The 72,089-nt window shown below is 38.3% G+C and overlaps 1 protein-coding gene across 1 annotated transcript; it reads right to left on the reverse strand.

The window, feature by feature from the left end:
* Positions 1–8,187: 8,187 nt before the first annotated feature.
* LOC140800849 (diphthine--ammonia ligase) lies at positions 8,188–41,166 on the reverse strand. Its single transcript, XM_073155743.1, has 12 exons — positions 40,639–41,166; positions 40,481–40,552; positions 40,075–40,154; positions 35,423–35,648; positions 35,269–35,301; positions 17,165–17,247; positions 14,284–14,356; positions 13,083–13,416; positions 12,633–12,964; positions 11,803–12,131; positions 11,258–11,606; positions 8,188–8,789 (listed from the first exon to the last, which is right to left on the reverse strand). The coding sequence occupies exons 1-12, from the start codon at positions 40,714–40,716 to the stop codon at positions 8,568–8,570; spliced, it is 2,211 nt and encodes a 736-aa protein (XP_073011844.1). The 5' UTR covers positions 40,717–41,166; the 3' UTR covers positions 8,188–8,567.
* Between the last annotated feature and the right edge of the window lie 30,923 nt (positions 41,167–72,089).

Here is a 72,089-nt window from a genome sequence, read left to right on the forward strand (position 1 = left end):
TAGTGCTGGGCTCGGCTCAGCACTGTAGCAAGGGGTTGCTCCCTTTTAATTTTTTTTAACATTAATTATATAATTTATTTTCTAAAATTTAGATAAAATTAGTTAATTTAGATGGTAGATTATTTTGATAATTTACACTCACTAGTATAAGTATTAGCTAAGTATTTTTAGTATAATAATTTATTATTACAATTATAAATACTTGCATATGAATTTATTTATAGTTTAGCCATTGTTTATTAGATTAATACATGTAATCATATTGATAATAATCTTATATTTTATATATTTAGTTCTATTTTAGTTCTATTAAAAATATGTATAAGTTTCTATTAATGTTTATGTATACTTGTACATGCATATATTTAATATATATAAATATATAATGTATTTCTAGCACCTTATTATTATTATATATTATTTTCTATACAATAAAATGCTGAGCTTGAATAATTATTTTTATATTAATGGATAAGAATTATTACATGTATAATTAGTAACAAGTTAAATAAAAGTAGTAATTGCCAACTAATTGAATTATACTTAGTTATTTTATGTACATGTATTTTAATTATATTATTATATATCTGATTCTTTTATGGTTCTATATCAAAAGAGATTAATTATTATATGCCTATTATATAATTAGAATAAGGTTGTCATAAGTATATATATATAATATAAACCCAATTATTTAATAAAATCTAATAAATTATTATATTTTATACTAATAAATTCTAAATGGGATAAATGACTAACTTCATACTACTTATTATTTTCAGACTCCAAACCCCTCTTATTTGAGACCCCGTGGACCTTGCTAGCGATAAGTGGACTCTCGATTAACGGATATGAGGGATACGTGGTTCATGTCTTTTGGTCGAACGATGAGTAGTCTTATTCCCTAGACGTGTTTCTCAAATTATGATATATTATATAATTATATATATGTGTATGTTTTGACCTCCAGCATGATTATATGACCTTATCTAGAGATGATTTCAATTGAGCATATTTTATCATGCATTTGATTAGACTGATCTGGAATATGAGTATGCTGATGATATATAGAGATGATTAGAGATGATTATATTGTTATGATTTTATGTCGAGATGATCTCTAGCATAAGTATGCATATGATAGACTAGCAGGGATATGCATGTGTTAGATATATGGTTGGAGACCGCATTATATTATTTTCCTCTTGACTTTCTTACCATCTAAATTTCTAATATGCATGACTTGTTATAAAACTAGATATATACCCGTGATCTATCATATAGAAGAAAATGCATAAATCTCATTGATAGGAAAGTTAATAAAAAAAATATGAGGGTACCCGAGTAGGTTCTAGAGTTAAGGGTGCCCGGAGTGATGATTATAGTCGTTGATATGTGATATCTCGTAGCCCTCATGAATGCATAAATCTCAATCGATTACTTCGTAAGAAATTGAATAAAACATCTTATAAATGGAAAGGTCAAAATTATAAATTCTTAAGGTATGGGTGAAACACCCGCCTTTAAATACACGTGACCTTCACGTGGGCAAAAATCATATATTTTTCACGTGACCTATTGGTCAATATTTGTACATCATATACAAGATAAAATCTAATATTTTTACTAATAATACAAGCTAAACAAAGTCTAAAATATTATAAGCCACAACAAGCCTCAAAATACATATTCATACACCTCAATAGAATAAAAATACCCGCATAGGGGCTACCGTCCATATAATTTATTTTACAATACTAAAATAAATAAAAATATAATCAGATCATTGCCAGCTCCTTCACAAACTCGGAGTCATTTGCTAATTTAAAAAAATCTTTCCAACAAAAGGTGATGAACATAAAGTACAGCAAATATACACCTCTATAGTCTAAAAATAGTATAAAGAAGATGTCACATAATACATATATATGCCAACATGATCATAAATAATGTATCTATACAACATATTCATATCTATAGTTCACATGTATTAATAAAATAACATATGATATGCATAATTTAAACTATTAAATCATTTATGTCAAGCTCACACTAAGCCATAATCGTAAATTATCATAACATGCTCAAAGATTTATCAACCACATAGATGAGAAGGTATACTTTGAACCTTTGGGCATGATATGAGATTGGATATCAGATATTAACTGTGCATAGTATTATGATAATAATAATATTCAGAGTTGATATTGATAACTAATATATTGAGAAATGCATATGATTTTAATATCATTTGATATACTTGATTATCGAGTAGTCATCATACATCATATGTAGTTGCATTTGATATCATAATATGATCATAGTCGGCATATATTATATGTGTTATGTTTGGTAGAGTTATGATAATGATATGATTAGAGATTTATTTATATATTGTCAAAAATTATATACTTGATAGTCATGACATTATATTTACCATACACTTATATATTATTGAGGATACATGTTTATACTCATTCATGACATAATATTTTTTTTTCTAATTTATATTATCCAGTACATGATTTATTCTTTGTTTAACATCATAGATTCAAGGTAAGATCTATTCACTCACAAAAGCATCTAATAGTGATTTGTGATATCATGTTTGTTTAAAGCAAAGATGAGGCAAGCTAGACATAAGATAGTATAGAAGTTTGCTTATTTAAAATTGAGATGTACAAACAGATATTTTTGTATTCCATTGTATTACACCATATTTTATATAATAAGAAAATGTTGTATAGGTTGGATAGTATAATATTAATTGTATTTGTTGTATCTTGATGATTTGTCATGGCCTATGTGAGTCTAGATTATGTAATAATTTAGAATAATTTTTGTGGATTTAGATATTAATATGTTAACTTATTTATTTAAATAATAGTATGATTTATCTTGATATGGATTATGTGCGCATAGGTGTAAGTTTAGGGATAATTTAATTTTCGGCATAACCATAATAAGGGGCGATTTGTAATTTACCTTACCTTTAACAAATAGTTCTTTTGCACAACTCTAAACTGCTCTGGAATTGGATTCAAAATCAGTTGACCTTCGACTTCACATTGAAATATCGATAGTGGAACAACAGTTATTCAAAAAGTTGATAGTTAAGAGAGCATTTTAGAATGTTCTTGAAAAGTTTAGGGTCGTGTTCCTGAGCGTCAAGGATAGGTTTCATTTGCATATCTGTTCTTCACTATTTCTACCCTCATTATAATTCTGATGATACGATTCCGATCTTGTTCAGGGATGCAGTGTAATTGGCCATGGACTGTCTGAAATTGAAACAACAAAATTTATCCCGAGGAAACAGTGGATTGTTTATTGATTTGTTAATTAGGCATAAGACATCAAGTATTCAAACCTCAAGTCTTTGTTGGGTTTGTGATATCAAATTCATCTAATCAAACTATGTACTCATTTGAATTGGTTTAAAGAACTCATTAAGTTATATTAGTTTGGGTTCACTAAACTCACGGGCTTGGGTTGAGTGGGACTGGGAGGTAGAGAGCTTGGATGTACTTAAATATGAGAGAGTTGGTAGGCAAGAGAGTTTCTCTTATTCTCTGTTCTCAACATAGAAAAGAGAGGGGTTTGAGAGTTTGCTCTTTAGGTCTTCTTATTAGTCCAAGGTTTCCAAGCTTCGTCGGAAATGGAGATGAAGGCACTCCGAAAATTGATTTATAGTAAATTTATTTTCTCTATCGTAGACAAAATCTGATGTTAGGTGAATCACGTATATTCTAAAGTTGTGGTTATGCTTGTACTTGCCTCTCTTATATTTTCATCTTTCTTCACATACTTGTACGCCTTGGGCGTGGATGTTGCTATAGCCAAGTACTTTAGTATTAGAAGTATTTTGGTTCTACTGGTGGTGTTGTTAAAGCTAATTATCCTTTGGTGTAGTATTTTGACTCTAGTGGTGCATAAATTTGATTCTAGTGGTACATAAAGGTCCTTCCTCTTTTTCCTACAGTTTTGAGCACCGTATTGGTGGTTATCAAACTTGGTAGTCGGACCGGTGAACCAACCATCAAACTAGTAACTAGTTCGATTTTATTATTAAACCGGATAAGCAATTAACTCAGTAAAAAAATGACTTATTCGGTGGTTGAATCGGTAAATTGTGCAACTCGGCTTTTGGCAAAGCAGTCGGGGTCGACTAATTTTGCAAAATTACATAATTATCTTTAATATTTAATTATTATATTTTATATCTTAATTGTATTTTAGTCTTAATATTTTTAAAAGATTTAGTTTATAACGTATCTGTTGTTTTTAAATTAGGTTTTTTTTTGCTTGTATATCTATCAAAAGTTCATATTTATATGTATATCTCTCAAATACAAATTGTTTGCACATATAATTTTTAATCCTTATTTTTTGCGTATATACTATTTGGAATAAACTATCATTAAAATTTAAATAATTTAAATATAAAAAGACAAAAATATCCTTATTCTTGTTTTAAAGTATTTCTCTTGGTTAATAGTATTTTTACTCTTGTTTTCAAGTATTTCTCTTAGTTAATAGTATTTTTATCTTTTTATATTAAATAACTCAATTTGAAAATAACCATGAAGGTATCTATACAAATAATATTTGTTTTGAGAGATATACATACAATTATACAACTCTTATAGATATTTATTTATTTTTTAGAATTATTTAGATCTATTTATATATTATTTAAATATTTTAGAAAAACCAACAATTTGACCGAACGAACCACTGGTTGAACCAATGACTTAGTGACCTGACTCCTGACCAAGTCAAGTGACCTGACTCCTGACCTAGTCAATATTCAGTTCGGTTCTGATAATTATAACTTTTTCATTGTTCTTGTTGCGATATTAACATTAGAATTAGCTAGGTGCATCTATGAATTCATGGGTTTGAGTTATCATTTTGGTGTTAGTTTGTGTTACGAACCAGATCTGGACAGAATAGTAATTATCCGACGTTGTGGATTCTAATGGCTCTAGTTTCACCTAAATCGAAGGTCGGGATGAAAATTTAAAAATAAAACTATGAAGAAAGGTCGAAGAAGGGCAGAATAGTAATTATCCGACGTTGTGACGATCATTGGAGGGTGGCGGATGGCCAAGGGTGGTGGTGGATGGCCGTATTATAAGGTAGCTACTAGAGGTAGGAGGTGGCTAGGGTTTGGAAGGTCGGGATACTTTTATAGCTATTATCTACTCCTAGAAAGATAAAGTGATTTAACAGCTACGATAAGAGATAAGGACGAAAATAATAACTTGGCTAAACTCAGATTTATTCACTGATTATTATCAACACAGATCTACCCCTATTTATAGGAGAATGCCTAGGAGATCGGACCCACATGCGAATTATCTAATTTATTTAAAATTTAAAATTTAAAACAACAAGATAAAGCTAAGTAACTAACGTGACTCGACTTAACCCATGTGGTCGGATCATAACAATCTACCACACTTCCGACACCTTGTCCTCAAGGTGACTAGTCTCTCATGTTCTTGTACTCATACAATTTGTTGTGCCAATCAATGGATTTGGGTTCGTCTTTCTCGAGTCCGCCTAGGAACATGACGTGGGCTAGTTGGCGTTTGCATTTACGACCGGAGGTAAATCGGTCATCATAATAAAGATACAAGCCTTTTCTTCGGCGCTCTTCCAACTCGTTGGGTACAAAGCGGCGCGTGATCATCTGTCGGTTAGACTGAGCTGTTGGTGCAGGTTGAGTCGGGGCAGATGCCATCTTTAGTCTGTGGGCTTGGGCCGTCTTTCTTCTCTCCTCCTTGTAGATCTGGTTCAGTTGATCTAACTTGAACTCCATCAGAACAGCTAAGGTGAAGGTCTCGTCAAAAGTAGTGGACCTCAAAGCTTTGACCTCAGCCTAAATGTCAGGCCTGAGCCCAATAATGAAGGTACACTTCAGGGCTGAGTCAGACCAGTTAGTGACTCGGTTACATATCTGCTCGAACTCCTCTCGATAAGCTTGAACTGTTCTTGAGACTGAGTCAACTTAGTCAAAAATGGCCTAAAAGTCCTCGTACTGGGTTGGACCGAACTGAGCATAAATTGCATTCGCAAAGTCCTGCCAAGACTTGAATGGTCGAGTCCGCTTTGTCGACTGGTACCATCTAATCACCACACCACGCCCTCCAAGTTAAATGAGGCTAGCTAGACCTTCTGGTGGTCGGGCGTGCCATGTTACGTGAAAACTACTCCGCTAGATAAGTCCAATCTAGTGGGTCTCCTCCAAAGAAATTTTCAGAAGTCAAGCTTGACGGTCCTAGCTTGGATCCCAAAATATGGTCTATCATCGTGGGCCAAGTGACCTCTTGGTCGAGGCTGGTCACGTGGGTCATAGGCCCACAGGTTCGACTCATGTCGCATTTGGGTTGCACGTGAGTTCGGCTCAGTCTAATGATGCGAGCCCACCGGGTCATTTCATCATTCATCCTCGGGCTCATACTCAAGCTCAGGGTCATGTTCATGGGTTTCAAACTTGTTCGCATGAGGTGGTCAAACCGGTTCACGAAAATTTGGCATGTCTCGAAAATCGTGTGCTTCATCTCCTTCATTCAAATAATCTAACCCTAACACTAGGGCTAAATTTGGAATTCGGCCTAGGGGCATCGCCACAAGTTGCACGGGGGCGCGGGCGGCGGCTGGGTTCAGTCATGGGTTGTCGGCAGTCAACCCCTGGCTGGTCCTCGCAGCGATGGAATGGCGGCGAGCGATGGAGGAAGCCAATTATCGAGCTCGGGCTCGAGGGGTTACAATGACAGCCATGGCACGTCGTCGGCGAGTCCATTGGCCCCCGACGACTACAGAAGGAGCCCGTGGTCCCACTGCATGGGAGTAGCGGCAGCGGGAAGCCGCGGCAGAGCCACCCTGACATAGGGATAGCTTCCCACGGTGGTGGCTGTCAGGTTTGGCCACCCGACGGTCGCCAGTGGCTGTGGCAGCCACCACTGGCTGGAGTTGGCCCGAGGAAGCTAGCCGTAGCTGCTAGTGGTCTTAGGAGCATAAAACTCGTGACCACTAGCTGCGAGTTTGCTGCAGCATAAACCGTTGTCGCTAGCGGTCTTCTAGCCGGTGCTAACGCGAACAACAGCCTAGGCTCCGTAGTCGCTCCTTCCTCGTTCATCTCGAATCACGTGATAACCATTATCCGAGGAACATCAGCTCTAATACCAATGTTACAAACCATATTTGAACTGATTCGGACGTAAGAATATGAAAATTTAAGTGGTGGTAACCTCGTGAGTTAGGGTTCTAATGACTCTAATTTCACATAAATTAGCGGTCGAAATGAAAAGTTAAAAAATAAAATAGTGGAGCAAGGTCAAAGTGCATAATAGTAATTATCCGACATTGCGGCAGTCGTCAGAGGATAGCAGACGACCAAGGGTGATGGTGGATGATCGTATTGTAGGGTGGCTATTGGAGGTAGGAGGCGACTAGGGTTTGAAAGGTCAAGATACTTCTGTGGCTATGATCTACTCCTAGAAAGATAAAGCGATCTAATGACTACGATAAGAGATAATAACGAAAATAGTAACTTAGTAAATTCAGATTTCTTTAATGATAATTATCAACACATATCCACCCTTATTTAGATCAAATCCACATACGAATTATCTAATTTATTTAAAATAATAAAATAAAGCTAAGTAACTAATTTAACTCGACTTAACTCATGTGATCGGATCGTAACAGTTTGATTCGCACACTGGAGCTGGTTCTTTGGCAAAGAGTCAACCACCTACTGTGCCCATTGTAAATGAAACTTGAGCATTTCTACTTGAGCTGCAAGATGGTGTCTCGTGAGGTAATTTTTTAACTGATGGTACGAGATTTCCGGCATATAAATTAATTATTGGAACGGTCTTCTTTGTTATTTCAATAAACTTTTATTTGATTACCATATATAAGTCAGTTCACATCTCTCAGCAGTATGAACCACACGACAAATTCTAGCAGTTCACAACTCTCAACTAATTCCGTTCTATTTAGTAACAAAGGAGTTGGTTCTGCAAGTTAATGTGCTAGACTAAGAAAACAGGTCCCAGCTGCTGATTAAAAGGGTAATTTGGGAGCAGATCAAACAACAATTCTGCAAATTATAATCAACAAAAAGGTCTTGAGAACCAGTGACTTTGATAATTTAATGGTTGAAAGCAAGACTAAGTGCACAAGCTGAGTATGAATCTATAAATGAGACACCGCTAAGAATAATACCACCTGGCAAAGTTTTACAGAGTTCCATATCATACAGCATGTAGCAGCATCGATCTGAAAGTTACACAATAGATGTTCAGTTAGACCTTAGGTGAATCGCAGGAGAATACTTCAGGCAATACTTCTAGTGAATCGCAGGAGAATCAGAACAGCCACAGCCAGAGTTCAGCGAGAGTAGTTACAATTGACATCTCCAAGGAACAAGAAGAAAGCTGTCAAGATTCTTGCATCCAGTAAATCAATACATCACCAGGATCCAACCAACATTGAATCAGACTTGCAGCAATCTTCTCAAAGAACAAAAATTCTGTTTCTCTCAATACAAATTAAGGATTTAAAAATTTTGAGGCGAATAATTCACAGGTGATTATGTCCTCCATGGATGCTGATCTACCAGACCCTAAAACTGGCACAAGGTTAAAAACTGGTTTCGCTCCCATCTGAAGGCATTTATTGACCTTTGCAAGTTCAGAAAAAGCCTCAGAAAATCTAAGAGACATTATTTCTGCACTTACAGAAAGTCCTGTCCTATAGTATATCCTCAAGTTCTGCAAATCAAAATAGAAGTGATTTATGGAGAAGCAAAAATGAGTAATCACAAAAGGCGAAATAGAAATCTTCAGAACTATTGAGGAAAATAGTAAGATTCTGAAGTTGCATTTTCTCAATATCTTGAAGCTATACAATTGTAAATAAGATTCTCATCATTACCTACCTCTAGTATACTGATCTTTACCTATCCATAGCATTCTAATCTCTTAGCTCGTACCTATATCAACCATGCAGATCTCTTTTCATCTCTACAAGTTACCAGCGCTAGATGCATTTACAACCTTGGTTATTGCTAGTGCCATCTTCCATATTAGGGAACAGTAAAATAGGACATAATAGACTACGGCTCATGAGGCTCTGTATCATGTCCTGCTTCCGGGAGCAATGAAGACGACTCAAGAGGATCAATAGATAGAGAAAAGAGGGTTAAGAAAGATCAGCATCAACCTACTCACCGTTGCTGATGAGGAAACTCAATTGAGGCCTCTAATCTAGTTTCCAAACACCTGCAACCTTCTAAATTAGGTAATCCAAACCACCACTAGCTTTCTTGGCAGTCCATGTTGAGCACTAAAGAGTAGTAGTTGCACATTCTTGTGCAGCATATTTCTGGCACAATTGCCAGCAGCAAGAAGCTTGTGCCGCTTGGCACTGGCAACTTGCCACTGTCATTTAGAACATTCTAGAGGAAAACAAAGATACAGAAATAGAGAAGATTGTCAAGTAACTCGCAAGGTTTTAAAGACTAAAAGCAGGAGGACGGGCGAACAAGGGGTCATCTAACGCCTAAGCGCTAGGCAGTTCCAAAGTGAACAAATAAAAGAAATAATAGTTAGAGAAAACGTTAAAATTAATACATACAATCTAAAACTATATTAATACATTCTTGTTAAGAACCATACTAAGCAATCAGAATCCACCCATTTGTCGAGACCTACAACAATTTTGAATTTCAAAGTGGTTACATAGAAAAAACGTGATTCAAGATACTTAGGCAGTCACCTAGGCAGGGGATCTAAACAAAGCCTAGTTGTATTCTGTCTACGGCATTAAGGCAGGAATTTTTTCAAAACAATGGTAATCAGAGCTGATAATGAATCTTCGACTTATCTAATCCGATGGCAATTAACAAATCAAAGCAAGTAACAAAAGGCAATTAATTGGATAAAGATGAGAAGATAGGTAATTGGGATCTCATTGTAAGAGAGCACCAAGGTGAGTGACAATTAGCTAGTTTGACTTTCCTTAAATTAGGGTCTAGAATACTTAGAATCAGACTCTAATGAGGGATTTTTAATTTAGCACTTTAATATCTTATTTTCCATTAGGGAGTATTTATCTATGAAAGTGGGAAAACGTCCTATTGCATAAGGCTTCTATCTATGCAGTCTTACCCTCATTCCTAAGAAGATTTTTTTCAAGACTTGAACCCAACAACTGTTAGATGCAAGGGGCAAGCCTGGCCGCCTATCACTTCCAAATTAATAGATTACATATTACTAATCTTTGCCAATTTAAAAGTGGGAAAAGGTGGTAATATATAACCTATATTATTTTGGAGTGAGTGGAAAGAAAAATTAGGTCAATATACTTCACAACCATCTTCATTCAATTTATATCCATTCGCTTCCCAACTTATGGAGACAGCTTTCCCTCCATTTTCTCTTTACTTCCTTTCACTTTTCATTTTCCAAACTATCATATCAGTGGAAGTACAAAAGAAGTACTAGTATCCAAAAGGCCAGAACTCCCATCTTTTGCAACCAAACATTTCATGATTGATCTGACTTGGCACCTCTATTTAAGAAAATAAATGGGACATAGATGGATAGGGAATTATGGGTTTAATACATGAAATATTTCTTGAAACTTGAAAGTTTAAAAATCCTAACACTGTTAGTATAAATTCATCACTTTCATTTCACTTCATCTTTAAAATGTGTTCATAATGATTCGGCTACATTCTTCCTTTCTAAAGTTATTTATAGATTACGCCTACACATGTAGGGCACATGCATAAAGCAGTATGAATTTTTTCTAATTAGCCAAATCATAATAATGCAAAAGTCAATTTCTTTGCTATGGACTCTTAATCATTTATCAGCTATGGACTCAATATTCTTGCAACCAAAATGTATTAAAGATTTTTGTCTATGAAATCCAGTTGATTCGGGGTATGTGCAAAAAATAAATAAATCTTGGACAACTATGCTATAAAAAAGTAGCAAGAACAGAAAATATAGTCCTAATTCTAAATCATTCTATAGTATTGTCCTGATAATCTACAAGATTCTTTAGAAACAAATCTGATTTAATTGTCTGTGCTCATCTTATTTTGCTCTTTCAACAAAGTAGACACTTTAAATATCAACTCACCATGATACAAACAAATATAAACAACAGTTATTTGCAGAAGTTGCACAAGTTAAGCCACAAACTATTTCTTTAGGAGTAGAAAACTCACCGTTAATTCTTCCCATAAGAAGTTGTTGTCCACAAGGATTTTGTCAAGAACAACAATGCAGTACATAGTGATAACTTTAATGTGGTTTTCAGTCCCATACAAGAAGCTCGCTACATTTGGATCAGTTTTGGAGCAAATCTTTTCTGCCACATCATCAGTAACAGAAACTAAGGCTGCACATATCTTTCCACTGACAACATGGATTTGGCAACATAAGCCATGCAGTTCTGGGTAATCAGAACTCCAACTATTTGCTCTTTCTTTGAATGCCAATTGTGATTCTCTGGATTGGACTTCCCCATTTATATTATCAGGAACGTAGAGGATAGGTTTTACTTCTATACGTGCTCTGAAAGAAGAAAATAACACAGTAGCATTTGATTATATCACATTATAGAACACAAAAGCAGCCACTTTCTACATGTTATCAGGAAAACTAAATCCTAACTTTAGTAGCTTGAACTTCTTCTCTATTTCTAGCCATGAAATGTAATTTGCAATTTTACCGCTTTACAAGTACAAAAGTACATGGTAGAAAATCATACCCTTTTGGAAGATCTGGTGCAAGGATATATAGGAAGATGGGATCAGAAATTCTTCTCGAGTGATGCAAATCGGAGAGTTCAAATTCACTGAACTGTTCCATTCTGCATTGGATTTCAGTCCTCTCTGTAGATGTCAAGTATGCAGAACAGTATATCACAAAAAGAATTGTGGAGGAAGCAATAGAGCTACTGAAGCAGTTTGCCACTTCTTCACAATTTAATAGTGCCTGTTCTAGTTCTGACGTTGGATTTCCAGGGCAAAGAGTCATTGTCGGAGGATCAAGGCCCAACTGGCCAGCCATGTAGAGAACTTCTTTATATAAAGTCGCCTAGAAAGGAAATATTCCAATTTAATGATTCATCAGCAATTAGTGGTTTATAAAATTATTCAATATGTAATAAAAGAAAGACTCATTGACAAACTGAAACAGTAAAATAGCTCATATTGTCACGATATTACAATTCAAAGAAAAAATAAAATAGCTTTTTCCGATATAAAAAAGTCTATAAATGGTGTTATGAAGATCAATCAAGATAAGACATCATGAATTATTATCTTATGAAAGCAGATATTGAACTGATATAAAGAAATGAGAATATATAAAACTTCTGCCAGTAGATGGAGATCAACCACCATTCTGAACTCATAAGAAGCATTCCTTACTTGTAAGAGCTCTTTAATTTGTTTCAGTGCATCAAATTTTGATGATTTTACATCTAACAGAAGTTAATGAGGGGATGCACCAACTTGAGAAGAAAATTACCTTAATATATATTAAAACAGTGGTAGAAGTTAATAAGGGGATGCACAAAATTGAGAAGATAATCACCTGGCTGTATGGTCCAATGCAACTAGGTGCCCAGGATGATATACTCTGTACATGAAGAACTCTTTTGCACTGCTCTTTGGCAACTAAAACTTCGACATATCCATGGCCAAGGCCAACATGCACTAGTGGCAGTTCAATGGTACAACGTGACGGAACACCCAAGTAGCACTTCTTTTCTGTAATAAATTTCACATACACTTCATTGGCTAGTCCAAATTCCTTCATATTTGTAATATAGAGGTGAATATACAGAACATTCACCCAATCAAAGCCATCTTCATTCAGTTGTAACTCAATATTCCTTAGTACTGCTGCCAAATCTTCCTGCAGCCCTAGCAATAGCAATGCAGAAAATAGTCAACATGAGTTTGTAACTACAAGAAAAAAGTTAATGAGCTAATGGTACCATTAATATGTGATGCACAAATTTGTGATGGAACAAGAACATACCATCCGATTTTCTAGAAGGATTTTGTATCCAACAACCAATTGAATACATGTCCCTTCTCGTCGTTGAGATAAACAAATCTAGCTTCTTGGTAGTATTGGTGTCAGATGACAAATCCAAGGACGAACATTTGACAAGATAATTCGGTACAAAATCTCCTTCTACTTCATGTAAATAATTCATCTTCTCTGAACCAGCATTGTTATAACAGCTGCAAGATGAAATGTCCTTTTTGTACTCAAGATGGAAATCTAGAGGATGAAGAATACCAACTGGCGCAATGGAATCAGGTGAATGAAGTATCACTTCAAACTTCTCAAGGACAATTCTTGCATTCTGTGAATTCAACCATATTAGAGCTACTTTAAACCTTAAGAACCAAAAACAAGCATACAAATTCACCAATTACTGTAAATGCTTAAGTTGTTAGAGAACGGTAGTTTTTATCATTTATATTCTAACATTCTCTCTCACTTTTAAGTTTGAAACATTTTGATAAGCCCAAGAACTGAACTTGCCTTAAAATAGGTGAGACTTTGAATTTTATATAATAGATATGTATGGCGGGAATCGAGCTTAGGCCCACTTCATTTGTACTATAAGAACTCATCAACTAGCCTAAAAACTTTGCTTTGAATTCAAGGACCCTTAGTAACCAAACATGTTTTTTTTTTTAATATCTAACTAAGTTTACTCTCCAAAAAATTAAGACTAAGAAATGAGATCAACTAATCAAATTTGGGGCTTAGCATCAAAAGCTTTATTTGCTTCAAATTCAAGGACCCCCTCTGAACTAGTTCAGAGACTATTAACTTGGTTCAGTAATCAAACATCTTTTAATTTTTTTATATCTAACCAAGTTCACCCTCCAAAAAATTAAGACCAAAAAATGAGACAAACTAATCGAGTTAGGAGCTTAGCCTCAAACTATAAAAGGCCTTAAGCCATTAGGAAATACAATAAAAGAAAATTTCTATAGAACTATCTAAAACCCAATAAATTCATACAAGAAAATGCATAATAAATGTAGGCTTAGACATATAAGTAATGCTTGCTACCTCATTTAGTAATAAGTCATCTATGTCGAAGAGGAAAATATAATTAGAAAAACATATAATTGAAATACTATCCTAAGAAATAACAACTATGAGAAACAATACTGCACCCAAATATACCTGAAAAAGAATAACAACCAGAACTTACACTAAATAAAGGGCAATCAAGAGTTAAAGTTTCATATTCTCCTCCTTCACCGCACACATTTATTCCATAAAGCCTACCAAAAGAACAGACTACATTATCAGATAAAATAACAAAAATTAGTGCAAGAAGTTATCAGTGATAACAAGAACTTAGAAGAGATAAATTTCTTATGTTATACTATTATAAGAAACAATAAGGAAAAATTAGATTTTGAACTTCCAACTTTAGGGAAGATGTCATGTGATCCTCCCCCAAAACTGTATTCTTACTACTTGACTGTTCAAACGTACAAACAAAATATTTTATGATATTTCTAAATAAAAATTATAAATTAACTAAGAAAATCATGGCACATTGGCAAGTTGATGGCACATTAATTGAAGACCAACTTGTGCATTTTAAAAGGAGGTTGTAGTGGTTACAAAAATCTAGCTAGGAAGTAGCTTCTTTGTTGCACACTGTCACAATTGGCTTTGATTATAAAATTGAACAATTGGGGCAACATCCAACAATCAGTCCGTTGGCTGAGTTTTTGGAGCACCCAAACAATCCAAATTTGAAGAATAGGGTAAATAGTTTGTTATTAGTCTGTTGTTTTAGTTTAGTGGTCTTTCGAGAATTAAAAAAGTAAAGTGTATTACTGTTCACAACACTGTTGGTTGAGTTTTGGTGCAACTTTGTTGCACACCATCACAGTTGGCTTCAATTATAAAATTGAGTAATTGGGCCACATCCAATGAGCTTTTGACCAAACTAGCTCTTTCCCAAACTTTATTTACCAAAGTAGACCATACCTTAAACTTAATATTAAAATGGATCTATTTTACTCTAACTAGTTAGCTGTAAACACCGACAAGTTTTTTTATAAAATGCTAAATTGTTCAGCAAAAAAAAAAAATTTAAAACTAAATCTGGATGAGCTACCATTTTTTTCTGATTATGAGCACAATTGGTTGTAAGGAATCGCAACATCATTTCAAGCCATAGATCCTTTTCATATCTTCGCAATGACATATTTTATTATTAAAATAGATATCAAGCATAAAATTATAACACTCTAAACTTTTTCTTTATATTTTTATATATATCTTTCTCATTTGAGGTCCAATTAAGCTTAGTCAAAATTATTACATTCGTTTTTCTATCATCTTCGTAACAACATATCATATGTCTAAAATTGACTACAATTAAAAAGTTATGACCTACGAAACTGAGTAGCTCAGCGTCTTAATAAATTATTGAATAATATAACATTTTTAATAATAAAATGCTTAACTATTTAGCGTTTTATATGCATCCTCTTTTAATAAAGAGCTGAACTTTTTAGCATTTTCTTTAAAATGCTGATAAAATCAGCATTTTATTTAAAAAAATAAATTAAGACTCATTTAAAAGTAAAATGCTAAACTTATTAGCGTCTTACTAACAACTACAGTAAAACAGACCCTTTTGGTATTAAATTTCAAGTATGATAGATTTCAATAAATAAAGTTTAGAAGCATCTGGTCAAAAATTCCACATCCAACTACCCAGTTCAATGGTTGAGTTTTTTGGAGCATTCAAACAATCCAAATTTGAAGAATAAGCCAAATAGTTTGTTATTAGTCTTTTGCATCAGTTTTGTGGTCTTTCGGGAATAATAAAAAAGAAGTAAAGTTATATGTCAAATTAATGTTCAGGACACCATAGAATGAGAACAGTAAAAAAAGAGGGCTGACAAGTCATGTTCACAGTATTGTTCACGTGAAAAGTAACTGCAACTTCTTTTATTGTTATTTTAGCGTAGTCCTTATTTAAGTTAGGGTTTGTATTCTCTATGAAGGGCTGAAGTAGCTGGCCCTGGGGAGGTATGGATGATGTTTTGAGAAAAGAAAGGCATGAAGCCAAGTTTGCTTCTTCCTCGTCTCCTCTTCTCTATTTCTCTCTTCTATTCTCTCTATTCTAGTCTTTTCTCTCCTCTTATTGCATCTACAATCTTCCAACATAGTTTTCTTTCCTATTATTCTTTACATATATATTTACAAACTAAAATACCTTTCCCTTCCCTATTTTCTGCAGGACAGCATAGAATATTTGATCTAAACCCGATAATTCTTTCACCTTAGGCCCATCATCACATAATAGGACAACCCCACATCGTTTTACATTAATTTGTAATCAGAACAAGTTCAGATCCAGCACATTCAATCATCAAGAAAATACAGTTCACAATTACAAAAAACCGAGTTCATAATGATCAAGTTATCTTAGTTTGCATCATAGGGCACTCCTACTTTGTGCTACATCACAAGTTCTTATGATAAAATCAGAATTCAGTAATGTGAAAACAAATTTGATCACTTAGAAAGTTAGAAAGTTAGAAAGTTCCTAAGAGACTCTTGCCTAAGTCTAGCCTAGGTGGCCAAGATGTTCATTGTTTACAACAATGATTTGAATGACCATAACATCAATATAATAAATGAAAAATAAAAAAAAAATCATCCTAGAAGTAGTCAAGTAATAATTTATTGTCACAAAAAAATTGTCAAAGAATTCATTAAGCAGTTAATGGTCATTATAATCTTTCCAAGGTAATAAATGTTTCAGATAGCAGAATAACAACATGTTGAAACTGTTCTAAATGACACTAAAAGGCACTATTTATGGAACAACATGACCACAAACTGAAAGCTCAACAGAACACTAGAACCACCCAGACACTATCCTCTTATGTTGTTAAAAGATATTCCTCCCCTTTCCCAGTGCCTAGCCAGCTAGCCTCTCTTTTAGAGAAATATAACTAAAGAGTTCCTGAAAATTGATAGTTACTGCTCAGCTATATCAGTGGGGAGGTAGATAATTATAACATTACAATTGTGTACAATGGCACGTGGTAACATACTCTTTTAATTCAAGCAGAGGGAATTGTAGATCTGTAAGTTCTCTGCCTATGTGCTCTGAAGGCCTCAACCCCATAGCTGCAACCTATACAATTAAAGAGATAAGTCATAAGTATCAGTTAACAGGAAATATCTCTGAAAAAGTATGGTTCCTACTTCCCAGGGAACAGCCAAAATACAATTGGGACATTACAATCTGAGCATGATATGCAGTAAATTGTACAATGTCTATCACATAAATACAATATCATGAAGAGATGTTAAGGAAAAGGGTATTCTTATGAGAATTAAATTTACTTTATATTTTCATCTTTCCTTTTCCAGAGGAAGAACACTTTCCAGCCAAGTCCCATTAATTGATCATAATGAAATCATGAAAGAGTAAGAACAGTGTGTTGCTGCAGGCTGCAGCAATATGTTCTTCCCTTTTCTCAGATATTTCAGTTTTCTTCCTTTCAAATGTGAGGCCACAGTGATGATTGGGAACAGCAAAGAGTAGTAACACACTAAACAGTTTTGTAAATAGACACAAGTTCTATACTATTTACTAAATAGAGTATCACATGTAAGTGTTTAGTCCCACAATGAAAAAAAAAAAGTGAATGGGTTTATATAGACTCTTGGGCTCTCACTTAATAGTTTAAGCTTTTGGGTTGAGTTGAGTTTTAAAATTTGTGTTAAACCCTATTTAACTTGAACTAAAACTCCCCTATATCATAATAAGTGGTATCAGAGCTAATTAGTAAAGCAAAAGCAAACCATGATGGTATCTAAGAAACAATCTTAAAGCAACTTCCTCTCTCTCAAACCCTTGTGATCCTCTACTTCTTTCTTTAATAGATATAACACCAAATTTGTTGCAATGGAAGGTTACAAAAGGCTCACTTTCTTGCAAGAGAAAACAAGGGGCAAAGTAGTGGGTGGGTCATGTTGTCTCTTTTGATCTATCAGAGTAAAGTAGGAACAGCCTAGAAGAAAGTAGACATTCATACCTAATTGGTGAATAATCGGAAGAGAAATTGGACAAAAGACTTAGTTTAGAATAGTAGATTGGACTCAAGGGGGAGCCTGTTGATGTTAGGTGCATATATGTGAAGGGGGAGATTGTTAAGTATCACATGTAAAGGTTTAGTACCACATTGAAAAGTGAAAAAAGAAGGCGAGGATTTATCTAGATTCTTAAAGTCTCATATTAAATTGGGTTTTAAGGTTTGGGTTAAAGCCTATTTCACTTGAACTAAAGCAAGTGGCATTAGATGCTTAATGTGATCCGGATCTGATCGGGTCACTTCGGAGGATATTGGGCTCGATAGGTTGAGTAAACTTATCTAATTAATTTGTTTATTTATTTATTTAGAAGGTGACCCAGTTGATTAAATCACCTGCTATTTTGGTAGAGTCCTAGCTAACTGTCACTTACTAATTTAGGGCTAATTGGTTAGGTCAAGTTACTTACTGTTACTTTCTGTAATAGGAGTCTTAATTCGAGACCGAGTCAGGTTAACCTCTATATATATGTGGAGCGTAGCCCATTTTATCGTTATGCATAATTGAAATTTATCTCCTCCAAACCCTAATCTCCTCTCTCTCATTCTCTCCTCTATCACATTCCTCTCTCCTCTTCCCCTCTACCCTCAGATTAGATCATTCACTAGGCCCTCCCCTTACTACCCACGCAACACCAACCACAACCCCAAACAACACCACCCACTATCACCACCTCAGCCTCTGGCCTATACTCCTTTGTCAATCCTAGATTAGATCTTGATTTGACCCCAAATGAAGTATGAATCAAAGTAGGGTCTGAATACCAAAAGCATAGATTGAGATATGATGGAGCCAACCGATCTACTTTCACATTTTTTGGCATCGTATGAATATTTCTTGATATCCTTCCAAACCTGAACATATTGAAATTTCTACCACGAAACACCGCAGCCCTAATCCCTTAAACCCCGCCATTCCACCATCTTAGCCCCCTCTTAACTAGGGTAATATCAGATTGGTACCAGAGCAACGTTCCTCGAACGAGATGTTGATCACATGATCCATGCTTTGCAGCATCATGAAGGAACTTCTACACCGACCTATGCAATAAGATTAGAGAAATCAGAATCGATCCTTACTTTAGTGGCGAAAGCATGACATGGGCAACCAGAGCTTGTCCAGATGATAGCCATGGTGCATGCATCCTTGCTGATAATACAAAATGCTGCTACTAAAATCGCAGAGGGCCATACAAGCCTCCATCGAGGCGTTGACCTAAGCCGTCCTTGGTTAGTGACCACAAGGTGTTGCAGCGAAAACTCTTTTTTGCAATATGCCTCCTTCACAGCTACCCAAGCACGAGGACAAGACTTATTCAATTATGGGGCCAATCCCATAAGCGACCATGGGACCACCACCTCCACCAGCAGCCCTATTGTTCTTCACCAACCTGTGTGCACCCACAAGCAAGTTGAGATCACCCCCTTGAGTCCGTGCCCAAACTCCCACCACACTTGAGCTGAGCTCTAACCCACACCAACCCAAAGTCTCCACCATCTTGGTCAGACACTTGACCCATCTTGGATGCACCATCACCAAATCTGAACATCCCCTTGGTCAAGCTGACCTTGCTCAAACCGCATGAGCGCCAAGAACCGAGCTGGCTTTCCTCTTTCATTCAAGCCTTCATCAGCTTGAGACCAAAGCCGAGGCTTGGTCCGATCAGGTCATCCCTCATCTAGATCAACCACATTTTCACCTCATATGTGCTCTTCTAAGCTTTGGACGCACCTCTAGTCCAACTAGTCCAGCCAAGGCTACGCATGCACCTACTGACCAGCCGAGTTGTTCCTTGCATTCAGACCTTGCCTAAGTCCATAATCAAACTAAGCCTTGGTTTGACCCTTGCCAAGGTCTTACTCCTCCTGGTTGGCCATCTCCTCACTTTAATCAAGCCCAAAAGGCTTTGGATATAATCCTAGGTCAACAAGTCCAAGATTAGCTCGAGCGCACTCACCGGTCAATCTCAACACCTCTCACATTCAGGCCATTGGCCAAGCCAAGCTTTGGTCCAATCCTTACCAGGGTCTGAACTACTCCAAGTCCATTTCCAGGTTTGGATAAACACCTTTGCGGCCAAGATGCGTCAAAGCTCCAGCCAGCACAACTCAGGCTCCAAACGGCTAGCCTACATGCGCACCCTAGGCCAGACTCGATTCCGTCTTGGCTTACAAGTTGGTCTAGTCCTAGCCCTGGCCAACTAATCAAACCCCAACTAGAGGGACATATAGGACTCCACTAATCTATGCCCTAGCCTCCTCCATGAGGCATGCAACCTTGGACAAGCGTGAGCTAGTTCAACCACTTGAGACTAGACTTGGTGGCGTGCTAGCTTGCATGATGTGGATAATCGAGTTAGCTTGCTTGGCTAAGTTTCCTACATCTCACCTTGAGGACAAGATAAGTGAAAGCAAGGTGGAATGATGTGATCTACACCTGATCGAGTCACATCAGAGGATATTGAACTTGATGGTTCGAACCAACTTATCTAGTTGATTGGTATACTTATTTAGAAGTTGACCCAATTGATTAAATCACTTGTTATTTTGAATCACCTTCTATTTTGAGTCACAAGTTAATTTGGGTCTAATTAGTTAAGTCATTTATTTGTCTTAGTCAAATTACTTACTGTACTAGGAGTCTTAATTCGCGTCGACTCAGATTAGCCTCTATATATATATGTAGAGAGCACCTTGTTTTATCATTATGCATAATTGAAGTTTATCTCCTTCGAACCCTAATCTCCTCTCTATCTCGTTTTTTTTTCCTTTCTCTTCAAACCTAGTCGATCCCCTAGACCCTTAGGGTCGGCCTCTCCTCCCTCCCAATCCCCTCTACTATTAGATTAGATCATGAGGGTTAGATCATTCAGCACGTCCTCCCCTTGTTGCCCATGCAACAACACTAACCTCAGCCCCAAACAATACAATCAACTATCACCACCTCAGCCTCCAGCTTATACTCCCTTATTAATCCCAGATTAGATCCCAATTAGACCTCATATAGACTGAATCTGAGTAGGGTCTAAATACCAAAAACGTATGAATATTTTGTGAATATCCTCCTAGAATTGTGCAATTGAAATTTCTACAACGAATACACCACTTGCACTACAATCCTAATCTACTAAATCCCACCATCCTTCAACCATCTAAGCCCTCTTAACCAGGGTCATATCAATGTTGACCTAGAAAAAGTTATATCATTAAGGGATTCAGAATAGGACTTCCGGCATTTTAATGGTGCTCTATTTGATATCGATCATGCGTCCGTTCTTGATTAAGCTCGGATGTAGAGAAGCAGTCTGCGCAGTCGGAGGAGAATATTTGCAAAATATTTTCTTGTAGTCAAAAATTACGAAACTAGTGGAGATTGTTTCGTATCTTCATAATCTACGTTTTTTATATTCACGCCCTTCGCAAATTCTTATTGCACCTAGGGCGAAAATAAGCAATATTGCGATGAAGGTGGAGATGATGGGTGATGGTGATGATGGTGATAAAGGTGGTGATAATAGTGATGGATTTGGTGGCACGTGGTGTTGAAGGGATAAGAATGAGGGGGGAGAATTTGGTTGAGATCCTAAGGAGAAGGGAAGACCCAACAGTCAATGGGGATTAGAGGTAACCGGCGTCGAGATGACACACGACTAGGGCTTGAACGAGAATGGAGAATAGTTAGGGTAGAAGAGAAAGGGAAGAAAATTCAATATTCATTCATAATCCTCTCTTAGGTTGCCATCCACATCTTAAGAGACTAATTTAGAAAGCAAAACTAACAAGTAGTAACCCAAGAAATATTGTATTCTCGTCGATCGCATTCGAACGGGGTCGAGCGTACTCGAACGTGCAATTCGCATTCTCTGTCGTTGCGAAGGTATGCAGGGGTTCACATACGTACGTTCAAACGGGGTCGAGCGCGTTCAAACACACAAATCACGTTCTCTATCGATGCAAACGTATGCAGACGTTCGCAAGGGGCGTTTGAACACAACCTCCCCGCGTTCAAACGCGACATCTAGAATTCTTATTTTCTAAAAAAAATAACTAAAACAAAATAAGAAATAGGGCTCATTGGTTGTATCCATGTACAAGATAGCTTAGTGTGGTCTGAATCACATCATTTTATTATGCTTCTGCTCACTTTGTCCTCAAAGTGCAAATCTAAGATAACGGTCCATCAATATTGCGTTGGATTTCCATGATGCTTGATCATTTCCATGATGCTTGATCATTTCCATGATGCTTGATCCTGTGTCTGACCGACCCAGCTCATCAACACCTCTGTGATTATTCGTCCTTCACGTCTAACCTTCCTTTGTGCTAGGGCCTTCTCTGGAGTGAGCTCAACTACCCTCGCTTCAGGCTCGGGTAGTTCTGCTCAATTGGACCGACTTGAGCTCTCAAGCTAGATACATAAAAAACCGAGTAAACTCGGGACGACTCGGGTAAGTCCAACTTATATGCAACCGCTCCCACCTTCCCTAGGATCTGAAATGGACCAAAGAAGAGATGTGCTAGCTTTTGGTTCTGAATGGTTTGTACCGAGATTTGCCGATACAATTGGAGTCGAACATACACCCAATTGCCAACTTCATAGCTTCTATCCTAGTGTTTGCAATCATACGCATGCTTCATTCGATTCTGTGCCACTGCTAGGTGAAGCTTGAGCCGCTTGAGTACTTCATCCCATTCCACTAGCACCTCATCTATATCGGTACAGTCAGGTGCGCTCGGTCGATCATAAGATCACAATGTGGATGGCACGCGTCCATAAATAGCCTTGAAGGGGGTCATCCCAACAGCGATGTGGTGAGCCAGGCTGTAAGAGTATTTTGCCCAGGGTAGGTAAGCTAACCATCTCTTCGGTCGCTTCCCGAGAAGCATCGCAAATATTGCTCAAAGCAGCGACTAACAACTTCGAATTGCCCGTCGATTTGCGGATGATACGCCGAGCTCATTTTCAGTTCAATACCTTGCTGCTTGATGTACTCTTACCAAAAGTGACTCATAAAAATTAGATCATGGTCTGAAACTATTAACCTCGGCATTCCATGCTACCGGGCTATTTCCTTCACAAAATTTTCTGCTACCTTCTTTGCGGTGTGCAGGTGCGCTAGAGTTGAAAAGTGCGCATTCTTCGTCAACCGATTGACCACCACCATTATTATTGTATGTCCTCTGACCTAAGAAAGTCTTTCAATAAAATCCATTGCCACATCTTTCCAAATTTGCTTCAAAATGGGTAGGGGTTGCAGCAGCCCTGTCGATTTCATCGAGTCCTCCTTGGTGCGCTGATAGATTTCATAGGCTCGAACATAGGACATCACTTCTTTTCCTGCTCCTGCTCATACACAATTTGTGTTAACTTTTCATATATTTTGAAGGTTCCCTCATGCCCCGCCATAGGAGTGTTGTGGAAGTGGTGAATCAATGTCAATCGCAGTTCGGGTTTGGCCGGTACCCGTACTCGCCCTTGATCTAGCAGTAGACCGTCCTTCACTTCTAACCCAGGATAGCTAGCTGGTTCTTCCTCTACTTTCTTCATGAGTTCCAACATCTCTAGATCTTCAACACATGCAGCTCTAATCTCTGAAAGAAAAGGAAAGACCAAGATAGAAATCATGGCTAGGTCGGCCGGTTCGGGTTGCTGCGATAGTGTATCGGCGACCCGATTCTTAGTTCCTTTTTTGTACATCAATTCATATTCGTACCCCAACAACTTTGTCGTCCACCATTGCTGTGCCAAAGTGTGAATCCATTGTCTAAGGAAGTAGGGAAAACTTCGCTGGTCAGTACGCACCACGAATCGCCACCCGATGAGATATGATCTCTATTTGGTGATGGCATGGATAATGGCTAGCATCTCTCGCTCATATATAGACATCATTTGGTTCTTCATCGACAATGCGTTGCTCATGTACGCCACTGGCCTCTCTTCTTGCATGAGGACAGCCTTCCCTGACACGTCGCATTCCACCACAAAAGATTTGGTGAAATTGGGTAATGCCAAAACCGGCATTGTGGTCATTGCCTTCTTCAATTCTTCAAATGCCTTTGTTGCTGCCTCGGTCCATTAGAACTCCCCCTTCTTCAGTAGTGATGTCAAGGGGGTGGCGATCTTGCCATAGTTGGCAACAAATCGGCGATAATAGCCCGTCAATCCAAGGAAGCCCAGCAATTCTTTCGGTGTCTTTGGAATCTGTCATTGCACCATGCTCTGTACTTTGAAGGAATCGACTTCCACTCCTGCCGCTGATATAATGTGGCTAAGATACTCCACTCTAGGCTAGCCCCATAAACACTTGCACTCCTTCACCTTTAGCTCATTATCTTTCAAAATCTACAATATTCCGTGAAGGTGAACAAGACGCTCCTTTTATGAACAGTTGTACACAAGAATGTCGTTGAAGACAAGCACAAACTGCTTCAATAGCACCCTATTCATCAACCCTTGGAAGGTGGAGGATGCATTAGTGAGTCCAAAATGCATGACTTTGAACAAATAATGCTCACTTGGATTAGGTGGTAGCCGGCTCACAAAACTAACTTGCTGAAGAAAGAGGCCTCCGAGAGCTCATCCAAGAGTTCTTCAATGATAGGAATAGGATACCTATCTTTCACTACGATAGCATTGAGTGCACAGTAGTCCACGCAAAATCGCCATGTTCCATCCTTCTTTTGCACTAGGAGCACCAGTGATGAGTACGAGCTCTGACTCGGTTGGATGATTACGTTGTCCAGCATCTCCTTGACAAGCTTTGTGATCTCCTCATTTTGCACAAATAGGTACTGGTAAAGTCATACATTAGCCAGCTCAGCTCTGGGAGTAATCTCAATGCGGTGGTCTTGGGATCGAGCCGGTGGCATGCCGCGTGTTTTTTCAAACACCTCACTGAATTCCTTCAGCAGGGCTGACAAATCAGCAAATACTTCTTTTTTTGTATAATCTACTTGACTCTGGATTAATTGCATTAGAAGTCCATGGCACCCAGCCCTTGGCAATCCCACTATCGGTTGAAGTTGAGCTCCAAGTCACAATCAAATTCTGTCTAATTGCACTCGTTTGCCACTTCGTTTGAAATCCATCCACATTTCTAAAAAGTCAAAGGTCACCGAGCCCAAACTTTGCATCTATTGGGTCGTCAATATAATGTCAGCCCCTTGTAAAGCCAAGGGGTGAAGATCCAAGGTGAAGAAATTGACTTGATTCTTCAAAAGAACCCCTCGGCATACGCCATTCTCCTGGAGCATCGTGCCGTCTCCCAAAGCTACATCGAATCCAGAGGTAGCTTCTATAGCCATTCCTATCTTCTTAACCACACGTTCATCCATGAAGTTGTGGGTGCTCCCGATGTCGATGAGGATCCTCACTGTTTGATTCTTCATGGTGCCGTCAACCCAAAGTGTCCTTGGTGCATTAGTGCCAGTGTAGGCATGCATAGAGATCTCAACGTTGACCTCCTTGCTGCTCTCCAAGGCCTTTTGGTCTTCCACCAAGTCATCAAGTTCATCTTCCACCACTTCCTCTTCCTCCACATCCTCCGCTTCGTCCAACACCATCACTGTGGCCGCCAATCAGGCACATTTGTGCTCGGGAGTGAACCGTTCATCATAATAAAAGCACAGCCCTTTAGCTCTTCTTTCTTCAACTTACGCTAGGTAAGTCTTCTCATGGTAACTCGGGGAGATCCCCTCACCTCTAGTTGTGGCCGTGGAGGTAATCTTGCACTTGTTGTCTTTGGTGGAGCCGCCGACACATGATGTGTAGTTGTGGTTTGCCAAGGCACTCCAAATTCCGTGGTGCTCCAGCCTAATACAACTAGAGCTAGTTCAAGTTGTATTAGAAAAAATAAATTTGCTTGAAAAAAATAAGGCTTTTTGCCTGGGGGCGTTCGAAGCCAGGGACCGCGTTTGAACGCACCATTCGAACGCACCATTCGAACGCCTGCACGCGTTCACAAAAACATAGAATGGGATTTGTGCGTTCGAACGCCTGCACATGTTCGCAAAGACAGTGAACGGGATTTGCGCGTGCGAACGGGCGTCGCGGCGAGAACGATTGGATTTTAGGAATTTGTTTTTGTTGTTTGGATTAACAGGATAGCCTATAAGTATTGTGGAGTGCACCCTAGTTGGGTCAGATTATGAATGGATCTTCTTTCTCTCTATCTCCCTTCATCTCTCTTCCTCTTTATGCCCTAACTTCACATCGACCCTGATGTGGGCATCATCTTCAATTTGACCATAATAGAATTACTCGAGTCCAATTTGGTCTAATTGTTGATTTTTAGTTCAAATAATCAATTGAATTAGTCAATTGACAGATATGGTAGCCTATATGCGGGGGATGTCCGCATTGAGTTATTATCTAAATTGGGTTAGTCAATTAGGTAAGACTTAATCAATTAGGATCCTATTAGGAAATAAATTCCTATTAGAATCTCAATTGATAGTTATGGTAAGCTTATATGTGAGAGATGTCCACATTGATTTATTACCTAAATTGGGTTAGTCAATTTAGGTAAGATAATCAATTAGAGTCCTATTAGGAAATAAGTTCCTATTAGAATCAGCTAGAATCAAAGTTGTTAACCTATTTAAGGGTTATTGCATGAGAAACAAGGACAAATTGGAACAAGATTATTTTGAGATTTCTCACTTTCTCCCTTGTGGTCTTCTTCTTCTTCTTCTTCTTCTTCTTCTTCTCTCTCTCTCTCTCTCTCTCTTTCTCTCCCTTTCTCCTACTCTGTCTTAAGATTCTTCTCTAATCTCTTCTACTTCCTCTCTAAACCTCTCCTTTAATCTCTACTTTTTTTGTTGGTTATTGCTGCTGTCCAGAAGATTCCAGTAGTGAAAGAGAATCTTTGGGTGCCCAGACGTGAAGAGGAGAACTTGGCTTCAAAGTAAAAGCACTACTATTCTATTTATTGGTAAACCTAAACTCTACAATCTTTCCTTACACTATATTATAGGCCATTCTACTATCAATATACATATTTGAGAGTTGAGGAAGCTACTGCCTTATCTGAGTGGTTTTCTCTCCTTCCATCTAGTAGTGATCCTTTTAATCAATTAACTTCTTATCAGTTATTGCTTACTATATTTTACTTTAGTTACCTGTTTGGGTCGATTGTTCTCCAAAACCTTGCATTCATACTAGATTTGCATCAGACCCCTAGCCAACATTGGTTAGATCCTTCTCTTCGTTTGTCGCTGCTCTACTTTTTCTAGAAGCGACCCCTTCTTTCCCCTCATCCGATCTCTTTTCTAATCGCAAGTATCCCCATCTCTATATTCATCCCACTTTTATCCCTTCCATCACCATCAAAAAACTTCCTTCAATCCAAATACCCAATCTAAATCTCTCCTTAGTCTGGTTTGTGACAGTGGTATCAGAGCCACCAGTTTTTGAACTATGACTAATACAAGATCAATGGCGAAGCGCAGGATGACGGATGCCAACTCAAACCCAGACCTAAGCGCACCGGCAACCGCGGGCAGTACCAGCGACGCTAGCACCAGTGCCATGCCAAGTGCGCCTGTTCCCACGCCGCTCGATCCTAATGTTGCAGTGGTTATCTAGCAAATGATAGACCAACAACAAAGGATAATGGACTATCAACAACGAATGCAAGAAACCCTTGTACAATCCCTACACGAAGAGATCCGTATAATAACTTGCGGAGAACTAACACCGGAGGAATTCGCCACAACTACGCCAGCGGCCAACCAAACTCCACCGACAATGAGAATTTTTCTAGGGCATACGGATGCATTACTGCCCAACTCTCCTAGGCCAAGGATGCCATACACGGCCCCACCTGGAGTGAACTATGGCGTGGATGGGGGAAGAACTAATCACCACCAAGGCAAAGGCGAACCAGGAGCAGCGTGGCCATATGATGATGAACATGTGGCTGCTCGCGAGGAAGAGGAAAGGAGGCGTCGTGGTCCGGAGATTCACATCCTTCATCCGCTAGCAGTGAGGATGGATCCCCTCATAGACAATGGACGCGATTATGGCATCCGCGAGCGATCCGCTCGGTTAGAATTTCCAAAGTTTAATGGAGGTAATCCTATTGATTGGATTTTTCGTGCCGAACTGTACTTTTCATGTCACGACACGCCGAAAGAAGCTAAGGTACCTATTGCGAGCTTTCATTTAGAAGATGCGACCTTACATTGGTACCAATCAATGTATGCCCACCAACTATTCGACAATTGGACGGCATTCACCTTCGCATTAGCTCGACAGTTTGGGACTGTTGGATATGAAGATTATGGTGCTACACTCTCCAAATTGACACAAAAAACTATTGTGGCAGTATATCAAGAAGATTTTGAGCACCTTAGCAGTCATTGCTTTCCAAGGTGACCACAAGAAGCAATGAAGAGCACATTTTTGCCAAGGCAACGTGAGGAGATAAAAGCCAACGTTTATTCCATGCAACTGTGGACTTTAATGGAAGCTTTTGAAATTGCCACAAAAATGAAACAGAAGTATACTACTTTAAAAGGGACTAAGAGAACGAATTAGACGTCGAAAGACAGCCAATATATGCCACAGACAACGCCCATAACTGGCAGTTCCAATTCCATGACGAAACCACTGGCGCTCTCTTTGGGACAGCAGGGTACCCTGAGACCGACGACCGAGTTCAGAGGAGGAGGCATGCAACCCAAGTGCTGGTCCTTGTCCCAAGCGCAGGTGGATGAAAAACGAGCCAAGGGCTTGTGTTTTTTGTGCGATGAGCACTACACTCTGGGGCATCAATGCGCCAAGGCTATAGGTAGTGTCATGTTGATCGACAACTATGACAAAGAGGCCGAGGGGGATGTCACAGAGGAGATAGTCGGAGAGAAGCTTGAGGAGATAGTGGAGGAAGATATACAAGCCGAGATCTCGATGCATGCATATTTCGATACTAGCGCCCCAAAGACCCTTCGGGTGGATGGGCTCTTCCGAAAGCAGTGTGTATATATCCTCATTGACATTGGTACGAAGTATAAGGCTCAAGGCTGAGCCCACTATCGGATTCGATGTGACCATTGGCGATGGCACCCGCCTCAGAGCTGACAACGTCTATCGAGGAGTGGTGGTACGGGTGTAGGGACATAGCTTCACCTTAGACTTGTACCCGCTAACACTTTGAGGAGCTGACATTGTGCTAAACACCCAGTGGTTACAGTTCTCGATCTTGTCACATTTGATTTTTCACAGATGAGACTCAAATTTTGAAGAGATGGACGTGTAATACGACTCGAGGGAGTTTGCACGCAAACAAGCCCCTTCTTACAGCCGTTAGTAGGAGCTCCACGGATAGGCGAAGTTACCTACTTCTTTCAGCTAGCGTCGACGGAGTCTTGGATCGTCTCTGACTTAGGTGCTCGTCTTGATTTGGATTGCTTATTAGCTGATTTTTCTAGATTTTTTGAGGCTCCACGAGGGCTGCCACCTGCCAAGCATGTTGATCACAAGATCAAGATTGTATCGGGGGCTGAACCGGCAAATGTGTGGCCCTACCGATATCCACACATCCAAAAGTAAGAGATCTTGAGGCTGATTGCAGAAATGTTGGAGCAAAGCATTATTTAGCCAAGTCGGAGTTCCTATTCCTCACCGGTTTTGTTAGTGACAAAGAAGGACGACAGCTGGCGTTTCTACGTGGATTACCACGCACTGAACGCCATAACCGTCTAGAACAGATATCTGATACCAGTCATAAAGGAGTTGCTCGATAAGCTAACAGGAGCATCATACTTCAGCAAGCTTGACCTTCGTGCAGGGTATCACCAGAACCAAGTGCGTGCTGAGGGCGTCCACAAAACGGCGTTCCAAACTCATGTCGGGCATTATGAGTTTCGAGTGATGTTGTTTGGATTGACGAATGCATCGGCGACCTTCCAAAGGCTAATGAACGACATATTCCGTCCACTCCTACGATGGTATATGTTAGTATTCTTCGATGACACTTTAGTACATAGCAAGACTTGGGAGGAGCACTTAGTTCATCTACGGTCTGTGCTGGCACTTTTGATGGACCACTCTCTCAAGGTGAAGCGAAGTAAATGCCTATAGGCGAGCGACGAGTGAAGTACTTGGGACATATCATTTCAGCGGAGGGAGTCGTTGCCGACCCAAGCAAGGTCGTGTGCATGCTCAGCTGGACACAACCGAGGACGGTACAAGAGCTACGCGATTTCCTTGGTTTAACAAATTACTATTGCAGATTTGTAGCCAACTATGGGAAGATTGCAGCACCACTAACAGCCTTGCTGAAAAAGGATGCCTTTGAATGGACTGATGCAGCGACAAAGGCATTTGAGGAGCTGAAGATAGCAATGGTGACCGCACCGGTATTAGCACTACCCGACTTCACCAAGCAATTCGTGATCAAGTGAGATGCGTTGGGAGCAGGCATAGGGGCTATATTGATGCAGACTGGGAGACCCATTGCTTACCTTAGCAAAGCCTTGACCGGAAAGTCACAACAGCTATCCACCTATGAGCGGGAGATGCTTGCTATCTTGCATGTCGTGACAAGATAGAGACCATATTTGATAGGGAGGCGATTTGTGATCCGGATAGATCAGAGGAGCTTACCTTACTTTATGAAACAACGGATTTGTGATCCGGACAGATCAGAGGAGCTTACCTTACTTTATGGGGCAGCAGATTCACACACCTGCGCAGCAGAGGTGGGTCATCAATCTATTAGGGTATAATTACGAGCTATAATACAAGAAAAGAGCGGAGAACAAGGCAGTGGATGCACTATCCCGACAGCCCGAACCGGCTGAACTAGTGGCCCTGAGCGTGCCTATCTTTCCCTTCTTAGATGATATACAAGCCGCAGGTGCTACTAATCCAGGTATCTTGAGAATCTTGCAGGAGATAAAGGATGACCCTACGAGTCATCATGGAATTGTGAGCAGAGGCAGTTGGACCATGGGTGCATTCGGATACATGCAGACATAGGCCCGCGACGAAGAGTAATGGAGCATTTTTCATTCCATCCCTAAGGCGGGACACGAGGGGCTCGTACGAACTCACAAGAGTACTAAAGAGTTGTACGTGGCCTGGAGTATGACAGGAGCTAAGGGCATTCATGCGTGCTTGCGAGGTATGCCAATGGGCAAAGACCGACTCACTGAGGTTAGGCGAACTACTCCAGTCCTTGCCTTGCCGGAGAGGATTTGGGAGGACATCTCCATGGATTTTATTGAAGGCTTACCTTCTGTGAGGAGGTACTCAGTCATATTCGTCATGGTAAACAGGCTGAGTAAGTATGCTCACTTCTCAGCCCTAGCGCACCCATATGCAGCGAGGACGGTGGTAGAGGTGTTCGTGCGCGACATTGCCAAGCTTCACGGCATGCCGCATTCGATTGTATCTGACTGAGACCAAGTCTTCATCAGTGGCTTTTAGACCGAGTACTTTGCACTCCAGGGTACCCGTTTGAACCTCAATTCAAACTATCCTCCATTGACAGATAATCAAACTGAGGTGGTGAACCGGGGCATAGAGCAGTACCTGCAGTGCTTTGTGGGCGAGAGACTAAGGAGATGGCTCGACTACTTACCGTGGGCGGAGTAGTCCTATAATACTGCATTTCACAACACCATCGAGATGACACCATTCGAGGCAGTGTATGGTAGATCACCACCTACGCTGAGAACATACGACCCCGAGGCATCAGCAGTGAGGACGGAGACAGAGATAGAGCTGGCAGATCGGGATGTAGTTCCACAGAGGTTATGGGCGCACATGGCAGCGGCCCAAAACCGCATGAAACAAGTATATGATCGTCAGCATCGAGAGTTAGAGTTTAAGGTCGGGGATCTTGTATTCGTGCGAGTTCAGCCATATCAGCAAGTTACCCTATGTCCGGTATGCAATCCCAAGTTAGCACATTGGTATTTTGGACCGTTCCGCGTATTAGAGCGAGTAGGACCAGTAGCGTACAGATTAGCATTACCGGAGGAATCGCGAGTTCATCCTGTGTTTCATGTATCGCTATTGCGGGCGAGAGTAGGGGCGGATCAGATCGTGGGCACACATACCCGATCCAGTGGAGGAGATATGGGTATACGAGCCAATACGCATGTTAACGAGACGGAGGTGACGTTGGGAAGGGTGACTAGAGACAGAGATATTAGTGGAGTGGTTCGGACGGCATTCTAACTAGGCAACGTAGGAGTCGGAGGACATCGTGGAACGCTTTTCAGACTTCTCACCTTGAGGTCAAGGTGACGAAAGTGTGGTGGATTGATACAACTAGAGCTCAATCAAGTTATATTGAAAAAAATAAGTTTGCTTGAAAAAAATAAAGCTTTTTGCCGGGGAGTGTTCGAACGCCAGGGACCACGTTCGAATGCACCATTCGAACGCCTGCACGCGTTCATAAAAATAAAGAACGGGATTTGTGCGTTCAAATGGCCTTGACCCATTCGAACGCGCCGCGGCGAGAACGCTTGGATTTTAGGGATTTATTTTTATTGTTTGGGTTAAAAGGGTAGCCTCTAAATACTGTGGAGTGCACTCTAGTTGGGTCAAGTTATGAATTAATCTTCTTTCTCCCTATCTCCCTTCATTTATCTTCCTCTTCATGCCCTAACTACACATCGAACCATAGCCAACATTGGTTAAATCCTTCTCTTTGTCTGTCACTGCCCTACTTCTTCTAGGAGCGACCCCTTCTTTCCCCTCATCCGATCTCTTCTCTAATCACAAGTATCCCTATCTCTATATTCATCCCACTTTTATCCCTTCCATCACCATCAAAGAACTTCTTTCAATCCAAATACCCAATCTAAATCTCTCCTTAGTCCGGTTTGTGAAACAGCCCCCTTTGGCTGCCAACCGAAGCTCCCAAAGCTTCTCTTCCATCAATTGAGCTGTGGCAAAAGCCTCAAGCAATGTGGTTAGTCGAGCAGCCTTCACTTCAGCTTGAATGTCCCATCTAAGGCCATTAATGAACATGCTTTTGAGTTGAGAATCCGACTAGCCCCGCACTCAATTACTAACATGCTCACCGTAGTCCTTTGGGTTAGCTTAGTGAGAGCAGCTTAGAAATCTTCATAACTGGAGGGTCCAAACTAGACGCAAATAGCATCAGCGAACTCCTCCCACGTTCGATAGGGTTGAGCTCGGTTCGTGGCATGGTATCATCGAATGGCGATGTCTTCGAGATGAAAAGATACTAACAACACCTTTTGTGCATTAGGTGTTCGCTAGTACTCGAAGAATTGCTCCACTCGATAAACCCAATCGAGTGAATCTCCTCCGTTGAAGGGTGGAAAGTTGAGGCGAACTACACGAATTCTACGTTCTTTTTCTTCATGTCGGTTGGGCCTTCTTCCCCTTGAGTTTAATCTAGCAACTTTAGGATGATATCAAGAGGTCGCTGGTTCTTCATAATCCGCCCGCTAGTTCTTCATAATCCGCCCACTCGTCATTGTCATCGTGGTGAGGTGGATCCGATGCTTGATCGTAGTGAAAAGTCGACGGTGATACATTGCGCCTTTCAGATGGGATAGGCAGCAAGAACCCCCTAGCGTAACCACCCATGAGGTCTTCATGATCTTCCTCTGACCTGGCACGAGATGGTGGAGGCAGTGTCCCTTGGTGAAAAGGTGGTTCCATCGATGGTGCAGTCTGGGCTCGAGTAGGGAACTCAGTTGCTACCGTACCCCTTGGTGCGCCCAAGAGGACTTGAGTCATTGCTTCCATCGACGCTTGCATGGCTCGTTACGTTTTCATCATATCCGCGAAATCTTGATCAAATCTGAGTTGGTTGTAGAAGTCATTAGAGAAGTCCCGCCCGGTGAGTTTAGATTTGCCTCTGCCCTCTCCCTCAACGGAGGTGCCTTCATTGGGTCTCAACACCATAGATCTGGTTGTTGGCATGGTGTCCAAGGAACCTGGCTCTGATACCACTTGATATGGATTGTGCGTTCATTCCCGATCAAACTCAAATATAGGAAGCAGTTCGCACAGTCGAAGGAGAATATTCGTAAAATATTCACTCGTAGTTAGAAAATTACGAAGCCAATGGAGATTGTTTCGTATCTTCCTGATCTATGTTTTTATATTCACGCCCTTCGCAAATTTTTACTGCACCTGGGGCGAAAATAAGCAATATTACAATGAATGTGGAGATGATAGGTGATGTGATAGTGATGGTGATAAAGGTGGTGATAAGAGTGATGGATTTAACGGCACGTGGTGTTGAAGGGATAAGGATTAGAAGGGAGAAGTTGATTGAGATCCTAAGGAGGAGAGAAGACCCGACAGTAAGGGGGATTAGAGATAACCGGCGTTGAGATGACACACGGCTAAGGCTTGAACGAGGAGGAAGAAGAGTTAGGGTAGAGAAGAAAGGGAAGAAAATTCAATATTCATTCATAATTCTCCTTTAGGTTGCCATCTACATCTTGAGGCTAACCTAACAAGCCAAACTAACAAGTAGTAACCCTAGAAACATTGCATTCTCGCCAATCGCGTTCGAACGGGGTTAAACGCATTCTCTCTCGATGCGAACATATGCAAGCATTTACACGCGTGCATTCGAACGAGATTGAGCGCGTTAGAATGCACAATTCGCGTTCTCTGTCGATGCGAACGTATGCAGACCTTCACAAGGGGTATTCGAACGCGACCTCCCCGCGTTCGAACGTGACATCCAGAATTCTTATTTTCTAAAGAAAACAACTAAAACAAAATAAGAAATAGTGCCCATAGATTGTATCCATGCACGAAATGACTCAGTATTACATAAAATTTAAAGGGAATGCTACTGATATAAAATTTAAAGAGAATGCTACTGATACAGTATTCTTATTTTCTTCCAAACAGGTAAATCGATGATTATCATAAGGAATGATAACATATTAAAGAGAAATTACCAGAAAATCATGCAACTTAATAAAAGAACTTTATAAAAAGAAATCACCAAAAAGTCGCCTACTATGAAAAACTAGAAACTATTGAAGAGAATTAGACAAAGGTTTCACATTATAAAGTATGAGAAATGTCAGATGATTAGATCTTATACCTTAACAATAATTGCCACAATGCCCCTTCTTATCTGAAAAGCCACAATACAAAAAATAGTAAGAACTAATGATATATGAAATTAAATAAGCATATGCAACAAAAAGTTAAATTAGCTAAACATGAAATTGGTAAAGATAAAATTCACATATTACCATTTCACTAAGGAGGAAAGTTTGATCTCGTTTCCATAAATAAGCCAGAGAAACAAGGCCTAACCTCGAACAAACACTTTCAACTCGCAGCCTCTGGTAGTCGGATGCAATTGCACCTGAACAAACTGCAGTGATAGAGGGAATTTGTTGTTTAACTTCATTCAGTAGGATAAACATATCCTCTACCTCATCTCCTGGAGTCATGGCATAACTAAGACGCTGTTCTCTACATAGCAGAAGCATGAAAGATGAACTCAATGCAAAGTCATCATATGAAGAACAGTATAAAAGTAGAATACCATAACTGACAATTTTTTGCATCTCAAAGACACAAGAATATTCTGTGTTAACTCGTCATAGAAAGTAGCAGAATATCATCCAGATTAAAGATTTGTACTTGCTATAATTTTCTGTAACAAGAAACTGTAACTGAACATCCAGTACCAGAAACAGTGTTCTGCAACACGACACCAATGCATATAAATTTACCAAATTAGAGTGCCTTTAACATCTATACATCTTAGCAAACAAAAGTATCTCAATTAAATTGCTAGAGGTGCCAAATAATGTAATGCGTGTCATGTGTATCTCATTCAGGTAAGTTCATTGCATAAAACCAAAAGGCTATCTGAGAAAAATAGCACTAAATTGAAAAATGAAAAAAAAAACAGAGGTTGAAGCAACAACTAATAAATGTGGCTTTAAACCTTCTTAGCAAACTAGGATATTATACTTCTCGCAAAACAAGAGAATTAGATTCAAATGAGTAAACAGAGGGCAAGGCACCTCTAATGTTCTAAACCACCATCAACTATCTCAGTTGATTAAATGCCACACCATCACTATTAATTGCACAGGTGAAATGTAAGTCTTTATTTTACCTCAGAATTCTCGTCACTCAAATATCCCACAATTAACTCAAATGAGAAGATGAAGGAGATAGAACAAAAGTTGAAGGAAACTAGAGTCCTAACAGAATGGAACGAGTATAAAGATAAGTTGATGCAGATAGTCTTTTCTTTTCTACTTTTAACAAGTAATCCCGATGACAAGGAAAGATATGACTACCAACTCCAACCTGGTGATATGTCCCTAATTAAGGGGGCTAAGGTTGAGGGGATTAGGTCTGTGGTGTTGGAGATGGGTTCGTTGCAGAAATCGCAATCTACACTGTGCAGTTCTGAAAAGATATTCATGAAATATTCATACGTTGCTGGAAAATCATGAAAATAGATCGATTAGCTCCGCAATGTCTCGATCTATGCTTTTGGTATTCAGATCCTGCTTAGATTCGGACTCTATCTGGGGTCTAATCAGGATCTAATCCGGGATTGTTAAGGAAGTATAGGCTGGAGGCTGAGGTGGTGTTGTTTGGGGTTATGGTTGGTGTTGTTGTATTGGCAGTAGGGGAGGACGTGGTGAATAATCAGATATGAGAGTAGAGAGGAAGATGCAGGAGGAGTCGGCCCTAAAAGCCTAGGGTGGTACAGCAGCTGAAGAAGGAAAAAGGGCATCAACCTTATTGGTGGGCGTCGGCCTTATTGGTGGGCAACGACTAGGTTGAACTACTTGAGGGAGATAAGGAAAACGCGAGGAAGATAGAGAGGAGAGGAGAGATTAAGGCTAGATATGAACTTCAACAATTCGGTGAACATAAACGAGCTGCTCTCTACATATATATAAAGGCTATCCCGACTCGGAATCGAACTTAAACTCCTATTGCAATAAGTAACTCAACTAACCCAAATAAATGACAACCAATTAGATTAGCAAGCGAGTTAGTTAACTAAGACTCTACCAAAATAGAAGATGACTCAAAATAACAGGTGACTTAATCAACTAGGTCACTTTCTTAAAAAAAAAAATCAACTAGATAAATTAGCTCGACCCCAAGTCCTCAAATGTGACCTGATCAAGATCGGACCACATAACTTAGATGTGCCTTATTCAACTCTATGTTCAACATCCTCCATGTTCAATATGGAATCAAAGTACATTGGTTGCATAACCTAAAATAATGTTGGAATGAATCATAAAAAATGTTATGGAAAAATTAGCAACCCAAGATAATCCCAAAAGCACATGTATCTACACCGGAAGAAATTACTCTTCCATACAGACAGCTTGGAATTGCACCAATAACCATGGTTTCACGTTTCAGCCGAAACCAATCCATTTCATCCATGATCAATTCAAAACCCACCATGAAAGTAGTAAACTCACCGGCCTCGACAGTTTAGATCAATTACGGACTTACAATAGTTTTGAGCAATGTTCAAAAAATCGGGATCGGGATTGATTTTTCCGAAGTGTATTGACCGTATCGGTTGCCTGGATCGGATCAGACTTTTTAATTACATAAAATTCTAAATATTATTTAAAAATATAGAAAAACTTCTAAAAATTTAGAAAAAAAGTTTATCAAAAATAAGAAAATAAAGAAAGAAAAACTATGGTGTAATAAAAATTGAAAAGAAGAAGAGATTAAAAAGAGAGTGAGTGAAAAAAAAAATCAAACAAAAGAAAGAAAAACTATGATGCAGTGAAGAAGAAGAAAAAGAAGAAGAAAAAAAGAGAAGAAAAAGGGAGAGTGAAAAAAAATTAAAAAAAAAATGAGAGAAATAAAGAAATAAATTAAAAAATTATATACCTAAGTTTGTCGGAGTTCGCCGGAGTTCGTCGGAGTTCGCCGGAGCTAGATTTCTCCGTAGGAGAAACAATGATTATATGTAAGAAGAGAAAAAAAAGAAAGAGGAGTAAGAGAGAATGAGAAGAAAGAGTGAAAGAGAGAGAGAGAGAGAGAGAGAGAGAGAGAGAGAGAGAGAGAGTTTGGATCGGGCTTGGATCGAGATCGGCCGATCCGGCGAACCATGGTTTCAAGTCTTTCGACGGTTTTGTTCGCCAGTTTTAGGTAGTTTTGCCAGTTTCATCGAACTTGCTCAAAGGATTAATTCATAATTTTAATTCTGATTTTCAATTCCTCGGTTGTCCTTGGGTTTCCAATTGAAACCATTCTAATTTAACCCAAAACACCATTATTTGTCTATTGAATCTCTATATATTGTTGAGATTGGATATAGATGGAGAATATTATGACTGGAATTAACCTAAACAAAGATTAAAATGAGGGACAAATGAAATTTGGCAACCCAAAGTGTTACTGACAATTTCCCCCTTGTGGTATTGTGGCTATAGAGAGATCTTTACTAGCAATAGTTGATTGAACTAGCAACTACCTACGTAGAATTTGCACACAATGTTTTGAAACTCAAAATCAAGATCGAGATCAGCCACTCTAAAAAACCATATGTATCAGCCATATCAACCGTATTGGTCACCCGTATCGAATCAGATTATTTTTTATTACATAAAATTCTAAATATTATTTAAAATGCAAAAAATTTTATAAAAATTTAGAGAAAGTGAGAAAGAAATAAGAAAAATATTACTCAAAACCCTAAATATTAAAAATAAAAGTACTCATTCAAAATTTCTTCTATGGTCGTAAATTACTATTGCAAAAGTGAAATGGGAGAGAGAGAGAGATCTAGAATATACCCACAAGAACAATGGCATCTTCATAGGGAGAAGATAATGCATGGAAACCCACAAAGAATGTGGGTAGTAATAGTTTAGTAGAGAATGATTAAAAGAGATGTGAGAGAAGAGAAGAAAGAGATATGTTGGAAGGAGAAGATAAGAAGTCTGCAGCTCCAAAATGGTTTTTTTTATAACTCCAAAGGCTTTACAACAGCTTATAAAGGGAGGGAAAGTAAAGTGTTTCGATAGTCCGGAGGGGAGGTTTCAACTCATCAAATATAGGTCAACCTAAATAGGCCAGATTGATTACCCAACATACTAACCAATCCAATTACCTGGCAAAATGGTAGAAACACCTAATCATTTAGAAATTTTCCACCCTATTTTGTTAATCCAAGTTATTTAAAAATAATAAATAAATAAATCATATGTCTATACTAGTATCTACAAAGAAAGGTTAAAAAGTACAAAAGTTGATTGGTTAGCCCATTCTTTTTTTTCTTTTTGATTTTTATCTAGAAGATCATTTAATTTAGTTTAGTTCAAAGAATCTTATTCTCACTCTAGCTACTCTAATACCACATGATGAATTGACCTTTGGAGTATCACATGCTTAATGTACTCTTTCAATCCTTACAACCTTTAGGCCTTGTTTGGTTTGAGGCTAAGCCCCGAATTCGATTAGTTAGTCTTATTTCTTAATCTTGATTTTTTGGAGAGTAAATTTAGTTAAATATGAAAAAGATAAAAAGATGTTTGATTACTAAACTAAGTTAGGAGTCCCTAAACCAGATCGGGAAGGTCTCTAAACTCAAAACAAACAAGGCCTTAAAAAACAAGCATCCTCAAAGCACACTTATTCACAAAACGTACAAATTGATAATGAATTGACTGAAAGAAGAATGACCTTTGTTACAACTTGGAAAGGAGGGGAAAATTTTAAAAAATAAGAAGAATTGAAACAATCTCAAGGAAAAAAAAAATCATTATTAGAAACTTCAAGCATTCTAGTATATGCTGTGACTGCATTTGGTAAGTACAACTAAAATTTAAGTTCCTAAGTATCTGATAGGATGGATAGTACAAGAGTCTCAATTGTCAAATTTGCATACCTTGAGCATCCTTGAATCCGCCTTCGAAAAAGTGGCAATCCCATACATTCTGCATAGCTAGCTATAATTTGGTGCCCCACCTAATTTAAACATAAAATTGTATTCAATGACAGTTTCAAAGAAAGAGATCTACTAACTTCAATTCTTCAAAGCATCTAATCTACACAAACTTGTTCATTCACATTCACAACAATAAGACGATCCTTCAAAATTTTATCTATACATTGTATACTACTTATCCATCAAGGAGTAACAATATCATGCATCATACAATTCCAATTAGACCAAGCACTTCATAAAGCTATAATAAGAAGCTTATCTGCTGTTGTTACTTCCAATTTCCAAAGAAGCAAATTTTCAAACTCCAATATAGCAAAATAAAGGATCAGAAGAAGAAAATGCTCACAGTTTGATACATGTAGCTATCCAGCTCGTCCACGGAATCATCAGCTGGCATCAAATTGGCCAACGCAACAATCTGCGACCAATTAATCCGAAGTAAAAAAGAAAAATACTAGACAAGGAAAGAGATCAAAGAGCAATTACAAGAAATCAATTATTGACCTCATGACCGTAATCGATGCATCGCATCATTGCAAAGCAGCTGTCCTTGCCGCCGCTCACCAACGCCACCACCTTCATCGCAAAGAAGCTGTCCTCTTCTTCCTCTCGTGCGCGAGCTAGGGTTTCCCTATAAATCTAACTACTCTTTTTCTATATCTCGTCGACTCCGGACACCCGTACGAATATCTAACGCGAGTCTCAATCTAATCCCACTCCTTTTTAGGCGTCGGAGGCGATGAAGAGGGACGGAAACCACGAACGAGACGTGATCGCGGAGGAGCGAATAGGAAGAGGAGTCGAGGAGGCGAAGGCAGCGGCGACGATGAGACCGATTTGGAGGTGAGCAAAGAGGCCGCGGACGAAGAGGAGAGGTCGTGGTGAGAGACGGAAGGGAGGTGGAGGGGGAAAGGAACGGAAAGGAAGATGGTGGTGTCTAAGGAGGATTAAAGGGTAGGGACGACGGAGACGGAGACGGAGACGGTGAGCGAAGGGTTTCAGGCGTTGTTTGGTTCGTGAGTAAATGTCTTCATTTTATAATCCAAATCCAATACTTTATATATAATTTGGTCAGACTACGTATAAAATAAATCGCGTTATAAGTTAATAAAAAAACCTTATCACAAATAGAGTGTACGATAAAATTATATCTATTTTCTATCTAAATTTCTATTAATAAAAAATAATCAAAATATCGTCTTTATGCCAACCCCTCTCTCCCTTTCTTCTATATTTTTTCCACCTTTATCTCAATAGTCGATTTCTGTCTCAATTGTCGATTATTCTTTCTTTCTCTATTTGTTTCAAATTTTATGCTTTTTATTGGGTAGAAAATTTGGATCGCTTTATTCTCGATTTGTTTTAAATATTCATTATGCTCCTAAAAATCTATTATATAATTTTTGATTTATGAAAAAGTACGAAACATATTTAGAAGTATATTGACTCCACGGTATAAATTTGTTCAATGTATGCTTGTTTTCATTTTGCTCATCGGCTTACCGCTCATCACCTGTTATATTTGGTCCTCCGTATAAGTTAAAGCTTAAGTATAATGGGATTGAGTTTGAGTTAACCCAAATAACAAATTTATAAATATGCTTATCTTTCAAATCTCTTATAATATAGGATGAGAGGGTTTAGAGCATATAAAGAAAAGAAAAAAAAAGAGATGATACATATATAGAAGGGGGAAATAGAGAAAGAAGGGTTTGTTAAGTGGATAGAAGAAGAAGAATGTGTTATTAGAGGTGATCTTACTACCTTGCAAGGGAATGTCAATGCCGGTGTGCATATACTTCTCTGGATCATCTTTTGCTCTCTCTAAAAGTTCATACACCTTTTATTTTCACCACTGATTGGTGAGATTTTTTTACTCATCATTTTTTCTTTTGGTGTTTCATCAAATGATGAGATTATAGCTCAAAAAATAGTTTTTTATTTGAGAAGCATGTATGCTTGCCTGTAGTGTTATTTAAAGAATATTTGTATCTCCCTACATATTGTGAAGAAGTTTGCTAAGACAAGGCCCCGTGATTTTTTTCAATTTGAGTTTTTCATATAAAAATCTTAATGTGATTATTTGCTTGAGTTGATATTGTTCCATTGTGATGATTGCTTTTATTTTAGCTTCTTATAAATTAGTGTTTCTCATTTGATTGTGCATAATCAAGGAATTGTCATTTCCTTAACATTCCCTGCACTTTTACATGATTAAGATTAAAGATCCAAATAACAATATATTATTGATTGACTCGGGCTTGAGAGGAATCCAATTATTATTACCCTTTTCGTCCTACTTCAGCCAGCAGATCAAACCCATATTTTCACAAGTACGTCGTGGCATCTTAATTTAATAATAATTGTATACATATTGCTTTGGCACATTTAAATCGGTAGTCATCTTATAAATACTCTTGATCAAATAGAATTTGTAGATTTAAATATCCGAATGAATAAGGAACGTATTGAATAAATTAATCTATTTCCTGATTTAGACAAAATGACCCGATTAGAATTTTTTTTTCTTTAAGTTTGAAGACAGAGTTTCATTAGCAAGCATTATTACAGATTTGATCTAAACAAGAGCCCACCCATACCATTGTCAAATGACCCATGCATCTTATACAGATTGATAGGTTTTTCAATCATAATCAAATGAATTTTTTTTAAAGAATATCTCTAATTATCTCTTTCAGAATATCACCACTTTGGCATGTGAATGGATCTTTTCCTTGTAGAAATATATGCAAGGTTGTTTAAAATCTACTGAAAGATTTGAGATAATTGTATTTTCTATAGATGTCGTCTGATTATATCATATTAACTTGTGACTGTATAGTTGTAATAACCCAGATTTAAAAATAAAATAAATAAATAAATAATAATAATAATAATAATAATAATAATAATAATAATAATAATAATGATGATGATGATGATGATGATGATGATGATATATAAATTCAATTATATAAAAAAAAAGACAAAAAGAAAAAAAAATTGTGTTGCATGGCACGAGCTCGTGCCATGCAGGTTGCAGGCGGGCTGTGGGCACTACGCACCCCCAGCTGTCAGCCTGGCCAACCTAGTTGGGCCAGCTAGCGCGGTGGGCCCCGACGCCGCCTCAACCGCCATCGTTCCACCTCCCCACCACCTCTCTCTATCTTTTTCTTCTCTCCACTCTCTATCTTTTGGTCCCTCTCTCTATCTCTCTTTCTTCTCTTTCCCTCAAACTCTCTCTCACTGCTACCATCGCCGACCCACTGTCGCTGCCGTCGTGCTACCGCTGGTGAGCCTCCTCCTTCCTCCTCTACCTTCTCTCTCTATCTCTCTCTCTCTTTCTCTGTGTTTCTCTCACTTGGGTTCAAGCTCGTCGGAGCCGAATCGCCAGCGAGAGGTCGGCCGCTGGCTGGCCCAGCAGCGGCCGAGCCCCTCCCCACTGGCCTATCACCCCCTTCCCATCTTCTTCTTCTTCTCTTCTCCTCTTCTTCTTCTCTTCTCCTCTTCTTCTTCTTCTTCTTCTTCTTTCTTCTTTCTTCTTCCTTTCTTCTTTTTCTTCTTCCTCTGCATCTTCTCCTTCTTCTCCTTCACTTTCTGCAACAGTGCTGGGCCGAGCTCAGTATTGTAGTATTTTATTTATGTTATTTATTTAAATATTTCTTTTCTTAATTAGTGCAAATAGATTAGTTAGATATTAATTATTTAAATAGTGATATATATTCTTCAATATGATTATTATTAATTATAATTAGTATAGTTAATGATTAATTAGGTTATAAGCTATTACACAGATATAGGTAATACTTATATTTATTTATTTATATTTCTATTAGATTAATAAATAGTTTTATAAATTATAATTATTAGATTTATGTACTAATATTCATAATATATATATTTTAAGTAATTTTAGCAATTTATTATATACTATTGTGTGTAGAATAAGATACTAGTCTTATTTATTTATTTATTTATTATTTTGTATAATTAAGTAAAGACTATATAATTTCTGATTAATCAAGATAAAGTAAGAATTATCAAATAGATCTTGTCTATACTTATATCTTATTTATAATTATTTAGCTTTTATCTCATAATTATGTATTTAGAATATTTTATATAAAAAGAAACAAATCTTTCTCCTTATATTATAACTAGCATTTTATAATAATAGTATAATTATAGTATTTTAATTGTACCTATGATATGAATCTAATTATGTACAAAATAAAAGAAGTGATTCTAAACTTAATAAACATTTATATTCTATTTGAACTAATTCTAATTGGATAAACAACTAACTAATGTTACTTAAATATTTTCAGACCCCGAACCCCTTATCTGAGACCCCGTGGACCCGGTTAGCATGAGTTGACTCTCGGTTGACGGATGTAAGGGATATGTGGTTCTATTTTCTGATCAGATGTGAGTAGTCTTATCCCCTAGAAGTCTTTCTCAAATTAGAATATATTATATAATTATGTATATGCATATTTTGGCCTCTAACATAATTATATGACTTTATCTAAAAATAATTTTATTTAAGCATTTTATCATGTATTCGATTAGGTTGATCTTGGATATGAGTATACGGGTGATATATAGAGATGATTGGAGATGACTATACTGTTATGATTTTATATGGAGAATATCTTTAGTATGAGTATGCATGTGATATACTAATATGAATATGCATATAACAGATGTATAATTCGAGATTGCATCACATTATATCTCTTTTGACTTTCTTACCATCTAAATTCTTAATATGCATGACTTGTTATAGTACTGGATATATGCATGTGATCTATCATATAGAAGGAAATGCATAAATCTCATTGATATGAAAGTTAATACAAATAATTTGTGGGTACTCGAGTAGGCGCTAGGGTTAACGATGCTTGGATTGATGATTATTAAGGACACATTCATATACTCATTCATAACATGATACTCTTTCTGATCTATATTATCTAGTACATAATTTACTCTCTGTTTAGCATCACTGTTTCGGGGTAAAACCTATTCACTAAGCCTTTTAACCCATAACTCTTTATATTTCTTTTCTAACCCCCAAGATTATGTGATAGCAACTTGAGATATCATAAGGAGATATTTTAGAGCAAAAATAAGGTGAGCTATACATGAGATGGTATAGAAAATAATTTACCCAAATATTGAGTTGTATTATTATTTGACATTTGTACTCTATTGTATAGACGATAATTTGTATAATATATGTCAGATTATAGTGTACTCATGTATTAGTGATTTTAGTTGTATCTTGATAGTCTGTCGTAGCTTGTGTGGGCCATACTAGATTATGTATTGGTATAGTGTATATTATTGCGGACTTGAATGTTCATATATTACCACGTTTATTTGGGTAATAGTATAATTTATTTGGTGATAAATTATATGAGCATGGATATGTTAGTAGGTCTTATTTGATGATGTTATGATTATATGAGCATAGGAGTGTATCTATGCGTGGCGAGCCTCGTCCGTCCTATTGCGTGCATCGTGTATTCCGTATGGGCACGTGGGCGTGCACGTACCCATACCGGGCGACGGCGTTACAATAGTAAACTATTACATTACTTTATACTTTTTTATTGTTGAAAATGTTAGTTGTGTTTATATCTTTATCCTTTAGGGGCATAATGGAAAAGAAGGATGGTACACTTCTCAAAAGGGAGGTGCAATGCGAAAATAAAACTTTATAAAGGATGCATGGAGAGAGATGGAAAGTGATTGGAAAGAAAAAAAACGGGTGCATTTTATAATAAGGATTAGTTTAAAAAAAAAAGATGGATGTATCTATGTGAGCTTCACAGATTATACAAGACCCTTAAAGATAAAAGTGGATCGGGATGAGCAACATATTTTATAAACCTGTGCCGGGTGATGAAGCTGATTGGAAAGATGTCATTAAGGCAAAAATTTTACTACATTTCTTTTATGTAAAGTAATTATGCAATTTATTTCTTAAATTTTACTGCATTCTTTATTATTTGTTTTGTTTATAGTGTGACAAGACCTTAGCTAGCGTGAGGGGAGAGTCATTTACCTCCTTTAATGACGTAGATTTCTTGGTTGGAAATTCTAATGCAACTGGGTACTATGGAATTGCTTCCAATGTAGGTGAAAATGGTCAAGGGATTGAAAGCAATGGATCATCTGATATACCTAATATGACGGAGCAGAATTTGGATAATGAAGCCATGACTGCTCAACCTCAAAATCCTATCACACTAGACATAACAAACAGAAGGTACCAATATTCAACTGGAACTAAAAGATATGCAGACGAGGGCACATCTAGAGTCTGTAGGAAGAAGAAGGGTACGGTAACTAATTATACTTGCCTTAAGTTGGTTGAAGGTTTTAAGAAAATGATCGAAGTTAAAGGGAAAATGGTTTTGCTTAAACGACAAGTTTACGGGACACCAAGAAGAGCAATTCCAGTTTTGTTGACCTACCAAACGTGGACTCTGATAAATTTTTATGACGCTTCGTACTACTGATGAGCAAACATCAAATTACTGCAATGCTCAAGAAAGATCACAATGATGATAAGATAATTAAATTCTCTAAAATGAGCAAATATCAAATTCTCCAAAGTATTTGCCTAAAATTATAGGTACCATATAGGAGCCTATAGTATTTGATTATGAGAGATACCAATAAAAAATTAAAGGCAACAATAATTCGAAGGAGATAATCCAAGATTCCCTAACAAAAACCACCATAACAAAATTGAAGAAATAATTAATTTCACATAAAGGAACAAAGAAAATTCTTTCTTTCACCACTCTCATCCATGTTCATTAAACTGTTCGGTAATGAAATAGCAACATCAAAACACCATCTTTTTGCAGTAAGAATGGAACTGTGTGGTAATAAAATAGCAATAGCAACACTCAATAAGAATCTCTTGATTCCAATCATAAGAAGACCAAGAACGAAGAAATTATAGAATTGCATATGGTTTGAAACGGGGCTCCCACTAGTTGGCCAATCCAAAGAAAAACGCTAATTGGTATTGATTATTAGATCAAATGAATATACTTTTGAAGCTGATCACGCTAATGAAATGGATTGCTAGCAACAGATGGTACTTGCTTTTTTTTGGCCCCTTCTAGAATGGATCTACTGTAGTAGTTTAGTAGATATAAGAGAACAACAATGTGGAGGAAGACAGTGGAAGAGAAGGTAGTATTGCTCCTTCTCTTCTTCTCTCTTACTCTTCCATCTTTTCGAGATGCCAGCGAAGTGAATGTGATGCTGACAAAGCTTCGAAGTGAAGGCGATGCTGGCGATGTGTCGAAGTGAAGATTGACTCTGATGATGCATCGTGGGAAAGATAATCAAAAAAGGCGAAATGTTATAATGCGGCAAGCACTACTTGATCTCATACAACATGGGAAGTTACATCATTAATTAAAACCCTAGATTAAAATTGGGTTAAGTGATTTGATATTCTTGCACCACTATTCAATATAATACACTCAAATTCAATTTGACAAAAGTATATTTATAAAATGATGGTGTGGTTTTAACAAAAGAGAAATATTGCGATGGTTTTTATAGAACTATGGTTTACTAACATTTTGAAAGTGTTGGCAAATGAGCGAATTACTGGATGCTAATTACCGCTCAGAAATGTTGGGATTGCTTTCGATTAATCTCAATATATTCTTATAGTGTTGTTAAGTTAGCATTTAATATGAGTCTCATCAATTTTCGCTGACATGTTTTAAAAAATGACAGCAATTAGAAAGTGTCGGCATATATATTACATTACCAACATTTTGTTAAATATCAGAATATAAATGTCAGAAAAAATAGTTATATTGTAATGTGCTAGGAACAAATGAGTGCATAGAGCAATGGATTGTCACCATCACCTTAAATCAATAAACCATTCAATATTGATAGCCTAAACTATGTCAGGCAAGAGTCAGAAATTAGTTCTCAATCATTTGCACAAGCTATATACAACCAATATAACCTTGCATCTTTTGGACAACTCGCTCAAGAAATAGGTGGTTCCTCAATTATTGCTCATTCTCATGGTGATGGCTCTTCTCATTCTCATGATTGTGGCACTGCTCATTCACGTGGTGACGGCACTTCTAGTTGTAGAGAGTCAGTCGGGCGTGTAGGATTATTATGTTTTTTCAACTAGTGGACTATTTTAAATATTTTAGGACTCTTGTGTTGTTTTGAGCTTATGAACCATTTTAGATATTTACAACTGATTTGTTTGTTTTTGACTTGTGGACTATTTTGAACATTTTAGGACTGTTACGTTATTTTCAACCTATGGAGTCTTTTAGACATTTTAGAACTATTAAGTTATTTTCAGCTTATGAATTATTTTGGCTATTACTTGGGTTGTTATGATATTTTCAACTTAAGAGCTATTTTTGTTCTAATTTGTATTTTTCTTAGTGCAATTAATTTTAGAACAAGACCTTTTTGCGGTAACCAATTAATTTTAGATATCCTTCGTAGACATCCCAATCATTGCTTGGATGAATTTAGGATGTTAAAAGAATTTTTCAGCCAGAGGTGTTAGAAGAAAGGGGCATGATAAAACAAAATCTAATATCTCAACTAGTAAGCAACTTGCCATATCCTTATATGTCGTTGGATATGGAGCAACAAATAGAGTATTGGCGGAGAAATTCTAACACTATGGTGAAATAATTAGTCGTCACTTCAATCAAGTTGCCTCAAGTATTGCATCCCTTAATTCAAGTTATATTCAACTTCCATCTCCCAAAATTGGAGTTCACCCAAAAATTTGAGCCAATTTAAATTTTTACCCGTACTTCAAGGTTAGTAATATTAGTATGTTTATAAGCATATATTGTTTGAAATATTTTAATGCCATTAGTTAGACATCATATTAATAATTTATTTATGCAGAATGCCCTTGGGGCATTCAATGGGACTCATATTCCCACTATTGTGAGAGTACACAAGCAACCTCGATATTGTAATCGCAAGGGATTTGTTTCGCAAAATATCATGGGTGTGGTAAATTTTAATATGTAATTTCTTTATTTTGCTATTGTTGGTTGGGAAGTGTAACGCCCCGCCCGGCACGAGCACGTGCACACCCACGCGCCCACACGACATGCGCGGTGCACGCGACAGGACGAGCGAGACCCGTCACGCACACATACTCTCTGTACACATACAATCATGACATCATCAAATACTACCTGCTAACATATCCATGATCACATAACCCATCACCAATTAAATCATATTATTAACCAAATAAATCTGTTAACATATGAATATCCCAGTCCACAATAATATACATTAAACTACTACATAATCTGGTAGGACCCACATAGGCCACAACAAACCATCAAGATACAACTAAAACGACTAATATAAGAGTACACTATGATTCGACCTGTATTATACAATTCATCGTCTAATACAACAGAGTACAAATATCAAATACTAGTACAACTCAATTCCTATATAAATTATCATCTATACCGTCTCGCATCTATGGCTCACCTCATCATCGCTCTAAAATATTTTCTCAAGATATCTCAAGTCGCTATCACATACCACGTATCTGAGGGGGTTAGAAAAGAAATAAAGAGAGTCATGAGCAAAAAACTCAGTGAATAGACCTTACCCCGAATTAGTGATATTAAACAAAGAGTAAATCATGTACTGGATAATATGAAATATAAAGAGCATCATGCCATGAATAAGTATATGAATGTTCCTCAATAATACATAAATAAAAAATAGATAACATGTCATGTCATAACTGGTAGAATATATAATCCTCGACAATGTATAAATAAATCTCCATGTCATACCATCATCATAACTCTCTCTCAAATATGACACATGATGCATGCCGACCATGATAATGCTATGATATCAAATTCAACCATATATAATGCATATTGATCACTCAATAATTAGGTAACCAAATAATAATGAAATCATATGCATTTTTCAACATCACAATCATCAATCATCACTGACATCTCGATATAATATCATCATACTAGACCACTATGCACAGTCAACACCCGGTATCCGGTCTCAACATCATGCCCGAAGGCTTAGAGCATACTCTGCCATCCGCAAGGAGTATCTCAAATATAATCATACCCTGCTATCCGCTAAGGGTATCAACGTCTATCCAGATCGGGCACCCTCATAGTTGATAGAAACCTTGTGAGGATAACTCGCCACATATGCCCTGGCGAACGGCATGTGTCCGAAATGTCGCTGCGCACACAAACTAATGAATAGACCTTACCCCGAATTAGTGATATTAAACAAAGAGTAAATCATGTACTGGATAATATGAAATATAAAGAGCATCATGCCATGAATAAGTATATGAATGTTCCTCAATAATACATAAATAAAAAATAGATAACATGTCATGTCATAACTGGTAGAATATATAATCCTCGACAATGTATAAATAAATCTCCATATCATACCATCATCATAACTCTCTCTCAAATATGACACATGATGCATGCCGATCATGATAATGCTATGATATCAAATTCAACCATATATAATGCATATTGATCACTCAATAATTAGGTAACCAAATAATAATGAAATCATATGCATTTTTCAACATCACAATCATCAATCATCACTAACATCTCGATATAATATCATCATACTAGACCACTATGCACAGTCAACACCCGGTATCCGGTCTTAACATCATGCCCGAAGGCTTAGAGCATACTCTGCCATCCGCAAGGAATATCTCAAATATAATCATACCTTGTCATCCGCTAAGGGTGTCAACATCCATCCAAACCGGGCACCCTCATAGTTGATAAAAACCTTGTGAGGATAACTCGCCATATATGCCCTAGCAAACGACATGTGTCCGAATGTCTGCTGCGCATACAGACTAACGACCTCGGACGTAAGGCCAATAGGATCGCGACTATGTCGAGCGATCAATCATCCACCAAGCGCGTCCTAACCCTCGCGCCCACTCGGGTATCCTCATGCTTTCTATCAACTATCCTATCAATTATATTTCATGCTTTTCTTTTAAATGACAGATCAAATGCATATATCCAGTACGATAACAAGTCAATGCATAACAGGAATTTAGGTGGAATAGGGATCAAGAGAAAATAATGCAATGTAGTCTCCAACTGTATCGTCAACACATGCATACTCATGCTAATCTATTACATGCATACTAATGCTACAGATCAACTCGGTAAACAATCATAACAGTAGAATCATCTCTCATGATCTCTATATATCACCAATGTGCTCATATCCCAGATCAACCTAATCAGATGCATGATAAAATATGCTTGACTATAATCATATCTAGATAAAGTCATATAATCATGCTGGAGGCCAAAACATGCATGTACATAATATATAATATAACCTAATTTGAGAAAGGCGTCTAAGGGATAAGACTACTCACCGTCTGATCAGAAAAAACAAACCACGCATCTCTCACGTCCGTCAGGTAATCGAGTGACACTCATCGCTAGCAAGGTCCATAGGGTCTCAAATAAGGGGGTTCGAGATCTGAAATATTTAAGTAGTATGATGTTAGCCGTTTATCTAATTAGAATTAATTCACTTAAAATATAAAGGTTTATTAGGTTTAGAATCAATTTTCTTTATTTTTGATTACATAACTAGGTCTATAATATAGATACGATTCAAATATTATAATTCTATTATTATTATTATAAAATGTTAGTTATAACATAAGGAGAAGAGGGCTGTTTCCCTTTATATGAGAGTATTTCTAAATATATAATTATAAAATAAAATAAAAGGCTAAATAAGTATAGACAAGGTCTAATTATAATTAATTTTATAATTCATGCACTATCTTGATTAATTAGGGATAATACAGTCTTTACTCGATAAAATAATAAATAAATAACTAAATAAGCTTAGTATTTTATTTGTTGCAGAATAATCATAAAATTAATAGAAATACTTAAAATATATATGATGAGGGTATTAGAATATAAATCTAATAATTATAATTTACAAATCTATCTATTAATCTAATAGATAAATAAATAAATAAATAAATAAATATAAGTATTACCTATATTTATACCTAATTAATCATTAATTATAAAATTATCATTAATAAAATTATATTGAAGAATATATAATATGATTAAAATAGTTAATGTCTAAATAATCTATTTGCATTAATTAAGAAGAAAAATACCTAAATAAATAACATAAATAAAATAATAAATAAATAAATTAATTAAATCTGCCATAAGTGCTGGGCTCGGCCCAGCACTGTGCAGAGAAGAAAAAAGAAGAAGTAGAAGCCGAGGAGGAAGAAGAAAAAGAAGGAAAGCAGAAGAAGAAGAAGAAGAAGAAGAAGAAGAAGAAGGAAGAGGAGGAGGAGAAGAAGAAGAAGAAGAAGAAGAAGAAGAGAAGATGAAGAGAAGATGAAGAGAAGAAAGAGAGAAGGTGAGGGAGGGACTTACGGACCCGGGCCGGCCGGGAGGGCACTGGCTGTTGCTGGCCAGCCAGCGGCCGGCTTCTTGCCGACGGCTCGGCTCCGACGAGCTCGGGCAAGAGAGAAAGAGAGAGAGAGAGAGAGAGAGAGAGAGAGAGAGAGAGAGAGAGAGAGAGAGAGAGAGAGAGCTTCTCACTGGTGGCGGCTTCGGGAAGGTGGCGGCGGGCCAACGTCGGCGACGAGCAGTGCGAAAGATAGTGGAGAGAGTGGAGTGAGAGAGAGACCGAGAGAGATAAATAGATAGATAGATAGATAGAGAGAGAGAGAGGAGGCGGTGGAGGGGGTTGCGGTGGCACCGGGGCCCACTGCGGCTAGCTGGCCGCAGCCCGTTGGCAGTGGCAGCGAGCACATGGCGCCCCCACCACGCAAGCTGCATGCGTAGCTTGCATGGGCACGAGGCCGGCCATAGTGTGGCCGGTCGCGTCGTGCCCATAATTTTTTTTTATTTTTTTATTTTTAAGATTGGGTTGTTACATGAACGATCTACATTAGACATTCATGTGTTGCGATAGGCATTAGATAACTATGATTTCAGCGTACCCAATGGTATATGACACAAATATATATCTTTAGTCACTTAAACTATGTAAATAGTTTTATAATACTTTATTTGTCTATTACAAACCAGATCCAAAATGATCCGTCCGAAGGATAATTATAAAAACTTGGATAGAGGTAGCCTCGTGAGTTAGGGTTCTAATGACTCTTTTCACCTAAATCGGAGATCAGGATGAAAAGATAAAAATAAAATAGTGGAGATAGGTTAGAAAGGGCAAAATGATAATTTTCGACGTTGTGGCGGTCGTCGGAGGGTGGCGGACGACCAAAGGTAGTGGTGGACGGCTGTATTGTAGAGGTGCTGCTCGAGGTAGGAGGTGGCTAGGGTTTGGATGCTTGAAGGGGATCTACGGTTATGATTTACTCCTATGAAAATAAAGACAATCTAATGGCTAATGAAAAAAAGATAAGTACGAAAATAATAATTAGCTAAACTTAGATTTCTCTCTATTCCTTTCATATATTTATCAATACATGCTCTATTTATAGGAGTAAAAATCTATAGCGGATCAGATCCACATGCGGATTATTTAATTTATTTGAAATTCAAACAACAAGATAAAGCTAGCTAACTAACTAAACCAGCCTTCTTTATCTTTCTTAGATTACTCCTTCGTTTCATCATAGATAGATTCCGAATCTGAAGAAGTCTTGAATACCAAAGTTTAAGATCCGGAGGCTGGTGATCTTATTCGCTAGTTTGATATTATTTGGATGTTTGTAGAATATTTTGCGAATATTTTCTCAAAACTGCGCAGAGCTGAATTTAGTTAATTAAATAAAATTCTAACCTTCTAACTAAACCGAATAAGCAAATAAGATAACTAAACTCAATCCATTGAGTCTAATCTCCCCTTGATGTGATTCGATCTGACCTGATTCGCATCATTGTCATAGGTAAATATTATCTTGTTGATGCTAGGCTAGATATGCAAACACTAGTCAATTTTTGGCACCATACAAAGGCACTCGATACCATCTGAGTATCAACATTTATGTTGTATACATGCTGGTCCTCGAGATCTATTTAACTAATATCATGCCCAATTTCGTAATGTCGTGGAAAGAACTTTTGGCGTGTTGAAGCAACACTTCAAATATGCAACCATTCAAGTATTATGTGAGAAGTCAAATTATGATGGTATGTGTTGTGATACATAATTTAATTATCAAACATCAAGGAAGTGAGTTTTTTTTTCTAGATAAATATGAGAACAATGTTGAAGACAATACATGAGTGTTCCCAAATGATGATAATCCCTTGCGAAATCAAGTCGCATCACTTTTATGGGAATCAAGGGAATGATTTTGCAAGATCTAATTGACTTGGTATGTTTCTTTTCTAGTAGATGCAATTACATATTATTTATGTATATAAATATTATTTTTTTTAAATTTATATGTTGTAGGATAAAGTATTATGTGGCAAACCATGGACGAAGAAGTACTTCAGAGGCTACTATTGCTTAATATGAAGCATTTCACTACAGTTATAATAGCTACATTAATTATAATTTCATATGTGCAGATGTTGTTTGATATGAATTTTATTTACTGGTAGTACTTTTCATATGTATTACTGTTGTAGCAGCTACATTATAGTTTTGTAATAGTTGTCATACTATATACCAGTAACTAATTTTGACCTCTAAGTTATCTAATAATTGGTCTTATTATGATGTCAAAAACTTTTAGCTTGATGCACTAAATTGACTACTCAGTTTTAAATCAATTTATATAAAATATGAGAAGAGATTGATACTTCTCAACAAAAGATTATATGTCATATAGATTGTTCCAAAACTCAACGATAACACCATGACAAATAAGGCATCTGTGTAATATTTGAATTTACTCATTCTTAAATCAATTTTATACAAAGGAAAATTCACATATAACACCCTATATTTTTAATAAAGTTATGGTTTACACCCTACTTTTTTACTATTTATAAATTGAGTCCAATAATTTAGCAAATATGTATAAAGACTATCTTAAATAGTTTCAAGACAAAAGATAATATGCCACTTGATGGTTTCAAAACTCAACAATAACATCATGACAAATAAAACATGTCTACTATTTGAATTTTCTCAAAAGATAATATGCCATCATGCTTTATTCTCTACCATCTATTATAAGGATATTTTGGTCTTTTTGACTTAAAATGGTCTTAATAGTCATACTTATTCACAGTTTAGTAACCAAACATAAATCTTGTATAAACTTATCCAAAGTAATCATTATAGTTTTATCTACGTTTTATATTCAAACAATAAAATGTGAGTAAAATTATAAAGGTCTCTTATTGGTATTTAAGAAATATATATAAAATTATCCTTAACCGAACGGGGCCTTAGCCTTTTAGGTCGCTATGGGAATTACGGATCTGGGGAGCAGTGAGTATTTAGTAGAGTCAAACAGGTTGAGCCTTTAAATACGAACACAACGATCAGTTTATAACACGAGTTCTTAATTAAAGCATTGGCCCTAATTAATCTACAACATGCTAAATGCTATATCCACATGCATTCGTAAAACAAACTAGAAAAAAAAAAAACTTTAGGCACAATTCCCAAACCCTTAAAGTAATATTGCAAATAATAAAGCAAAGATACTTAAAAAGAATAGTAAAGTTTTTACGGAAAAAAACTCCAAATCAAATAAAAATGTGTTAAGATATATTTTTATCATTTTATACTTACGCCCAAAATTATTTTAACTCTCATATATGTTAAATTTTTTTGACTATTTTACTTATTTAGTGACATTATCTAAAAAACCTACATGTCTTATCCAAAAAACACGATAGGGTAATCTAGTCATTTTAGTATCTTTAGCTAAGTTTAATAGAAAATTTAATGGTCTCACTTTAATCATAAGTATATAGACTAGTTTAAAACTTTTTGAAGTATCCCCCTTCATCTAGCTTTATGCTCTACCCTACCACCATAGCCACCAATCTCCACAAAACCTAACCATTATTTCCTATTCCATTACTCATGTTACCCACGCCACCATCTGACTCACGGTCATTATTTTTCCCATAACTTTTGATCTACAAACCCGATCGACGTGATCTCAATTGTGTTGGAATCCTTACATTAAGAGGAATAATCAATTCAAGTTACAGAGCTATCGGATGGTGAGATCTCCTGCAGATTTCCTTGAAAGTTCCACTCTAAGGGAGAATTTGGGCTGATCTTCAGATTGTTGCACTCTTATTATCCTTGAATCTTTCACATTATATGCTCACATAGAACCTTAAATTATATAGCAAACACAACAATGAGCAGAGATAGACATCTAATGAGATGTCACCCATATATGCCTTATATATACGACCAGTTTCTTGTGACCATTCGACTAAGAACCTAGTCATAAGCCCATATTCTATCTCCATTATCATCATCATCGCACATTGCGAGATCGTTATACATAGAAAAAAAATCAAGAGCATACAACTCAAAATGAGAGCCCTAACGCTCCATTATTCGGTACCACTAAAGCAATACTCATGCTTCTTTTTTGATTTCACAAATATTTATGTGTGTGAACTCATTCTGAGTGAGACTACTGAATATGATATTGTTGTTATTCCCTCCCATCCCTTCAAAATCATTTTTATCCCACTTCTCAATGGGTTTTAGTACCATTGACTCTTCTAATTTTTCAATAGGATAGGAATAACTATGCATAATAGAAATCCAAACATGCTTATTAATGGATTTTTAATATTTTCTAAAAATATCTCATCCTAGCTTTTCGGACGGTTAGACCCATCAAGGAGTGGAGACCTAACAGTTGATAGACTTTCTCAAAGTAAATCTTTATCTCAATTATCTCTCTAAGATGAGAGAAACCAACTTTGATACTAATTACAATTTTGTGGGGGAGATAAGATTCTAAGGCTGACTAGGTTTAGAGATATGAAAATTAAAGCCTAACTAAAAATCAAAGTCAAAAACTAAACCCATATCCGTTTTGGAAAATCAAATCATATTAGGTTTAGAAAATTGATTAAGAAGTGAACTTTGAAAATTAAGATTTAGTAGGAAATGAAAATCCCAATCCTACTCTATCTATAAATTGATCTCAAATTGGTGAGTGAAAGTGTAAGAAAAAGAGTATAAAATAGAAAGATGAATATGAATAGGAAAAGCAAAGCACGACAAACACACTGGGACAATTTTTTTTACAGCAAAAAACCCCTCTAGCATAGAGGAAAAAATACGAACTTGCCTAAAGCTGATCAATCTTATTTCTCTAAGCAATAGAAATAACTTATTTATAACCCCTCCCGACACTCGTGTTCCATAATATTTTTAACAACTTCTTGAATAGAAACTACCTAATTAACTACTCTTATGAAAACGATCATCTCATTTTGGTAGGTACTCGAGTGGCAGATCAATTCTCAAATGTAATTTATGGATGATGATGGTGACGATGTAGGTGAATGGTTTAGCTCCTTTGGTATTGTTAATGATCAGCAGTGTAACTTTAGAACTCATAAATAATTTACTTTAATTCCACTAAGTTAAGTTTGATACTTTCCTCTAAATCTTTGGATCACTTATATAGAGGTAGAAAATATTAGTGTTTCGTACTAGGAGAAACTAGGAAAGAAAACTCCTAATATGAATAGGTTTATGATAATTTGAATTTCTACACTGTCAACATCATTTCTCAAATGTAATTTATCTATGATGATGGCGTTGATGTAGGTGAACGACTTAGCTCCTTTGGTAAGCTTTTATTTTAGAACTCATAAATAATTTACTTTGATTCCACCAAGTTAAGTTTGATGCTTTTCTCTAAGTCTTTGAATCACTTACATAGAGGTAGAAAATATTAATGTTTGGTACTAGGAGAAACTACAAAAGAAAACTACTAATATGAATAGGTTTATGATAATTTCAATTTCTACAGTCAACACCATCTCCACTCTTGTGTAGTACCGGCCTCACGCTACTAAAACCATTCACACACTATATGCTCTACTGGACGCCACTCCAATTTCGGAGTATTAAGTTAGATAGTAGTTTACCCAGTATTGTCTGCATGTTGGTTGCCTTACAGATGCTACTACACTTAGAACTATCATTGTACGTCATTTACATAATCATCGGAAACCATTTCCCTAACACTAGCAAATAATGAATATGACAATTTTGACTCAAATTAATTCCATTAATTGATTTTATTCGCACTTACACTCTTCCACAAGTAATTTTTAGATTGTACATAATAAATACTTAAGGTGTGTTTGGTTGTAAGATTATATAATAGTAGACAAGTCATCCCTAGGCTTATCCTGAGAGATAACATATCTCTTGAGATTACTAATCTTATATTAGAATTTCAATCTACTGTTTAGTTTATACAAGACCATATATGAGATAACTTTATATTATTATCCTAAATAAAGGAAATTAGTAACATCAATTACTATTTTAAACTTTATTAATTATCTCAAACTTAAATTACATTAATTATAAAATTAAGCAAGTTCAATATAAAATAATTAGAATTAAAACCAAAAGTAATACAAATAATAGAATAAGTTATATAAAAGTGTTTTAATAATAAAAATAAAAATGTAAAGATTTTAATGTAGCAATACTTTAAATAAATATAAGATATAAAATACTAATAAAAATAGAAGTTGAGTGATAAATATAGTTACATCATAAAAGAATCTAACAAAGAACTATTTTATTAATTATATTATGTAACATTCGTCATGGGCTTGCGTAAGTTCAATTATTTATTTAGTCAAAAATAACTATTAAGAATACTAACTCAATAATTATTATAAATAATATATTTTAATAAAATATTATTCACAATTTCTACGTCCATGACTTCTAATATTCTAAAAAAATGAATTACTATTTCCATAAAATTAAATTTATACGACTCAATTTATAAAGTTTTAAAAAAATAACTAAGGAAATTAAAAACTAAAACTAGCTGATAGCCCTGGCTGCCCACAGCCCACTACTACCAGCTCTTGGGTTGGGCCATGGGCCCAACCCGAACTTGCTTGCTGTCCAAGCACAAAAGGAGGGGGTTTAGCCTAGCCTAAACCCCACCACCTTTACCTTCTTTCCATGTTACCCGATGGAGTCTTTTTTTTTTTTTTTTTGAAGTAAAGAGCTGGGTTCAGCTATTTATTAATTTTCCGCCGCCACGTGTCAGTGTCGGCGGTTAAAACCTTACAAAGTTCCGGTGGAGCGTCGCTAGGCGCTCCACCGGGCAAAGGTCCCGAGGCCACACCGGCCCCGACCGCCGCCGCCCGTCGCCGCCGAGTTGGCTTCTCTCCCAGCGTGGGATAACCGGACCTCACCAACGCCGTTGGCGAGCTCGGCACATTCGCGCGCCAGGTTGCGGACCCGCCATGGCCCGAGCTCCGGCTGCTGCACGCTTCTGATGGCCTCGGTGCAGTCCGACTCTATCTCTAGCCGAGAGCCTCTTCTCGCCATCTTCAACGCCAGTCTGATGGCCCAGATTTCTGTTTGTAGCGCCGAGGTACCCGGGCACGGTTCCCATCCCGCCTGAAGGAACTTCCCGTCGGAACTTCGAAATATGGCCGCTGCTCCGCCTTGGTATGCGCCCGCTTTCAGTGCTCCGTCCGTGTTGGCTTTGATCCAGCCCGTCTCCGGCGGTACCCAGTGCTTCCTTATCTTCCTAGGTTTCGGGTTCTTCTGTTTGCTTCTGCTACGGTACTCCTCCGCCATTTCGACCGCAGCCCGGACCACGGCTAGCTCCGGCGTCCGCTTTCCTCTGAACACCACACCGTTCCTGCTCTTCCACAGTGCCCACAGAGTGCAAGCGATCAGCCCTTTGGCCCGTACCCGATGGAGTCGTGAAGAAAAAAAAAACCTCCATTAATGGAGATGCCAACCCACCCGAAGCTAGGTGAATGTGTCTTAGAAACCCCACAACAAGATAGAGGATGGCAACGGGGGGCTATAGTAGCCAACAAGGAGGCATAAATGACAGCGACGCGGTCGGAACCAAGACACGAGCTTGATGAAAAAGTCTACCTAGCTTAGCCTCAATCGGAGGTTGAGTCGGCTAGTGGAAGGCACCACCAATAACCCGACATTGGGAGGAAACTTCTCAAGTCAAAGCTAAGCCAAGCGACAATTGCTGGCTAACAAATTTGGCCAAACAAGGATCAAATAGAAATATTTTGATAGTCTTCTATACAATATAAAAATGAAATTAAAAGCAAGGATGCCAAGTTCACTAGCTAGAGAAGAGGATGAAGTGGTCAAAGGGGTCAGGTCCGACAACTCACTCACGGCAAGTGCTTTCCTTAAGAAAAAAAAGAGAAGAAGCGCGGCTGCGAGAAAGAGTGGAGGAACTAGGAGAGAGAGAGGAAGGGATCTATATTTGTACTCAATTGTGGAATAAGGCTAGAATAGTCATTATGATTCTAATTTTTAATATCAGAATAAGAGAGCTAATACTAGTATAAGCTATTCTAATATTTAGTTCAATACTAGTATAAGGAATAATAATTATATTTGATGTGACATAAAATTAATATTAAAATTTTAAAAAATAATAAAATTGTATTGAGAATTGGTGATATTTTAAACTAAATAATAAAAATACCATTGAGCATATGTTAAAATAGTAGTAGTAAATAGTCTTTTTCTAAAATGATATCATTTTTTATTACAACTACAAACTTAAAATACTCTATATAGCTGCACTAAGGAAATAACCATACACTATGGGATAATGCGAGGTTATAAGTCTACACTATCGGAAATTAACCCTGCAATCTATGTAAAATAATCATGCACTAAAGAAAAAAAGAAGCACTCCGGGGTTATAACCCCAAACTGTAAGAAAATAACCCCGCACTTTATGTAAAATTACTATGTATTAGAAGAAATAAAGAGACACTATAAGGTAATGAAGGGTTATAAGCTCGCAATGTAAGAAAATAACCTCTTACTCTTTGTAAAATAACTATGCTCGAGAGAAAATAAAAAGACATTATAAGAAAATAAAAAACCCCTAGACACAAGTATGTATCTAAATACTAGGCAATGATATCACTCATTTGCTTAAGTAAAAGTCCGAAGAAATATTAAGAATGAAAGCAAAGATGAACACCAAGATTTTAACGTGGAAAAACCCAAACGGGAAAAAACCACGGATCCAAACTCGGATCAAAACCAATCACTAGAATAGTAGCAGTTACAAGACTGACTCACAAAACAACCGGTCGATCCAAACGACTTTGTTCCTCTCAGTCTTGCTCGCTAGAACCCACGATTCACTACTTCTCGTGATTGAAGTCCAACCTCAATAACCCTCGAGATTGATCTTTCGTCTAGATAGCCCTTAAGACGAAAGATTAAATTTTGTAGATGAGTAAAACCTTGTTAGTTGAAGAACAGATGTAGCCTCAAGAAGTCTCCTTCAATAATGCTTCTTCAACTACCCTAGAGATAGGGCATCACAATCCTTATATATGATCTCCAAGATAGAGCCAAATCCAAGTCTTATTCGTACTCATGAAAGTCCAAGATTTTCAAACTTCGTTGGTGCGTTTGAACGCGACCCAAGTGCATTTAAACGGCATGACTTGAACTCAGGTGCGTTCAAACGGGCCCGAGTGCATTCAAACGCGACAACTTGAATTCTTTAGGTTGCGTTCGAACGCGTTTGTGAATACAGCTCTCGGTCTGTGTGAACGCAGTACCCGCGTTCAATCGCGTTTGTAAATGTAGCTCTTAGTCTGTGTGAATGCAAGTACCCGTGTTTGAACGCGTTTGTGAACACAGCTCTCGGTCTGTGTGAACGCAAGTACCCGCGTTCGAACACATTTGTGAACGCACCACGTTCGAACGCGTTTTTGAACGCGGTGTGAACTCAACAGCTTTTCTCCAATAATTTTGCAATTCTTCAAACCAGAGATATTCTAGACTTGTATAAAACTCATATACATGTAAAAATACATTTAGACTATTTTGTACTCAATTGCCAATAATTAAAAACCTAATAATCTCCCCCTTTAGCAATTTGTGACAAAACATTTAGTTTACAAGATATTACAAAGAATTCAAAATGAGCATTCAACAAGTCTAGTACTTTTAGCATATCAATCACTGCAAATAAAAATATACCAAACCAAGATCAAGTGAAAATAACTTGAAATAAATAACAATCCAAACACAAGTTATCAAGCAAGCAGTTCACAAGTATTCACGCAAAGTTCATTACTCCCCCTACACCAGTAAACTCTTAAACTCCAAACACACGTCTAAACTCACACTCACTCTCCCCTTTTTGACACAAATGCCAAAGACTAGGAACTCGGAGAGAACTGACGATGAAGAATCGACAACACGGAGTCGAGTACGATCCCCTAACGAGCTTGCTCAGCTCGTAAATCATTCACGACCGAATGGAGGTCCTGCACCTGAGTGCTAAGCTGATCGAAACGGTCAGAGAACTGTGGTAACTCTCCCTCAGTGTGAGATGAGTCATCGTCCGAACTGTCATGAGCTTGACTTCGTGTTGAGGTGTGATGAACGTCGAGCGGCGGAAGAGGATAGCTTGAGAGGAGACGACTGGTCATGAGCTTGACTCCGCTTAAGAGTAATTCGATCCAACGGTTTTTGCGAAGTAAGGGAAGGTTCCGAGGCATCCACTCGCACCCCACTCTGAGTGCACAAATTGGTAATAAATATGCCAAACGGCAACCCTTCACGAGTCACTTCTTTCTGTGCAACTGTTAGAATGGAATCGTAGATCACCGCAGCCAAATCCATAGAAACTCCCGACAACATCGCATGAAGGAGGAAGGCACGATCAGGACTAATACTGGAATGGCGAGTCTTGGGGGTGACGTTGTACAGACAAAGTAGGTGAAGCATGCGAGCCACTAATGTCAGTTTCGCATGAGGTATCATGTTGCCCTTCCAATGTTCCCCTTTGATTAACACAGTACCAGTATATTCATTGACATCAGGAAGTGGAGCAAACGATGGATACTGAAACTCACCATCAGGAAGTTGGAGTTCTGCATGAATAACATCGGAGTCCAAGTAGATCGAAACCCTACGGATAGTAGAACGTATACAGCGTTCTAAAACCGTGGCATTACTAAAAAATTCCCTAACCACTTCCACATATGCAGTTCCGCTCATCCGACACACGGATAACCATCCTCGCTCAGTAAAGATCTGTTCGATCCCCAAGGCAGAAAAATTAGAAATGACCACGGGCCATTCACAAATAACAGGTTGAGTGCCAAAATTGTGTTTGCATCGCCCTGCAGCCGTAGATGTAGAAAACTTGGGAGCTGAAGTAGGTGAGGAAGGCCGCCTAGGTTTCTTGGAAACTGCAGCTTTTCTAGGCATTCTTGAGAAATAAACAAGATGCAAGATTCAATACATGCCCAAAGCAAACAAAAAGATAGCAAGAAATCCAAAAAATGCAAGAAATAATGAAGGTCCTAAATGAAATCCATCATCCACTTGAAAATGCTAATATATCATGTTCAATCATACAAGAAACATCAAGATAGTAACTTTAACGTGATCAAAACTCGAAAATGCACGAAATCAATCAAGATCAAGAGACTTAATTGAATAAAAAATAGGAAAATTGATGGAAATACATCGCAACAGTGAAGAAAAACTAAGAGATTTGGCCGAAAGATGCTAGATCCGGAGAACTACCCTCTAAAAGGATTTGTAGTGAGAAATTTGATGAAAAAAACCAAGATCTTGAAGATTTGAGAGATAGAAAATGAAGGGTTTCTAGGGTTTGGAAGATGGAAGATGAAAACCCTTGGGTTCAGACGCAATATATAAAGAATCCTCGAGTGCGTTTGAACGCACCAGTCTGCGCGTTCGAACGCGCCAGTCACCGCGTTCGAACTCGAAGATCTTTTTGGAGATGCACTTCTAGAAATTCAAAATAGATTCAAGAGATAGAATATGACAATCGAATGAAATAAGTCATATACAGATCAATCAAATCATCAAAAGCATATTATAATCAATTCTAATGCATCACTCAAAATTAAATTAATCTTGATTGATCATAACAATATGCATATGCAAGGTGAGCATAGATAACATGAAACATTCTTCTTAAATAAACTTTCCTATGTAAACAATAATACAACACAGTAGTCAAACCGACTTAGTATTTAAATTTGCACTTTTCGACTTATTCTTCATAACTAAACATGAATTTTCCTGTATATTTTTTTTATACATAAACCATATAGGTGCAATAATGACTTTCACACATGAGTAGGTAGCCCTTTTCTTGTAGTACATATCAAATAATGTGCAAAAAGATATTCACAAATATCAAAAAATTTTATGTAATTTGTAAGCAATGTATTGAGTCAAACTGGACTCTAAATAAGATGGCTTTCACACTAACTCATTGTAGCCCTTTTCATTGATCTTTTATGAACACATTTGTGATGACTAAGCATGAGGTCAAACTGTGCAAATCAAAGTCAATAGTGAGCTATTTAAAAAAAAAATTCATAATGTCATGCTCACTCAAGAATATACACACGTTATGAGTGCATTAAATTTAGTTTAATTATCATAGAAGTCGAGAGAGTGAATAAATTAGAAATGATACAATATACTACAAGATGACAAAATTGGCTATAATAACTCATAATCAAAACAAAAATCATATTTTTATGTCAAGAGTATATTATTGAATCTAGGAGTGCATCAATTTTTTTTATGACAAAAAATCTCTCGACAAATCTGAAACTCAAATCAAAGAGAAAATTTCAGAGTAAAAGAAAACCTAAAAAGAAACGAAAAGAAATAATAAAAAAGAAACACGCAAACCAAAACAAAAAAAAAACATCAATCCAAAGCACAAATCCCTAAAGAAGTACGAACATACTCAAATCATTGTAAATCCAAAGGTTTTGTAAATAGATCACCCAACTATTTCTCCGTCTCAACATGTTCTAGTGCTATTGTTTTGTCTTCAACTAATTCGCGTATAAAATGATGTCGAATATCAATATGTTTTGTACGCGAGTGTTGAACAGGATTTTTGGATATATTAATAGCACTCATGTTGTCACAATAAACCATCATAGTATCTTGTTCAATGTCGTAATCTTTGACCATCTGTTTCATCCATAGTAACTGAGAACAACAACTTCCCGCTGCAATGTACTCGGCCTCCGCAGTAGATAAAAATATTGAGTTTTGTTTCTTACTTTGGCAAGCAACCAGATTGTTTCCAATATTAAAACATCCACATGATGTACTTTTTTGATCATTACATGAATCTGCCCAATCAGAATCCATGTATCCAGATATGATAGCTCCCGAGTCATAAGTAAACCAGATACCTAATTCAACTGTGCCACCGATATATTTTATGATACGTTTCACAACAAACAAATGTGTCTCATTAGGTTCAGATTGAAACCTAGCACACACACCGACACTAAATGTAATATCTGGTCTACTAGTAGTTAAGTACAAAAGACTACCAATCATGCTCCTATAAATTTTCTGATCAACATTTTTTCTTGAAATATCCTTACCTGGTTTGGTAGTTGTACTCATAGGAGTTCTAGTATATTTTGCATTTTCTAAACCGAATTTAGTCACAAGATCCTTAGCATACTTGGTTTGAGCGATAAATATCTCTCTTTCCAATTGAGTAATTTGAAGTCCCAAAAAGAACTTCAACTCACCCATCATGCTCATCTCAAAATGACTATGCATGAGATCTGCAAACTACTTAGCTAACGATTGACTCGTTGCCCCGAAGACAATGTTATCCACATATATTTGTGCCACAACTAAACTCTTGTTCGACCATTTAATGAACAATGTTTTGTCCACTCCCCCTCGAGTGAACCCCGCATCCACTAAAAAAGTGGTCAACTTCTCATACTAAGCCTTGGAGCTTGTTTTAGCTAGAGGGCCTTTTTTAGTTTAAATACATCAGAAGGAAATTTTTGATCTTTGAACTCTTTCGGTTGTTCCACATAAACATCTTTATTCAGAGCACCATTCAAAAAAGCACTTTTAATATCTATTTGAAACAATTTAAATTTTAAGTGACAAACAATAGCAAGCAGTATACGAATAGACTCTAATCTAGCAATAGGAGCAAATGTCTCTGTTAGGTTTTTATTTGTTGGCAATTGTGTACAAAATATTATAAGTGTATTTTTTTTCATGTATATGAGCTTTACACAAGTCTAGAATATCTCTGGTTTGAAGAATTGCAAGATTATTGGAGAAAAGCCGTCGAGTTCATACCGCGTTCACAAACGCGTTCGAACGCGGAATCTGCGTTCACACAGACAAAGAGCCGCGTTCACAAACGCGTTCGAACGCGGGTACTGCGTTCACACAGACAGAGAGCCGCGTTCACAAACGCGTTCAAACGCGGGTACTATGTTCACACAAAAAGAGAGCCGCGTTCACAAACGCGTTCGAACACGGGTACTGCGTTCACACAGACAGAGAGCTGCATTCACAAACGCGTTCGAACGCAACCTGAAGAATTCAAGTTGTCGCGTTCGAACGCACTCGGGCCCGTTTGAACGCACCTGAGTTCAAGTCATGCCGTTCGAACGCACCCGGGCCGCGTTCGAATGCACCAACGAAGTTTGATAAAATTGTACTTTCGTGAGTATGGATAAGACTTGGATTTGTGAGTACGGATAAGACTTGGATTTGGCTCTATCTTGGAGATCATATATAAGGATTGTGAAACCCTATCTCTAGGGTGGTTGAAGAAGCATTATTGAAGGAGACTTCTTAAGGCTACATCGGTTCTTCAACTAACAAGGTTCCACTCATCTACAAAAGTTAATCTTTCATCTTAAGGGCTATCTAGACGAAAGATCAATTTCAAGGGTTACTGAGATTGGACTTCAATCACGAGAAGTGGTGAATCGTGGGTTCTAGCGAGCAAGACTGAGAGGAACAAAATCGTTTGGATCGACGGGTTATTTTGTGAGTCAGTCTTGTAACTGCTACTATTCTAGTGATTGGTTTTTGATCCGAGTTTGGATCCGTGGTTTTTGATACGAACCCTCTTTTGGTGCTATGGCCCTGATACCAGATTGTTACGATCTTGCACGGAACTTTGAGATCATATCCCGAAATATCCTACCGTTGGATCGCTGTGAAATTTTGATATGATGTAGGCCCGGAAAAGAGCTTTCCAACGGATCTAGTTTGAGGCGAATCGGAGTTGGGGATCTCGAGATATAGTTCGTTTAGTGGACGAACGTCAGGATACTCTGTTTTTGGATTCCGTGGATGAAGGCACGAAATCCGGGTAATGGTGGATTGTGGAGGGCCGGTGTTGATGGGGTGGCACCGGTGTAAAAGTGATGGTGGAAGGGTTATGGATGATGGAAAGGTTAGAGATAGCGATGGATAAATTGGAAGAAGGGGGAGAAGAGGGCCACTCCTAAGGGACTAGGGTGATTGGCTGTCGAGGGAGATTAGAAGCGGCGTCGCCGGGGAGATTGAGGGAACGGGAGCGAAGAAGATGAAGGAGGCAAGGCAAACTCAATTCTCAATATTCAATTCCTAATTTTGGTTGCCCTACACATACTTTTATAGGCTAACCAACAACTCAATCTTATCCTAAAACACAATCTTATCCTAAAACTCAATCTTATCCTAAAACACAATCTTATCCTAAAACTCAATCTTATCCTAAAACTCAATCTTATCCTAAGGTAAATCCAAACTCGAGACGACGTCGGTGAAGTCCGAATCGTATCAATCCACCACGCTTCCGCAACCTTGTCCTCAAGGTTTGAAATTTGGGAAGCGATCTTTGCACCTTGACTCTAGCTCCTCCATGGTATGATCTTCTGCTTTGGTTCTCCACAAATCTGAAGATATAAGAGATGTTGGTGCTGAGAAGGAGGCGAGTTCACTTGTATCTGGTTGGCGCGAAAGAGCATCAGCCGCTCTATTCTCAATCCCCTTTTTGTAGACTAATTCATAGTCATACCCAAGGAGTTTAGTAACCCACCTTTGTTGGGCTGGGGTGTGCACACGTTGCTCCATGAAGTAGGGCAAGCTACACTGGTCCATGCGGATAGTAAACCTTTGGCCAATCAAGTAGGGTCGCCATTTGGTGACGGCATGTAGAATTGCTAGCATTTCGCGCTCGTAGGTTGATAGCTGTCGCGACTGATTTGATAATGCTTTGCTCATGTATGCCACGGGTCTGCCCTCCTGCATCAAAACTGCTCCAATGCCTTCACCCGAAGCGTCGCATTCCACCACGAAAGGCTTGCCGAAATCCGGTAGTGCTAGAACAGGAGCTGTAGACATAGCGGTCTTCAAGGCTTCAAAAGCCTCCGTAGCTTTGCCCGTCCATTGAAACCCACCTTTTCTGAGTAAGGAGGTCAGTGGGGCAGCAATTTTGCCGTAGTTGGCAACGAATCGCCGATAGTACCCCGTCAGCCCAAGAAATCCCCTCAATTCCCGCTGATTAGTAGGAATCGGCCAGTCCACCATATTCTTGATCTTGCTTGGATCAGCTTCCACTCCTTTTGCTGAAATTATATGCCCCAGGTACTCCACGCGTGACTCTCCCCATAGACACTTGCTCATCTTGACTTTCAGCTGGTTTTGTCGCAAGATATCTAGTACCTCCCGTACGTGTCGCAAGTGTTCACCCCAATTCCTGCTATACACTAGAATATCGTCAAAGAAGACGAGCACGTACCGACGCAAAAGTGGGCGGAATAGGTCATTCATAAGCCCTTGGAAGGTGGCCGGTGCATTGGTGAGTCCAAACGGCATGACTCGGAACTCGTAGTGGCCATCGTGAGTTCGAAACGCCGTTTGTGCACATCTCCGTGGTCGACTCGGATTTGATGGTACCCCGCCCTTAAGTCAAGTTTGCTGAAGTAGGCTGACCCAGTGAGCTCATCTAGCAACTCCTCGATCACCGGTATTGGGTACCGGTCTTTGACAGTAATGGTATTCAAGGCTCGGTAGTCGACGCAAAACCGCCAACTCCCGTCTTTCTTCCGAACCAGCAAAGACACCGGAGATGAGTAGGCACTTCTACTCGGTTGAATAATCCCTTGCTCGAGCATTTCCTCCACTAATTTACTGATCTCTTCCTTCTGGACATGCGGGTACCGATAGGGCCGAACATTTGCAGGTTCAGCCCCTGGAACGATCTGGATGCGATGGTCATGGCGACGGTTCGGCGGCGGTCCTCGGGGTTCCTCGAAGAGATCCCGGAACTCATGCAGTAGCTCTTGCAAGTCAGCGGCTATTCTCCTTGGTGAGGGATGTTCTGGTTCAGGAACAGCCATTTGCAATAGTAGAGCTCGGTCCCCCGCACTAGGAAAGCCTACAAGTGGTTGCAATGTTGGTCCTTGCCGCGGTTGATTTCCATCCAGCAGTACCTTTCTTCCATTCCTCCGAAAGGTCGTGTGAGGTTTGAGAAATCAAATGTTACGGGCCCCAAGCTTTGAAGCCATTGGGTTCCCAAAACAATATCAGCTCTCGCAAGGCCAATGGATAAAGATCCAATGTGAAACTTTGGCCTTGCACCTTCAATACCACACCTCCACAAATAAAATCTGCTCGCAAGGTGGTGCCATCTCCAATCGTCACATCGAACCCTTCCGTGGGTTCCGACTCGAGCCCAATCTTCCTAAGGAGCCTCTTGTCAATGAAGTTGTGGGTGGACCCGGTGTCAATCAAGATTCTCACCGTGGTCTTCTTGACTACTCCGTTCACCCGCAATGTCTTTGGCGCCGCCGTCCCCGAATAAGCGTGGAGGGAGATTTCAGCTATCACGTCCACCACGTTTTGCTCCTCAACTTCTTCTCCTCGATGTCCAGCCACATCTGCGCTTTCAGCTGCAAGCTCATCCTCCGCTTCCTCCAATCCATCGATGAGCATCACCGATCCCATCGGTTTAGCACAACGATGCCCCGGTACAAACTTCTCATCACAACGGAAGCATAAGCCCTTGGCTCTTCTTTCTTCTACTTGGGCAGGTGTGAGTGCTCGCCCGGACCTCTAGGTGCGTACTTCACATCTTGGGATGGCTTCAAGGGTGCTCGAGGAGGTATCAATGCAAAGAGCAGCTCTTGGTACTCCGCTAGTGTTTCCCGCCGCTATGTTTGGTAGAGCTTGATTGCGGCTTCCTTGGCTTGTCCAACTCGCTTCCAATGTATCTTCATGGCTCTATGCTTGTCTTCCATAAGCACCGCATCTTGGAAGGCCTCCTTTAAGGTTCTAGGCCTTAAAGCCCTCACATCGGCTTGTATGTCACCCCGCAGCCCGGAGATGAAGGTCTTTGCGAAGTTGCCGATCCGTCCATGGTGGATGACATCGGCTACTAATCCTCTCAAATTCTTCTTGGTATGACCCAACCGTGGTCTTCTGAACCGTCTTTGAGAGGAGAGCATCAAAGTCTTCATAGCCCGATACTCCAAATCGCCGTGTGATATCGGCGCAAAATTCAGCCCAAGTTTCGATGGCCTCAATGGCATTGGCTGATCGAAACCAATGAAGCGCCGCATCCTCAAGGTGGAAGCTTGCAAGCGTCACTTTGTATTCTTCCGCCGTACCTTGGTATGCAAAGAATTGCTCTGCCCTATACAACCAATCAATTGGATCGCCACCTTTGAACTTGGGGAATTCGAGACGCACGACTTGTCCACGAATGCCGTTGTCTCGTTCCAGATCATGCCCAACTCCTTGTCTAACCGGCGGAGGATGCACCATGAAGGGTTGATGATCCCTCCTTCGGTTTAGATCAACTCGCCGTGGTTCCGGATCGTATCGGCCCGCCCATGGATCTTGATCTCCAATGTGGTCTCCATGGTGATTCGCTCGTCGGATGGGTTCACCCGCAACTGGTCCTGGTGTAACCATCCTTGCTTGCCTCTGCCCATAGGGTGGTGGTAGCAGCGGCTCTTGTGGTTGCAAAGGCTGAACCGGTGAGGATTGATTCAAGGGGGTGGACTCGCGTCGTGGGGTCGATGGTGCCTTCCCGTTAGACATTGCTTCCCTTGGCGCCCGTAGTTCCGCATCATCTCCATCATCATCTGGTGGTTGATGGCCATCTGCTCTGAAATAGACCCCAACATGGATAGAACGCTAGGCTCTTCCGTATTCCGATTAGATCGGATGGTTCCGCGGGTGGAAGTCCCCGCAATCGTCTCTTCCTCCTCTATTGGGAGAATCTCTTCTTCATCATCACGCCGTGCAGCCATGGATCTGGTGGTCGTCATTGGAAGCGCTTGTCCGAGGAACGGTGGCTCTGATACCAGCTTGATACGAACCCTCTTTTGGTGCTATGGCCCTGATACCAGATTGTTACGATCTTGCACGGAACTTTGAGATCAGATCCCGAAATATCCTACCGTTGGATCGGTGTGAAATTTTGATATGATGTAGGCCCGGAAAAGAGCTTTCCAACGGATCTAGTTTGAGGCGAATCGGAGTTGGGGATCTCGAGATATCGTTCGTTTAGTGGACGAACGTCAGGATACTCTGTTTTTGGATTCCGTGGATGAAGGCACGAAATCCTGGGTAATGGTGGATTGTGGAGGGCCGGTGTTGATGGGGTGGCACCGGTGTAAAAGTGATGGTGGAAGGGTTATGGATGATGGAAAGGTTAGAGATAGCGATGGATAAATTGGAAGAAGGGGGAGAAGAGGGCCACTCCTAAGGGACTAGGGTGATTGGCCCGTCGAGGGAGATTAGAAGCGGCGTCGCCGGGGAGATTGAGGGAACGGGAGCGAAGAAGATGAAGGAGGCAAGGCAAACTCAATTCTCAATATTCA

This window comes from Typha latifolia, chromosome 14, assembly GCF_019914945.1.
Source record: "Typha latifolia isolate L0001 chromosome 14, TyphaL0001v2, whole genome shotgun sequence".
NCBI classification, from domain to species: domain Eukaryota; kingdom Viridiplantae; phylum Streptophyta; class Magnoliopsida; order Poales; family Typhaceae; genus Typha; species Typha latifolia.

What these genes read in the sequence shown, in the direction of transcription:
- LOC140800849 (XM_073155743.1), bottom strand. Translation starts at nt 40,716, where the DNA reads ATGAAGGTGGTGGCGTTGGTGAGCGGCGGCAAGGACAGCTGCTTTGCA. An exon ending in TTGTGGCAATTATTGTTAAG is followed by an intron (nt 17,248 to 35,268) that starts GTATAAGATCTA and finishes TTAATTGTATAG; the next exon opens with GTTGCAGCTATGGGGTTGAG. An exon ending in GCATTGGACCATACAGCCAG is followed by an intron (nt 12,132 to 12,632) that starts GTGATTATCTTC and finishes TTTCCTTTCTAG; the next exon opens with GCGACTTTATATAAAGAAGT.